Raw genomic sequence first — 72,089 nt, forward strand, 5'->3', positions numbered from 1 at the left:
CCAGAACCAATAAGCAGAGACAGGGACTGGATCTTTGTTGGTGCTTTATTCAGATGGCCAGCGATCTGAGAAGATGGTGGGTTATGTACCCTAACAAACCATCTTAAATTCCATTTTAAACCAACTCTTTTTAAAATGAGAAGAAAGGGGTAGTTAAGGGGCTTGGAATTCAGGGAAAAATTAATCAGATAAAAGCTGCAGCATTCTTTCATCTGTGTCCCGGGCAGTGGTCTTTAGCTGTGTCCTGGGTGGTGGTCATCTCACCCTGGAGTACACTGGCTCAGGTACCATCTTGATTGCCTGCAGTCCTCCTGGGGCAAAGAGGTTGGATTGCTTATGGTCTCCTGGAGTCAAGATGGGTCATACCTTCAGTTCTTGAAACAATAGTTTTTTAACATACATTGATTACTAAGCTTATTAGCTATTACCTGAAACTAAAATTTTTCCAACATTTGAGTTCCCCATCACAATGGCTCAGATACCATCTTGATTGCTTGCAGTCCCCCTAGGGCACAAATGTGGAACTGCTCATGGTCTCCTGGAGTCAGGGTGGGTCTTACTTTCAGTTCCTGGAACAATAGCATTTAACATGCATTGATTACTGTATTATTACTATGTTTACTATACTTCAGTTATTACCTAAACTAAAATTTTCCAACTCTTGAGTCCCCCATCAGAACCTCCACATAATATTTATATTATATGACTTAATACATGTAAGTGGCTTGTCACAGTGCCTAGAACATAATCAATGTTCAATAAATTTGAGTCACTATTTTTTAGTCATGGGAAACCTCTGAGTCTCAATTAATTCATTTCTATAATGAACAGAAAAATATTTGCTTCGAGGCAATAATATATGTATAAATGAGGTTATGTTTATGAATTCCTTCAGGCAAGAGGTCCTTAAGAATTATTTTTTCTTTCTGCCCATTGCTCTTCCATTCTAACAATAATAATAATTATAATAATAACATTCTTACGATGTGCCTGGCACTGTTCTAGGCAGTCTGCATGTATTATCTCCTTTAATTCTCATATCGATCCCATGATGTAGGTACTATTATTCTTATTTTCAAGTAAGGAAACTGAAACACAGCATTGCAACAACTTTTCCAGGATCTGTGTGACCTAGTACACAGGTGAACAAGGTGAACAAGGTGAACACATGGTGAACAAGGATTTCAGTTCTGCCCATTTGGCACTGGAGTCTCTGGTTTAAAAACAATAACTGTTGGTCCTGGCTGGGTAGCTCAGTTGGCCAGAACGTTGTCCAAATATGCCAACATTACAGGTTCATTCTCTAGTCAGGGCACATACAAGAAATAACCAATGAATACATAAATAAGTGGAACAACAAGCTGGTATTTCTCTCTCTCTTTCTCTCTCTCTAATCAATCAATTAAAAAGAAAACCACAATAATAGCTGTCATTTGAAAAGCACTTTCCACACGTTCCATGTGCTAGGCCATTTTTGAGTGTCTTTCAAACATTATTTCAAATGGCTCTTCTCCACAGGACACAAGTCCATGCAATGTTGGATCTGAAATGATTTGGGAAGGCATTGATGAATTCTTATGCCTTGGTCAAAGATAAAACCACACTGAGATTTTGTAGTGTCATAAATTCCAGAGCCAAGGACTTTTTTTTACTCCAACAGCAGGTAGGGTTGACAAGGTAATGTAAAGAGAGTGGGTGTCCCTCCCATCCAGTACCCAATTTCTCAGTTGAGCAACTCCTATCTATTCCTTTGGTGGAAGAAGCCAGAAATCAGAGATGGAGAAGTGTGGCAGGTAGGATAGACGTACAATATTATTGGGAGACTTGAGCAGAGCTGACTACTTAGAAAAAAACACGTCTCAAGTACTTTTCCTGCCTTCTATAGCCTTTGTGACCTTGGACATGTTAGAAAATCTCTCAGTAGGCTTCTACAGAGATAAAACATGACTTACTATATTGTCATTGCAGAGTCCAAAGGCCTGAAAATCATCCTTAATTCCTCGGCTTCTTCGTTTCCTCTATCAAAACCATCAGTAAGTGCTCCAAATAGTATTTTAAAGTGCCATCCCACATCTGCCCACTTCTCCTGTCTTCCTGTGTCAAGCTTGCCCAAGCCACCATCAAAGCTCGGCTATCACAGCAGCCTCCTCACTGCAGCCCCGAAGCTACCCGTGCCCTTCCACAGCACTCCTCCACGGGACTGCCAGCAAGATCTCCCAAAAACAAATCTGATCAGTTTGTTTTTGAATTGTCTATTTCCCCACACTATTTTATTTCAAAGTTAAGTAACCAAGGAAATTAGTTACTTATTTAATCTTAAATCATGTCTCTTTTCTCTTAAAATCCTCTCAGGACTCCCCATTGCTCTTCAAACAGAATCCAAACTCCTTATGGCCAAAACGATTCTCCTTTGTGGTCTGTCTCCTGCCTGTGTCTCTCACCCCAGACTCATTGTCCCTCACTCAGTAATCTGCCACACCAGCCTTGATCTATTCCTTGAAATGTTCAGCCTCCAGCCTTTGTACTTGATGCATCTCTTGCCTGGAATACTTTACCCATGGTCTTTACATGGCTGGCTCCTTCTCCTTCAGGTCTCAAAATGACACTTCCTAAGAGAGGATATCCTTAGTCACCACCTCCACACCCAGTCACACTGTTATATTACCTTGTTTTATTTTATTCTGGGCACCTGTTACCATTTGAAATTCTCTTGTCCATTTAATTGATTTTTTGCTTGTACTCTTCTGCCTCCCTATCATGGGACTATAAACTCCTTGAAAGCAGTAACCTTCTCTGACACATTCAAAGCAATATCCATGCCTAGAGGGTTCCCATTAAACATCTGCTGAGTGAATGAATGCACCGTAGGTTTGCTATAAAGTTAAGGAGGGTAATGGATGTAAAATGTTCAGGTTGACAGGAGACTTGGCTACACAGTCACACTGAGAACTAGGCTGATAGAGTCTCTGTCATATTTTGATATTACCATTTCCACACATGGTTTCCAGGACTATTGAGTCAGGGAAAGACAGTATAGAGAACTCATACTTGCCCTGAAATGCCCTAGGCCAGGAGTGACATGTGTCACTTTCAACCAAGGTTCACTGACCAGAACTGGAATTCAGTGGCTTCATTCTAACTATAAAAGAGGCCTGGCAATGAAAGAAAAGTGTGCATAAAATCTTCAGAGAGTTCTACTATCTCTACCACATACCCATCGTTAGAGGTGAGAAAACTGAGGCACAGAAGGATTAGAAACTTTTTTCTCCATGTCACAGAACTGGCAACTGGCAAAAGCTAGACTAAAACCCAGGCTTCCTGGCCCCGGAGCCTGTCTTTTTGACCCCAACACTGGTGTTTCAATTCCATATAGCAGATCCACTGACATCCAGAGACTATCCCATGGGCTTTTCTTCCTGTCCCATTCTCCTCCCAAAAGTGACTGCTTTTCCTGCTGGCATAGCAGAGTTTTGGGGCCAGTCAAGATGAACCAAATCTCCGGGAAAGTGAAACCCAAGGCTTCACCACCCAGCCTGACTGATTGCATCGGCACAATGGACAGCAGAGCAGAATCCATTGACAAGAAGATTTCTTGACTGGATGCTGAACTAGTGAAGTATAAGGATCAGATCAAGAAGATGAGAGAGGGTCCTGCAAAGAGTATGGTCAAGCAGAAAGCCCTGTGGGTATTAAAGCAAAAGCAGATATATGAGCAGCAGCAGGCCAATCTCACCCAACAGTCATTTAACATGGAACAAGCCAATTACACCATCCAGTCACTGAAGGGCACCAAGACCAAGTTGATGCTATGAAATGGAAATGAAGAAAGCATACGAGCAAGTGAAAATTGACCAGATTGAGGATTTACAAGACTAGCTAGAGGATATAATAGAAGATGCAAACGAAATCCAAGAAGCACTGCGTTGTAGTTATGGCACCCCAGAGTTAGATGAAAATGACCTGGGAGCAGAGTTGGATGTACTGGGTGATGAGCTTCTGGCTGATGAAAGACAGTTCTTACTCGGATGAAGCAGCATCTGCACCTGCAATTCCAGAAGGTGTTCCCACTGACACAAAGAATAAAGATGGAGTCCTGGTGGATGAATTCGGATTGCCACAGACCCTTGCTTCATAGACTTGCATCATTCAAGTACATGGTATAAAATAAGCACTTATTCTGGGACTAGGAAATATTTATCTTCCCAAATTTGCCATAACAGATTAAAGTTTCTTTCTTTAAAGGAAATGTTCATTACATAGCTCTTTTTCCCCCCTCCATTAAGAGACTCAACATTTAGGGGATGTTTTCTTTGTACTAAATTTTTATTCCTTTTCTCTTGTGAAAGACTAACTTATGTAAAAGTATTAACAGGTATATATGATTTCATTCCTTACTAGTAATTTGAAATGAAACCAAGGAAATGGGATATAGGGGACTGTTCCACACGTAGGAAATGTAGCCCAGCTCCCACTTGGAAAAGCCAGTGGGTGCAAGGTCCAGCACACAGGACCCACGCCCATGGACAGGTTCTCCCGTGGGGAATCAGGCCTGCATTGTACCTAGGCTGCTATGAGACTTGCTTTAGCTACAACTCCCTCACCCTGGATTGAGGCAGCAAATGTTTACTGAGTATCTTTAACTTCCTAAAGTCTGTGCTAAACCTCCCAAGTATGGAGTTCACCCAGTTCAACCACTTTCCCTCTTGATCTGTAACATCCTTCTTTTTGAAGTAATTAGCAGCGTTCTTTCCTTTGTTGTCTGTAAAAGGTAATCACCTACATTGAACCTGTGTGTAGTAAATGAGGACCATCCTTGATGTAATGTGCCTGGAAAAGCAATAAAAGCCTGTCCAGGCAGGGGTCGGGCTTTTGGGGGCTCTCTCTGGCCCTCTCACCCTCTCTCTCACTTAGAGAGTGGCCATGCTGTCCCTTTTTCTCCACAGGATTTTTGTAGTCTGTGTGAATTTGTCCATTGCTGCCACAACACGCAGATCCCGCAGGCCAGGATCCACATCAATGGGACTCTTTAGATTTTATGATAGTATAACTCCACAATCTTAAATTGAACTGATAAATTGATAAGGCAGATGAGCTTACTGGGACTGTTCATGTTATAATTCAAAATAATTTTCTATTGTGGTATTATAGGTTGGTTAAAGTGATGGTCTTTTTTGATGAGTTTCGTTGTGTCTTGTGAGTAATCATTACTGTGTCCAGTATGGGAATGGAATTATCGCTATGTTGTGAGTGGGTGTTTGAAGTCTATGGTTCCCTCAATATTACAGCCTGACTTGTAACCAGTAATGAATATTTCTTGATATTTAATGTATAAGACATTTATTTATATTCAATAAATATTTTAAAAAGAGTTTTTGTACGTTGATACCTTTGGTGTTGAATCTTTAGCTTACTGTGGCCAATCAGCTAGCCCTGCCTTCTCACTTACTCCTCTCCATAAATAAAAGCCTATCCTAAGCTGAAAGTTCGTCATGAATGAATCAATCAGGAAGAGCAAGACCTATCTCTTAGAACCTAGGATTCCCCCTCAGCCACGGCAGGACACTGTCAGTGTTTCCAGTAACCTTTGGTGGTGACTTTGAGTGGTGGAATTTCTCTCCCTGGTTCAACGGAGGTTGGGAGGCGAAATGTACTGGGAAAGTTGGGTCAGAAACCTGGAGACTCCTCTGTCACTCAACAACACACCCAAAATGGCTCTAGTAGAGAACTGACAGTTCAAGATACTACCTGTGACAAGCCAGGCTTATTCAATGCAAACTCAATATCACCTTAGCATCCACATGCCTGACCAGGCACTTCACAGGAATTACAGCATGCAGTCCTTTCAGAGATCCCATGGGACAAATTTATGAACAACCTCCACCCCTCCATTTTTCAGATGAGAAGACCAAGGTTAGAATAGGCAAGTGGCTTGCACATGAGCCATCTTATAAGTGGCTGAACCAGAATTTAAGCTCAAGTCTTTGGGATTCCAAAGATCCCTCGTTTTGCTAGTACACCAAACTTTCACTTAGAATCCTAAATTAATAAAAATAGCCAACATTGATTATGCCCAGCATTGTGCTATGTGCTTGCACAAAGTATTTCCTCTCAGCAAAACAACAACAGCACAACCACGGGAGACAGGTGTCACAATCGTCATCCCCGCTTTTCAAATAAGGAAACTGAAGCACAGAGAAAGGTCAGCAAAGGTCAGAGAAATGGTAAATGGCAGACCTGGGGCTTAGACTCAAACATTTCTGCCTCCAGAGCCCTGGCTTTAGCTGCTTACTAGGCACACTACCATTTGGCTCTTGTTTAAATGAAAACATTGGAGGTACAGGGCTGGACAAGGGGAGCAAGTTAGCCACAAAGAACAGTGGAAGTGGTCCATTTGACTTTATTTGTTCACTCACACTGCAAGTCATCCCACAGGAATTGGAGGTGACTTCGCATAGTTTGTTTTTCTAACTGGTTGTCTCTCCATGAAGGCCGGTGATTGCTCTCTGGCCCATCTCACCTGAGTATCTTTTTCCTCCTGAATCATTTCATTCCTACCAAGTTCTCCACCCTGTCTGGCAAGAAGTAAGTTCAGTTATGTACACATTATTAGAAACTGTTGATCAGAGAGCGCTAAACTTGCAAAGTTCCCTTTTCCATACCTGTTCAAGGCCTGGCTCAGCTGTTTCTAAGACAGACCCCAGTCCCAGGTAAGCCAGAGGTGAATGAGAAGTGAATGACTGCTTCTGTGTGTGTGTGTGTGTGTGTGTGTGTGTGTGTGTGTGTATGTCTGGGGACAGTAAGCACATACAGAGCCCTGGACTTAAAATCTGAAGGCCCAATTTCAAGTTATGGCAGTGCTACTTACAGATTAGCTGACCTTTAGCAAGTCTCTTAACCTCTCTGATACTTCATACCTTTAACTGCAAAGTGAAAGTGGTGATATTCAGTAGGGGGATAAATGGGAAAATGTACATGATATGCCTAGCACAGTGACTGGCACATAGCAGGTGATCAATTTAATATTAGACAGCTCTGCATGGGCAGAAGGTGCAGAGAGTAGTAAAAAAGGACCCAGGAGGTGAATATTTGAAAGGAGTCTACATTATACAGTAGTGGGTTCACACTATATACAGGGCATGGTTTTCATTTTTTAAAAACATTTTAATATCTAACTGGGCAGGGGTTAACTTTAGAATTTGCTGGGTGATACAGGGCACTTCAACGTTGATTGGCTCCTTACCCTTATTAGACACAGGGCCAGCAAAGTGATTTTTGTAGATTGTCTTACTAAACCTTGTGGGAACCTGGGCGGTAGGTTTTATTACTGTGCCTTCAAGTTCAGAGACACAAAGAGTGGCCAAAATCACCCACCTGATATGCAGCAGAGGCAAAATTGATCTCTTGTGGCTCACCAAATCTGTTGTTTTATAAAATAAATAGCTTTTTTCAAGCCAAAGTCTTGTGAAATCAGAGCTCTGTTTCAGGCACTCTACAAGGCACCGTGGACCTGGGCATATACCAGTGAGCCAAGCCACCTCTGAAAGACACAATTCCAAATTGACTTCAAACTACACTTTATAGCATTCCAAAAGATTGCTCTTTAAAACAATTTTGTAGGATACCCTTAGAACTGCAATTTTCAATCTTTTTCATCTCATGGCACTCAGAAACTAATTACTAAAATTCTGTAGCATACCAAAAATGTACTTTTGCCAATCTGACAAAAAAATAGGTATAATTTTGATTCCGTCATACTGGATGGCTATTGTTGCGTTGGCTGTTTTCATTGTTTTTTACATGTTTTAAAAAGGTTTTATTTATTTATTTTTAGAGAGGGGGAAAAGGATGGAGAAAGAAAGGGAGAGAAACATCAAGGTGTGTTTGCCTCTTGCATGCCACCCACTGGGGACCTGGCCCGCAGCCCAGGCGTGTGCCCTGACTAGGAATCGAACCAGCGACCCTTCAGTTTGCTGGCCAACACTCAATCCACCGATCCACACCAGCTAGGGCTATTTTTTACATTTAAAAATATCCTTACTCAAGGACTTTTTTTTTCCATTGCTTTTAGAGAGAGAGGAAGGGAGAGAGAGAAACATTGATGTGGGAGAGAGGCATCGATTGGCTGTCTCCCATATGTGCCCAGACCAGGAATAGATCCCACAACCTTTTGGTTATGGGATGGATGACACTCTGACCAACTGAGCCACCCTGACCAAGGAGACTGTTGTCATTTTTTTATTTGACAGTCTAAGGGGAAAAAGGCCAGTGCTCCTGACTTAATAGTCAGCTACTGCATGCTTTTAAAAAATGCTTATTTATTGCCCTGGCTGTTGTGGCTCAGTGGATTGAGTGCTGGCCTTTGAACCAAAGAGTCGCTGGTTTGATTCCCAGTCAGGGCACATGCCTGAGTTGCTGGTCAGGTCCCCAGTGGGGGCACTTGAGAGGCAACCATACCTGGTTATTTCTCTCCCTCTCTTTCTCCCTCCCTTCCCCTCTCTCTGAAAATAAATACATAAAATCTTTTAAAAACAGTTTATTTATTGATATTGAGAGAGATAGAAAAATAGAAACAGAGAAAGAGAGAGAGAGAAACGTCAATTTGTTGTTATACTTATTGAGGCATTCATTGGTTGATTCTTGTAAGTGCCCTGACTGGGGATTGAGCCCCCAACCTTGGGGTATCAAGACCATGCTCTAAACAACTGAGCTACCTGGCCAGGGCTATTGCATGTTTTAAAAATTCTTGTGCCACATGGATGTGCCTCTTGCAGCAGGCACACCGGTTGAAAATTGGTTACAGCCTTAGACTGTAAACTCTAAGAGGGTAGGAACTCTCACAGCCTAATTAATCTCTTATGGTATCTGAAACAATATGTGGCACAGTAAATATTTGTTGAATGAAAAATATATTTATCTATAATTCAGACATTCTGTAGGCACACTGAATTTTTTTCCAACTTCCATCTTTTAGTTTTCTGAATTATGACAAAAAGGGAAAATATAACATTTTGTTGAATCCCAATGTCAGTGAGGAATTGTACACATATACAAATAATTATAGGTACAGATATAGATATAGTTATATATATGATAGTTACAGATACAGATAATGATAGTAGATATTGGCATAGTTATAGCTGTAGAAATTACACTTACAAAGACAAATGTACATGTAGATAGAGATAGAAATGTAAGTATGGGTATCTTTGACTTTTAGTCTTCTTAACACACTGTAAGATTGGGTTCTTAACTTATTAATGCAGAAGGTGGACATTGCAGGTGCCTGTGTTCAGGAATTTATCCCTGTTCCTTTTAATTAGACTCTAATTCCAAAGATCAGGCAGCCATTTATTTTTTTGAAGCCTAACTATTCAGTGAGAGTTTCCCCAGAGAGAGTGTTTATTAACAGTAACTCCCGTATCTGGAGTACTCATCTGTGCTGAGTCTGTGCTTTCGTACTTTATACAGGATGTTTGTCATTTAGTCACTACCACAACTTTAGGAAACAGGTGTTGCTAGTATTTCCATAGTTTAGAGAGAGGTTAAGAAATTTACCTATGCCCTGGCCAGGTGGCTCAGTTGGTTGGAGCATTGTCTTGTACACCAAAAGATCTCAAGTTTGATCCCTGGTCGGGATGGGTACGGGAGGCAACCAATGGATGTTTCTATCTCACTTCGATGTTCCTTTCTCTCTCTCTCTCCCCCCTCCCACCCCCATCCTCTCTGTAAAATCAACACATATACCCTTGGAGTGGAAGGAAGGAAGGAAGGAAGGAAGGAAGGAAGGGAGGGAGGGAGGAAGGAAGGAAAGAAAGAAATTTGCCTACAGCTGTGTAGGCCAGTAAAGTGGCTACAATTTGAACCTTGCTGTTTGGCTCCTAAGGGTATGCTCTCGGCTACACAAGCTGGGTGCTTGTGGTGTTTGGCCCACTCATATGACGAAGATTAAATTAGAATTTCAAACACATTAATAAGAAAATGCAGAAGTAATTTCTTTTTTATTTGATTAAAAGAGGTATACTAGTCTTCTCGGGCTGCCATAACAAAAGACCACAGACTGGGGGACTTAAGCATCAGAAATTAATTTTCTCACAGTTCTGGAGGCAAGAAGTCTGAGATCAAGGTATCAGCAGAGTTGGTCTCTCCTGAGGTTCAGCTCCTTGGCTTGAAGGTGGCCATCTTTGTGTTCACATAGCATTCTCCCCTGTGTGTCAGTGCCCTAATCTCCTTATAAGGACGTCAGTCATACTGGATTGGGGTCCATCTAATGACCTCAGTTTAACTTAATTACCTCTTTAAAGATTCTTCCTCCAAATACAGTCTCATTCTGAAGTACAGGGGGTTAGGACTTGAACAAATAGATTTTGAGAGGATGCAATTTAGGCCATAATAAAGGATTAATTCATTTCCTTGTTATTCCTCTTCCTTTGGTTTTGGTCTTCAGCCAAAGGGGTTGTTGAGGGGTTATTGAGGGGTTGTTTGAACTGGTCTTTTTAAGGAAGCTTCTGGATCTAAAAATAGCAACTGAGTCTGGTATTGTCTTTTTTTTTTTTTTTTGCCCAAGGATATGTTTATTGATTTGAGTGGGGGGAGGTGGAGGGGAGAGAGAGAGAGAGAGAGAGAGAGAGAGAGAGAAACATTGATCAATTGCCTTCTGTACACGTTCTGACTGGGGATCAAACCCACAACCTAGGTATGTGCCCTGACTGGGAATTGAAATCGCAACCTTTTGGTATATGGGATGATACTCCAAACAACTGAACCACTTAGCCAGGGTGAGCCTAGTATTCTTGCTCTAAATCAGTTCTTACCTGTGGAGGAAATAAAAGCAGGGAGGGGAGGCTTCTAGAACCACTTCTGCTACTAAACTTGCCTTGCAACTTTGGAGAAATTCCCATCCCTCTTGGGGTGTTGACCTAGATCAGGGTTTTAAGCTTAAATGCCCACAGAAGCTGAACAGGTGCAGTAAGTGGAGAAGCAAAATAAGGAGTGGTGGGAACCTTATAAAGTTGGGGAATAGCCCACTTAAATGAAACAATTTTTCCTCCAAAGACTAAGGGACAAAGGAAATACATCTGAAGGCCAGGTCTGGACCAGCTGATATCTCAGGATCTTTCTTTCCTAATGGTGCTCTGGCCAAACAAAAGATGGTACTGTTGATTGACAGGCACTAAAAAGGAAGGGACATATTGTAATTTATGTGGCCCTAAAGACCCATGCTGACAGGCAAACTCAAGGGTGAACTTCTCATGTGTCTATGCTTGTTTCTGTAGACAGTAACTGAATTTTGTATTTGGCTGTGGCTTTCCTACTGGGAATGTGAAGCAGGGTCCTGAGGACAGCACCAAGGTTAATTAAGGCTGGGTTATTACGGGTCGAAATGGCTTGAAAACAAATGAGTCAAGTTTTGTTGATCTATTCTATGGGTCTCTTGTCAAATAGTATTATCTTACTGCTGAAACTGAGAGACAGGAGGCTTAACTGTCTGCGGCGATAAAGTGCTTGAATCTCAAAGCTGTTTGTGAAGCAGCTTCCCCTCAGTCAATCGGATGCTTCATGGAAAAATTAATTCTAGCTTAAGCCAATTTTTACATTCAAACTTCAAGAAGGGCCCTAATAAAAGAGGATTTTGCTCCCATTTTATGGGCATTTGTTGGGATCTTCTTTAACTGGCAAAGAAGCTTCATGGATCAAGCCTGATGGATTGGTAATAGCTGCCTGGAACGCTGGCCTGGGGAAGACCCTGAGGCTAGACCCCGGTCCAGTAGGGAATGTGCTATGACATTAGCCTCGTCTGTCCTGAGTATGGTGGTTTATATTTGCCAGTATCCTTATAGTCTCAAGTGACTGAAACTAATCTCAGGCAGGACAAATTGTTGGCTCACAGAATCCAGGACAAGATATTAACAAGAGAGGAAGAGATGCAAATGGGCCTCAGGAACAATATGAACCAACAATGCGAATGCCTCTGAGATACCCTCTGCCCCTCAACTCCACATCTCTGCCCATCAGGTTTCCTCTCTCATGTAGACCAGTCATCTCCACATGACAGTCCCTCAGATGTGCACTTCATGCCTTCCACCAGAGACTGCCTTTACACTGTTCTGGAGCAAGCACACACACATACAAATTTGGGAGGGGAACTATGAGTAGCCCAGTCTGGATTAAAAAATTGTAAGGAGTGACTGCTCAACCCTAGACCAATCAACTTTGGGCAGGGGCTGGAATCATCTAAAAATATAGTAGCTTTCATGAGAACTACACAGTTGGGCTCAGCAGGAAGAGAGGTCTCTAGAGCAAGGCTAGCATGAAGTACAGGACTTTCAAAGGGTGGGTTTCTATCACAAAGGGGCTGGCCACATGTGACTTGAGAGGAGGTGGCTACAGCAGACCAGAAGTTGGCTGGATCACACCCCACCCCTAACTTCTCTTGGCTATTTAAGTGATTTAAAATGGGGTCTCAGTCCCTGAGCTATGTTCACGCTGGAATGTGACTATGACAGTGGGTTGGGGAAAAAAGTGCCCTTTTCCTTTGAAGCAGGAAGTAACACATGGTGTGTGACGTTGACCAGGAAGGCAAAAGAGGCCCAAACCCAGCCCTGTGGTGGGTGAATGAGCAAGGAGATGAAGTGAAGTGGAGTTTCAGAGAGGCAACCGACTTAACCTGCCATGCAGCCAATGTCTTCACACAGACCTGTAGCCTCCATCAGGGAGACCGGACAGCCTTGATTCTGCCTCGAGTGCCTGAGTGGTGGCTTGTGGCCTTGGGCTGCATCCGAACAGGTCAGTCACTCAGAGAGAACTTTAGGGACCTCAGGAATGTCACAGAGCCAATTGGTCCTGGGATATTAGGTGCTTTCTCTTCCCCTTCATTCTTTCTTCTTCATAGTCTTTTTCTTAGACTCCTTCAAATATTTTTTACTCCTTCTCACACTCACATACACTCAAACGCAATGTCATAGTTCTCTTTCATTCACACACACACAACTTTCTCTTGCACAATCTCAGGTGTTATTACTTTTTAAAGATTTATCAATTGTTAACTGTTAGCCATACTTGAGCTTCCCCCCCAACTGAGTTATTTAAGAATCAGTCCCAGGCATTGTGACACCCGTAAATGCCATATAAAAACCCATAAACGCTGGGTTTATCCCAGACACTTCCTTCACATGAACACAAGTGACTCATCACACAAGAAGTCTGACATTGATACAATATAGTTACCTGATACCTATCGTCAAAATTCCTCAATTGTCTTAGTAATGTCCTTGAGAGCCATTTCTTTTTTAAAAAAATATATTTATTGATTATGCTATTACAGTTGTCCCATTTCCCCCCCCTCACTCCACTCCATCCTGCCCACCCCATCCCTCCCACATTCCCCCCCTATAGTTCATGTCCATGGGTCACACTTGTAAGTTCTTTGGCTTCTACATTTCCTACACTATTCTTACCCTCCCCCTGTCTATTTTCCACCTATCATCTATGCTACTTATTCTCTGTACCTTTCCCCCCCTCTCCCCCTCCCACTCCCCTATTGATACCCCTCCATGTGATCTCCATCTCTATGGTTCTGTTCCTGTTCTAGTTGTTTGCCTAGTTTGCTCTTGTTTTTGTTTTAGGTGTGGTCGTTAATAACTGTGAGTTTGCTGTCATTTTTACTGTTCCTATTTTTGATCTTCTTTTTCTTAGGTAAGTCCCTTTAACATTTCATATAATAAGGGCTTGGTGATGATGAACTTCTTTAACTTGACCTTATCTGAGAAGCACTTTATCTTCCCTTCCATTCTAAATGATAGCTTTGCTGGATACAGTATTCTTGGATGTAGGTCCTTGCCTTTCATGACTTGGAATACTTCTTGCCAGTCCCTTCTTGCCTGGAAGGACTCTTTGGAGAAATCAGCTGACAGTCTTATGGGAACCCCTTTGTAGGTAACTGTCTCCTTTTCTCTTGCTGCTTTTAAGATTCTCTCCTTATCATTAATCTTGGCTAATGTAATTATGATGTGTCTTGGTGTGTTCCTCCTTGGGTCCAGCTTCTTTGGGACTCTCTGAGCCTCCTGGACTTCCTGGAAGTCTATTTCCTTTGCCAGACTGAGGAAGTTCTCCTTCATTATTTGTTCAAATAAGTTTTCAATTTCTTGCTCTTCCTCTTCTCCTTCTGGCACCCCTATAATTCGGATGTTGGAACGTTTCAAGATATCCTGGAGGTTCCTAAGCCTCTCCTCATTTTTCTGAATTCTTGTTTCTTCATTCTTTTCTGGTTGGATGTTTCTTTCTTCCTTCTGGTCTACACTGTTGATTTGAGTCCCAGTTTCCTTCGCATCACTATTTGTTCCCTGTACATTTTCCTTTGTTTCTCTTAGCATAGGCTTCATTTTTTCATCTGTTTTTCGAACAGATTCAACCAAGTCTGTGAGCATATTGATAACCAGTGTTTTGAACTGTGCATCCGATAGGTTGGCTATCTTTTCCTCACTTAGTTGTATTTTTTCTGAGTTTTGAAGTGTTCTGTCATTTGGGCCTTTTTTTTTTTTTTTTTTTTTTTTGTCTTGGCGTGTCTGTTACTTTAAGGGGCGTAGCCTTAGGTGTTCACCAGGGCAGGGTGACGCTGTACATGGGGGAGGGGCCAAGAGGGAGCAATGGAGCCCACTCCACTCTCCACCAGACCCCAATCTTTCACTCCACTATCCACAATCAAACTGGGCCCCTCTGGTGCTGGCGCCTGAGTGGGTAGGCTTGTGCACGCCCTAGGCCCCTGTGGGTTTCTCCAACGACCTCTCCTGTGAGGCTGGGGGTCTCTCCTGCTGCCACCCCAACTTCCACGGGCATTTTCAATCAGAGGTTTGAGGCTTTATTTCCCCGCGCTGGAGCCCTGGGTTGCGCAGTCTGCTTTGCTCCCCACCGTTTGTCCGGTTTATCTGTGTGCGAATGTGGGGCCTCGGGGTGCTACCTGCCTCTCTGCCTGCCCCGTTCTCCGCCACTCTGAGTCCAGCCCTCTCGGTTTATCTGCGCGAATGTGGGGCCACAGGGTCTGCTAGTGGTCAGACTGCCTGCCCTGTTGGTCCCACACTCCACCAGTCTCGGTCCTGCCACGGCCACGTGAGTCCTCTCTGCCCTGGCTGCCTGTCTCCACCCCTCCTACCAGTCTGGATGAATGTTTATTTTTTATTTCCTTGGTGTCGGACTTCCTTGCCGTTCTATTTTCTGTCAGTTCTGGTTGTGTGAGGAGGCGCAGTGTGTCTACCTACACCTCCATCTTGGTTCTCAAGAGCCATTTCTTTAAATCCAAAACTCAACTGAGGGTCATGCATTGCATTTAGTTGTCATGTCTCCTCAGTCTGGCTCCCTAGCCTTTTTTTCATGACAATGACATTTTGGAAGTGTCTAAGCCAGTTGCTTTGCAGGAGATCCATCCAAATTTGTATTTCTGACTCTTGCTTTATGATTACATTCATGGTAGACATTTTTAGCAGGAGCAGTGGGAGGACACCGTTGTGTCTTTTTCAGTGCATCACATTGGGGAGCGTATGAAGTTGTTTTGTCCTTTCGTCAGTGCTACTGTCTTATCTCATTAGAAAGGTGGTACTCACCTTGTAGAGGCATCTTTCCCCTTCGTAATTAGTAAGCAGTGATCTGTGGTGTAACACTTACAGGACTGAGTGAAGATCCTGTTCCCCGACTATCATTCACCTTATGGTTTGAGTATCCACTGATGATTCTTGACTGAATTGAATCTTGTTATGGTGGTTTTACATGAGGACTTTTTGTTTATATCATCCTCTCTACATTTATTAGTTAGCATTCTTCTGTAGAGACCTATCTGTCTAATTTAGAATCAGTACGGGACTCGTGGATTCTTTCTGGAATCACTCCAGTTGAAGCACATGTTGTCGAAGGGTCACACAGCAATCTGTTCATGCTGTTGGTTTTATACTCTCTCTCTCTCACAAATAAAATAGTTGATCAATCCATCAAGGTCACTTGGAATAAAAAATGAACAGCAACAGCCCTGGCTGGTGTGGCTCAGCGGACTGAGCATTGACTTATGAACCTAAGAGTTGCTGGTTGATTCCTGGTCAGGGCACATGCCTGGGTTGCAGGCCAGGTCCCCGGTTGGGGGGATGCAGAGGCGACCTGTTGATGTTTCTCTCCATTGATGTTTCTTTCGTTCTCTTTCTCCCTCTCTCTCCCTCTCTAAAAAAGAGTAAATAAAGTCTTTAAAAAAGTTAACAGCAACAGCAAGGGAATATAAAGAATCCATGTCATCTGAGGAGCTAAGAGATGGTCCATGAGAAATCTAAGGCATGAGCTGAGCCCTCTGGGATAAGCACAATTAAAGAGGAGTAGAAGTGAAAGAAGGGAATACTAAGAACAGGGACAGCACATGCAAAGTTTCATAGTCAAGAGTAGTCTATGTGAAGAATGGCCATCTTGAAAAAGAGAATAGAGTCGTGGGGGAGAAAGGTGGAGAGTGGGCACCGTCTTCAGTGTCAGAATGGGTGCTGTGGTATTTTCCTGGAGAGAGGGCGCAGGTGTTAGTGAAGACAAGAAATGTGAAGGGGGAAAGTCAATGCTCTGTGGAACTTAAGCGGGGAATAATATGGAAGATTCAGGGCAAGACATCTGGTGGAGAGATTAGAATCCAACAGGTGCACACAAAGGCTTGAGCTAATTGTTGGTGATAGAAGATGGAAGGGAAGATAAGAAAGTTCACGGGATAATGTGTTTACATTTGGATAGAGGAATGAAGTAAAGAAAGGGGATTTACAAGGACACAGGGACTGACAGAGGAGGAAGTGGGAGGAGAAAAGTGGGGTCAAGAATGCAGGTAGACCATATGATCTCACCATTAACTGGAACATAATCAACAAAAGAAAAAAGCAAACAAAATATAACCAGAGACATTGAAATTAAGAGCAATGTAACAATAACCAGAGGGTAGTGGGGAGGGGATAGTGGGAAGAGGGGTCTATAGGAGCTACTATAAAGGACACAAGGACAAAATCAAGGGGGAGGGTAGAAGTGGGGGAGGGAGGTGGGACTGGCTGGGGTGGGGTGGAGGGATGGGGAGAAAATGCATACAATTGTAACTGAATATAAAAAAAAAGAATTCAGGTAGTCTTGATGTCAGAGACACTGTCCTACTTACGTCTATATTCCCAGATCCCATGTAAACTTGTGCAAAGTAGGGTCCACCTGTCTACTGGCTGCATCCATCTCGAGTAGAAAAGTTTAGGGCAAGCTTTCCAAATTTTAATGTGCATGGGAATCACTTGGAGATCTTATTAAAATGCAGATTCTGATTCCGTAGGTTTGGGGTGGGGCTGCGATTTCACACCCTAGGTGGTGCTGATGCTGCTGGTCTGCATAGTAAGAAGTTAGGGGATTTCTAGGTAGATAAGCCAGGCCTGAAGCCCATGGCTGTGAAAGAGAAAATGGAAGCAAAACTTTCTTTCTCATCCCCAGGGATTATCTTCATTCCAGGGATGACCCAGAGGAAGGCCAATGACATTCTCTATTGACTAACCATGTCTGAAGCCAAGAGCACCGTGGCCACAGATGCCCTTGCCCCAGAGGTGGACTCTGTGGCTTCTAAATGTCCTGCTCTGAAAACCAAGCTCCTGGTGTCTGACCACAGCCATAAAGGGTGGCTGGACTTCCAATCTCTGATTAAATGAGTTTCCAGTCTGATAAATGTGCTCTCTGAGGAATGGTGGAAGAAGGTCATCCACTCCTCAGTGCTGGTAGACAAGCAGCTGGTAGTAGGAAACTCACCAGGTCTGACTTCATAAAACTCTTCCCAGCTATGTCACTGACTTGCTGTGTGACCCTGGGCTAGTTACTTCCCCTCTCTTAGCTAAGGTTGCTTTATATGTGATATAAGGACATTGCACTTCTATGCTTCTCTCACTAAAGTATGATCACCCCTGGGACTGTGCAAAGGAAATGTGTAAAGTCAGAGGATTACTGTGTTTCAACCTTCTTAGAGGTGGGGAATACAAAATATTACTCTTTTTTTTTTTAGAGGGAAGGGGTGGGAGGGCCAAAAAGAGGGAGAGAAACATTAATGTGTGGTTGCCTCTTGCGCACCCCCTACTGGGGAAACTGGCCCACACCACAGGCAGTGGGCTGACTGGGAATCGAACTGGTGGCCCTTTGGTTCACAGACCAGCACTCAGTCCACTGAGCCACACCAGCCACGGCAAAATACTATTCTCATATAAACATATATATGAATACGTTGAATGAGAGATTAAAAATGAAACTTTAAGGTGAAACTTGAAAGAAAAATTGAGGTTGTGGCTGGCAGGGAATTTGGGAGCAAACCTCTTGATGGTACCATTAGGGACACCTTGCAAGAAAAGTTAGGGAAAAGTTGGGAGTAAGAAAGACCCCTTCTACCTCCAAAACTCTCATTCTGTAAGCCTTCAGGCATTTTTTGTATCACACACACTGTATATAAGAAATGCCCAAACCTGTAGAGAAGTTTTATTAGAGTGTATCTGAGCCAAACTGACCCCATACGCCAGGGAGCAAGATCTCAAATGCTCCAGAGAATATCAGTTTTGCAGCTTCTTTCATGCATTTGAAATTAAGGAGGGGATTTAAAGAATACAGGAAGGTGGGAGCAAGCAAGGTGGGGATCTGATTACAGGATAGGTAAGATTATATACTGTCTTGAGGGTTGATACCCCCTTTAAGAAGGGGTATTACTTTCTGTATTTCAAGGGTGTGTTAATCTAGATGCACAAGAATAATGGACAGGGCTGGCTTAAAGCCTTTTACCGGGGAAGTGATATGCCAGGTTCTGACTATACTCACCAGGAAGTGATATACTCACCGTGATCTGCCCAGTCAGGAATTTATGACCAGATCACCCGGTGAGGTTAGTTCCACAGAAACTCTTTTATCCATCTGCAAACAAACCATGCTGTTTATTTTCTTTCTCTCTCTCTTTTATTTTATTGAGGTGACGTAGAATATTCTATTATAACATTATAGAATTTTCACTGGGTTTGTCTTCTTGAAGTAACCCTTCCATTTCTAAAGTAAAAAGTTACTTCAACTCCAAAGGGCGAACACTGCAACAAAGTCACATCTTATACTGGATTCTGAAGTTGGAGAGTTAGCACTGCCCCTCTCGGGAGCACTCCCCTGACCCCCTAGCGCACAACCTTCACCTTTCTGTCTCCTCAGCTCCAAGGGCCCTTCTCCTGCTCTGTAACTTGTTTCTTGAGCCTACACAGCTAGTTGGCTCACTTCTACCTCTGTAACTTTCTACATAAGCTTTCTCTTATAACTTGAAAAATATATTTTTTAAAAGTTGGATAATTAAATTTATTTTTTTGTTTTATTTTTATTTTTATGATTTTATTGTTGTTCAGTTACAGTTGTCTGTATTTTCTCCCCACCCTTCTACCCCACCCCAGCCAAACCCACCTCCCTCCCCAGCTTCCACCCTCCCCCTTGGTTTTGTCCATGTGTCCTTTATAGTAGTTCCTGAAAACCCTTCTCCCCACTATCCCTTCCCCCTCTCTGGATAATTAAATTTAAACAGGTTAAATAAATAATACTGTTTAAAAATTCCTTAAATTGCCCAGAGTCAGGATGGTAGCATTTCTCAGCAAGAGCCAGCGTTTCCCCCAGCATTGGGATTATCTGCCTGCAGTTTGCCTGAACCACAGAAAGCTGGCACTGTCCATCATCCAGGCCCAGGAGACTCTGAAGTCTAGCAGCTCCTGAGCATCAAAGCTGACAGGGAACTGCAGATTTCATCTGTGGTCTCAAGTGTACACCAGGGCAGATACACACATATATTTCTCATTCTCCTTCACTTTCTTTTCCCACCCTTCATCACCAAGGTTATGGGGTTAAATTTCTGTAAAGTTAGTTTGTGTGAAAAACAAGCTCAGTAGTGTGATTAAGAGCACAGTCTATGAATCAGACTGAGTTTGAACCCTGGCTCTGCCACTTGCTGGCTGTATGTATTCAGGCAAGTCACTTAACCTCTCTGAGCCCCGGGTTCCTCATGTGCAAAGTGGGCGTGACAAAGTGGGCATACTCGCCCCTTAGGATTGCTCTGAAGGTTGAATGAGTTCTTACTTGTCTATCATTTAGAGTATCGGTTCCCAACCTTTTTGGCACCAGGGACTTGTTTCGTGGAAGACAATTTTTCCACAGGAGAGGGAAGGGGATGGCTTTATAGCCTGCCACCAGATGTAGCTTAATTATCACTTGCCACTTACTGATAGGGTTTTGATATGAGTCTGCAAGCAATTGATTTATTATGGTCTCTGTGCACTCAAACCTCTCTACTAATGATAATCTGTAGTTGGAGCTGCTCCCCAGTGCTAGCATCACTGTCTCAGCTCCACCCCAGGTTATCAGGCACTAGATTCTCATAAGAAGATCTGCACAGCCTAGATGCCTCCAATGCACAGTTCACAGTAGGGTTGGTGCTCCTTTGAGAATCTAATGCTGCCGCTGATCTGACTGGAGGCAGAGCTCAGGCGGTAATGTGAGCGATGGGGAGCAGCTGTAAAAACAGATGAAGCTTGGCTTGCTGGCCTGCTGCTCACCTCCTGCTGTGCAGCCTGGTTCCTAACCGGCCAAGGACTGATAGCAGTTGGTGACCCAGGGATTGGGGATGCCTGATTTAGAGCATTTTCTGAAACAAAGTAAGTTCTATTTCAATGTTTGTTCAATTAAAAAATCTGCTGCATTTTCCCCATTTAAAAAAAATTTTTATTGTTATTCAGTTACAGTTGTCTGCCTTTTCTCCCCATCCCTCCACTCCACCCCAGCCAAACCCACCTCCCTCCCTCACCTCCACCCTCTCCCTTGATTTTGTCCATGTGTCCTTTGTAGTAGTTCCTATAATCCCCTCTCCTCACTGTCCCCTCCCCACTCCCCCCTGGCTATTGTTAGATTGTTCGTGACTTCAAAGTCAGTCCTCATATCTAAGTCACCATAAACTCCCGTTTGATGCCTCAAACTTGGAGAACCAGTTTTTCCTTCAGTGTCCGCAAAACCCGTTTTCTGCCCTGGCCAGGTGCTCAGTTGGTTAGAGCGTCATCTGGATATATGAAAGTTGTGGGTTTGATCCCTGGTCAGAGCATGGGCAAGAATCAACCAGTGAATGCATACATAAGTGGAACAACAAATGGATGTTTCTCTCTTCTCTCTCCCTTCCTCTCTCTCTAAAATTAAAAACAAAAACAAACAATAAAACCCCAAGACCCCGTTTTCTGACCTTGAGCCTCATGTTGCTTCTTTTGTTTACCTTGAGGTTGGGATCCAGGAGATGTGACTTCTCTCCTTTTCTATTGAATCCCTTTGTCAATCAGCATCTCCAGATCACACCTGTATTAAGTCAAAGACCACAGACCCAATGGTCATCTTCTTTACCAGTGGGACCACAGGCTTCCCCAAGATGGCAAAACACAACCATGGACTTGCTTTATGATCCTCCTTCCCTTCATCGTAGGAAAGAGGGCACTGACTTAGAGGCTGGGTCACAATTTGGGGCAAGGTGTGTGTGTGTGCAAGCATGTGTGCGAGCATGCGTGTTGGAAAAGTTGTTCTAAGTAGAACTAGGCCCATCTTGCTTCTCCCTCCTATTCTCTTTGGTTCAGACCACTGAGGGTCTAAGAGAGGAAGGCCTGGACTCCTGGTGATTGTTGACAGAAGTTTCCAAATGGCAAAGGAGGTCCTGCCTGAGCACCTTCACAGAAGGTGTGGAGGAAATGCGGGTGGATGCAGCAGGCATTCTGCAAGCCACACAGATGACAAGCCATTGTGTCTTTTACACTGGTTCCAGGATTTGGTGGGGGAAGACAGAATATTCTAGCAATGTGAGCAGAGGCAACACAACCTCTTTTCTCCCTCATTATAAGCCAGTCAGACCTGGGGTTTCCCAAACGTGAGCTGTTACGAGAAGTCATACCTGGAATCAAGCCACTGCCTTTAACTTAAAATAAATAATTTTAGAGGCTGAAGCTACAGCCTTGGTTTAATCATTTAATCAATTTTAAGCCAAACCTCTTATCTGTCCTACCTCCTCCTCCCCTAATTAGTAATATTCAGACAAGAACAAGTTCTCTACATTTTCTATCTTATTGACCAGACCAGGGGGCAGAGGAGGTGTTTTGTGGACACTGGGTATCTGTGCTAATGATAACACTTGAGCAGGAAAACCCTGGGGAAATGGGGGTGGAAAGGGAGGTTTTCTGCACAGTCAGAATAACACACGCTAAGGCACAAAGACATAAAATTAGCACTCACAGAACTGCAGAGATTTGAGAAGAGCTTGCCACTCAGAGTGTCAGGTGAGGGACAAGCAGGTAGAGCTGAGAAGATGAGCTGGGCCCAAGTTACATAGGATTGTGTGGGCTTCGGTATAGAGAGTGCAGTTTACTGGGAAGACAATGGGGAGGTATTGAAAAGTTTTTAGAAGGAAGAGACCTGATCAGATTTGTATTTTGAAAAAATCACTGAATCTTTTCAAAGGAGGAGATGGAGAATGGGTTGGAAAAAACAGGTTTAGAAAGACCAGTTAGAGGGTCTTAGAATAACTTAGGTGCCAGAAGTGGGCGGCTTGGGCAAGGCGCTGGGGACATGAAGGGACTTAACACATTTGAGATTTTAGGAGACAGAATGGGCAGTGGGCAGCGTGTGCTCGCTAGAAGTGGAAGGTAGGAGCAGGGGAGTCAAGGTGGACTTCCAGGTTTCAGGCCTGGACAGTGATTGTATTCACTGAAATACAGAGAACACTGGTGAAAAATTAGTCCAGGGAGGCAGGAGAGATTAGGATTCTCTGGGTTTGAGGTGCCTGAGAGACATTTTAAATCAGATGTTCAGTGGACAGTTGGGTCCGAAGCTCAGAACAGAGGTCCCCCTAGCTAGTACTTTCCTGTGGGTGTGCCACATCCCTAAGAGAGATGGAATGAGGGAGTGTGAATGGCTCTCCAGGCCCCTCCCTCCTAATAGAAAGGCTCCTCAAAGCCATAGCCTACTAATGGGAGAGCTGAGTTGTGCTTTTCCAAACCTTATGCATGCAGAGGTCCCTCAGAAGCGGTAAGAGGGTAGAGAAATGCTTCAGACATAGCTGAGTGGCCTCTGGATTTGATTTTTCGTCTCTCCACCTACCAGATGTTTCTGTTATGTTTTGATGCTGTTCTCAGAAAGGCTCATCCTTTATTACCCCCAAATGGCTGCCGACATTGCCCAAGACTATACCAGTGACAGATTCAAATTCAGAAAAAGAGCAACAGATTTAATCCAATATTCCTAGCTTTAAGTATTATTATGATTGAACCGGTTGAAGTTGCATGTGACCAGGAAACACGATGTGGTGTACCTTTGGGGCCTGGGGTGGGAGTGAGTCTGGAGTCCCACACAAACCACAGAGGGAATGCGGGGCACTATCTGAAACCCAGGTTCCCCAACCCCTGATCACGTCCTTCCGTGGTTACAAGGCTGAGGCCATTGTATTTTGGAGTTAGCAGGAAATTAATGCCGCTGAAGACGTGTGATGTCTTCTGGTGCCTATCAGATCCAGGCTGGATGATAGCTGCCTTTGGGTGTCTTGTCTGAAGCATGGGCAGCAGGGTCTACAGCATTCATCCAGCATCTGTCCCCATTTGACCCTAAGGTCATTGTACAGGCAAGAAGACTAATATTTCAGTATCAAGAAACTCCCAGAAGAAACTCATGTTTCAAGCTCAAAAGCTGGACCCTTCTGAGAAATAGTTTATATAACAAAGAAGCCCATTGGTTATTATGACCCAGGTTCTGGGTTTCTCAAATTGTGAGGTGCTGAATCAGTCATTGTATCAGAATCACTCGGAATATACACTTTGAAAAATTAAAGCAACCAGAACAAGCTCAGGTCTCCTGGCTCCTCCAGAGCCAGGTAGCTGGTTGTGTGTGTGTGTGTGTGTGTGTAGTTAATGAAGTTAATGAAGTTTGAAACTTGGAATATGATGGTTCTAGTTTCTTCTCACGCCTTTGACATTTATTAGTGGTCTAATTACCTCTCTGAGCCTTAATCTCCTCCTCTGTAAGATGGGTGTTTTAATAGTTACTACCTCATAAAATTGTTGGGAATATTGAGATGATACAGGCAGAGTGTGTAGAGTACTTAGCTCTGAGGCCTGCACCTAAACACACTCAGTAACTGGTTACAGTTGCTGTTATTGTGCATATATCATGGTGACAATGGAAGTTGCCTGCATAAAACCCTTCAAATTACTTCCCTGCTCGTGAAAATGCTTGTTTGTGTCTCCACGCACCACATGCTTTGCTTCAGCAGACCTGCCTCTCCACTTCTTAAGGTTCAAGCCCCTCCTCACACTGCTGTTGGGTCCTGTTCTTCCCCAGGCTCTTCTATTGGAGCTCCTCTCTACTCATCTGTAATCCAATACATCTTTTCTTCTGTATTATCAGCCTCTCATTTTTCATCAACTCTACTCTCTCTGTCCATAAACACACTCATAGTCAATATATGTAGACTGGAGTAATGAACAAATTAATAAATGGGCTCTCCTAGAGATCAGAATTAAAATTCTAATAACTGGCCAATATTTTTAATCCTAACTACAAAAATAAAATTTTTTCTCTCCTCGCTTTGTAGACACTCTTTAAATACCACATCACCAAGTACTATACTTCAACCACCGTATATTCAATAATTCTGCAGCCGAACTTCACCAGGTGTGGTAGAAGTGGCTTGTTGCAATGACAATCTTTGGGTAGGATTTTAAGGAGTCGATGCACTGTGGTCTGACTGTTTCAACTTTGGTTCTCTGAGGTTAGTATGTCTCTGTGTGTGAGCTGTTGGTAGTAATAATTATCAGTCAGTCTGATTAGTTTATTAAGCAGTACTCAGAGATCCAAATGAAACACTCAATGAGCCTTGCATCAATGTGGGTTTTTCCTTTTTTAAACATTTTTATTATGAAATAACAAACATGGAAAAATACATAAGACATACATTTACAGATTAAGAAATTATTGAAAAGAAAACATCTTTGTAACCACTTATTCAAGTCACAAAAATAAAACAGTGCCAGCACCCCAGTGACTTCCTCGTACATGTCCATTTCCCTAAAGAAACCCAGCCTCTTGACTTTTTGGTGTTCATTTCTTTTTTTCTTTTTTCTTTTTACTTATAGTTACCTCCTACGGAAATATCCTGAAAGAAATCATTCTGTTTTACTTGCTTCTGTTCTTTGAAATAACTTACTATTCTGTAATATCTGACTTCTTTTTCCAAAGTTATATTTCTAAGATGTGTTGCAACATATTGCTGTAGCTAATTTTCATTGTTGTTTAATATCCCATTTTAGAAAAAGTCCACTTTTTTAAACAGTTCTACCATTAATGGACATTTGGGTAGTTTCCCTTTTTCTTTTCTTTTTTAAAAAAGATTTTATTTATTTACTTATTTAAATTGTATTTTATTGACTATGCTATTACAGTTGTCCTGACTTTTCCCATTTTTCCCCCTTCGACCCAGCACCACACACTCCCTCAGGCAATCCCCACACCACTGTTCATGTCCCTGGGTCATGCCTATAAGTTATTCAGCTACTTCATTTCCTGTTCTGTGCTTTACATCCTGTGGCTATTCTGTGAATACATATTTGTACTTCTTAATCCCCTCACCTACTCATCCATTCCCCTACACCCCTTTCCCATCTGGCAACCATCAAACTGCTCTCCATATCCATGGTTCTGTCTCTGTTCTTCTTGTTTGCTTAGTTTGATTTTTATTTTTTATTATTTTTAGTTTTAAAGTATATTTTATTGATTATGCTATTAGTTTTCCAAATTTCCCCCCTCTACTTCCCCCTGCCCTGCACCCCCAAACCCTCCAGCATTCCCCCCCTTAGTTCATGTCCATGGGTCATACATATAAGTTCCTTGACTTCTGTGTTTCCTATACCATTCTTAACCTATCCCCATCTATTTTATGTCTACCAATTATGCTTCTTATTCCCTGTACCTTTCTCCCCATTCCTCTTCTCCCACTTCCCACTGAAAACCCTCCATGTGATGTTCATTTCTCTGATTTTGTTCCTGTTCTAGTTGTTTGCTCAGTTTTTGTTTTTTTAACAAAACAAAAAAAACAGTTCTTGATAGTTGTGTTTGTTGTCATTTTAATGTTCATAGTTTTTGATCTTCTCCTATTCCTTAGATAAGTCCCTTTAACATTTCATATAATAAGGGCTTGGTGATGATGAACTCCTTGAACTTGATCTTATCTGGGAAGCACTTTATCTGCCCTTCCATTCTAAGTGATAGCTTTGCTGGATAGAGCAATCTTGGATGTAGGTCCTTGTCCTTCATGACTTCAAATACTTTTTTCCTGCCCCTTCTTGCCTGCAAGGTTTCTTTTGAGAAATCAGCTGATAGCCTGATGGGAACTCCTTTGTAAGTAACTCTCTCCTTTCCTCTTGCTGCTTTTAAGATTCTCTCCTTATCTTCAATCTTGGGTAACTTAATGATGATGTGCCATGGTGTGTTCCTCTTTGGGTCCAATTTCTTTGGGACTCTTTGGGCTTCCTGAACTTCCTGGAAGTCTATTTCCTTCACTAGATTGGAGATGTTTTCCTTCATTATTTGTTCAAATAAGTTTTCAATTTCTTACTCTTCCTCTTCTCTTCTTTGCACCCCTATGATTCAGATGTTGGAACGTTTAAAGTTGTCCCAGAGGTTCCTAAGCCTCTCCTCATTTTTTTGAATTCTTGTTTCTCCATGCTGTTCTTGTTGAATGTCTTTGAGTCCCAGTTTCCTTCCCTTCAATGTTGGTTCCCTGTACATTTTGCTTTATTTCACTTTGGGTAGCCTTCATTTGTTCCTTCATTTTGCGACTGTATGCAGTCAGTTCTGTGAGCATCCTGATTTCCATTGTTTTGAACTCTGCATCAGATAGGTTGGCTATCTGCTCATCGCTTAGCTGTTTTTCTGGAGTTTTGATCTGTTCTTTCATTTGAGACATATTTCTTAGTCTTGTCATACCTGTTATGTTGTAAGGGGTGGAGCCTTAGGTATTCACCAGGGCGGGGCAACCCTCTGTGCTGTGTTGTGGCACTATCTGTGGGGGAGGGGTCAGAGAGAACAGTATCACTTGCTGGCTCTGCTCTAGCCCCACTTTCCAACACTTCCCTCACTTCCCACACTTCTCAGAAGCAGATTGTACCCTTTCAGATGCTGATTTGCAGTGGGTGGGTTTGTGTACATTCTAGGACCCTGTGGGCCTCTCCCATGGATTCTCCTGTGAGACTGAGAGTTTCTCCCACTGCCACAACTCCCACAGATTTTTACATCCAGTTCACAGTTTATTTTTGGGCAAAGAGAACCACACACTATACCCATAATCCCAGTCCCTTTGCATCAACTATTTGAAACAACAGAATATTCCATTATTCCTGCATGGTGCTTTATTTCTCAAAGCACTTTCAAACTTATCTGTAAAAGTTTTCCACATGCCTGAAATGTGAGCAGCAACATGGCAGAGGGAAGACCTTCCTCTCCCAGTAGCTCAGGCCTCAGTTCCAATCTCAGAATTGCCAATGACAGACTTTAAGACCATAAGCATACAATGGAATCTTCCAGAGGCTCAATTTCCCTACCTCCAAAATGGGAAGTAGAATATTGGTCTTGTAGGTTGTGATATGGGGAATGAAAGGAAGTGTGTAAAGCTCTGGCCACAGTGCCCAGCCCTGCACATGTCCACACTGCGGGCACTGTTGTCTTCACTGGATGTAGGGAGGTAGTGTGCCAGATGTCAGGAGTGCAGAGATGAATGGGCCATCTCTGTCCCCAGGGTGCTTCTTATCTATTGAGGGAAAGAGACTCACAAACATCAGTATAATGCCCTGTTGGCAACAATAGAAATGTGGGGAAAGTACTACAGAATGAGGATCTCCTAGCTGACTTCTTGTGGGGCCTGGGTAACAGCTGGATGACCTAAGTAGCTACTTGCACTCACTTGGTGTGTGCAGGCACCGAGCAGTTTCCAATACTCACAAGCCCTCTGAGAAGGGCATGCTATAAATGTCCCCCTTTGACAGAACAGATCAAGGGGAATTCATTGGTCAAGATTCAAAGCTTGGTCTGTCTGACTGTAAAGCACTTAGCTTTAGAAAGAATGACATTTCAGAGAACCACAAAGGAGGCATAGGTTCATCAGGAGGTCAGATGGGGATAAGGCAGTGGGACCAGGAGGCACAATCTAAGTAGTTTCAACACAGCCCTGAGAAGCAATTGAGGCAGGATTCCTATTACTGTTTAACAATCCTGAGTAAATATTTGTCAAATGAAGTCATGACCTTCCCCTGTCAAATGGACACATGTCTGGCATGCAGTGGTCACTCCACTACCAACAACACATGCCCACAGCCCCGAGCACACCCTTTTGATTTTTTAAATTGATTTTAGAGTGAGAGGAGAGGAGAGAGACAGGAACATTGATTTGTTGTTCAACTCATTTATGCTTTCATTGGTTGATTCATGTATGAGTCCTGACTGTGGATCACACCCACAACCTTGGAATATCTTTGTTTCTTTCTTGGCCTCCCTCACCACACCCTGTAGCACCAGCAACCAGTGCTGGCCCAGTGCATGTTGGGTGCAGTGAATGTCTGTTGAAGAGCTGGATCAATGCCTTGAGCTTACAATCCAGACCTTCTAAGCTTTCCCACAGGGCTTTATGTGCGGCATCAAATGACATCTGTGAGCAGGGATGCTGTATGACTCTTGCTGTTTTGTGATCAGTCTTTACCCTCTGACAACCGGTATTCTGTTTCTTTTGTGCACAGGGAATGACTTGTGGCACTCTCTGGGGAATGAAGATTAAGTTCAGTTCCTTGGGGAAAGGCATCCTACCCTGTGACATCCAGGTCTAGTCCTAAAGGCATGGTTAGGCAGCATTGAGGGCTCAGCTGGGATTGGACCCTTGTGTGACACCAGGCAGCAGAAGCATCCATGCCCCCTGCCCCAGTTGCCCTTCTTCCTCTCCTCCTATTTTTCCTCTGACTTCCCAGAGAGGTTTCAGTATTGTGGGCATCGATGCAGCTCGCCATGACAGCCAGAGGCCTCACACAGAGGATGGCAAACAGTAACTGGGGGGAGCACTGGCAGCTTTGTCCACCAGCTGGTGCTTTTAGATTTCCCTGATCCATGTTTTCTAGCTTGCAGGCACATTTGCAATGTCCATATATCACGAAACAAATAGACCCATGACTTGCTAATTTCAAAGACTTGATAGTTTTATTCTATTTTCTGATAGGGATCCTCCTTGGTAATCCTCACTGGTGTCACATGAATAAGTCAGGCAGTGTTTGGGGGTGCAGGAGCTTTGGGGAGCCCTGCAGGGTGAGACTTACAGATCTGTTGCTCTAGATCATTGATGGCAAAAGCAACATCTTGCCACCCAACACTGAAGGCAACGTTAGCATCAGGATCAAGCCTACCAAGCCCATTGACCTGTTTATGTGCTATGAGGTAAGGGCACTCCGACTGCCCCTCTCTGGCCTGAGAATACCTGTAGTGATAAGGGAGTGGACTCAACTCTATATGCTGAGACTTCTTCACATCTCCCTTTATTTGTTCCACTTCAATGCAGCCTGTTCTAATTAATCACAAAGTTCATAGTGTGTTTACACATCCTTTCCTGTCCTAACCCATCTGTCACTGATGCTGTAGAAAGAAGCCTGGCTTCAGAATCATCAGACTTGGGGGCCAGTGACATCCTGTGGTTAATAATGCAGGCTTTAGACTTCTGGTCAAGATAGAGGCATAGGTAAACATGTATAGCCTTCTCACACAATGCAGAAAAAGTACAACTAGACTACAAAACAAATATCACCCAGAACTGTCAGAAAATTTAGCCGTATGGAAGTCCAATAACCAAGGACTTAAAGAAGCCACATTCATCCAGACAGGTAGGAGGGGTGGAAACGTGGAGAGAGGTGGAGAGGAATGGAGAGGCACAGAGCCATGGAGTTGCCTGGGAATGTGGTGGAATAGGCAGTCCCACACTCACATGTGGTAGATAAAAATTGGGAGGGATACCTCAGGAGTGGGAGATCCCAGCCCCAAACCAGACCACCCAGCAGTGCAGGGTTCCAGTGCTAGGAAGATAAATTCCCATACCTTCTGCCTGTAACAACCAGTGGGAGTTGGGGCAGTGAAAGAAACTGCCAGATTATCAAAAGGCTCCTCTTAAAAGGCCTGCATGGACTTAGCACTTAGGCAGACCAACCCCCTCTGGGATGCGGCACCAGGGCAACAGCTGGAAGGGTACAAGTGGCATAAAGGAAGAAAGTGAAGAGACTGGAAACAGGGTGAGTGCTGGGAGACAGCTTCCTCCTGGGAAAACCTCCAGAAGCCAGGCAGTGGCATTGTCCCCTCCCTGAAACATCCCCCCACACAGAGCCACAAAGCAGTGAAACCGATTGCTCTGACCCGGAGATCATCTAAGGCTCTGCCCCACACAATTTACAGGTGCCTTTTCTACAATAGGCCACACCACTAAGACAGGGAGTCAAAGCAGTTCTACCTAATACACAGAAACAAACACAGGGAGGCTGCGAAATTGAGGAGAAAAAGAAATATGGCCCAATTAAAAGAACAGAACAAAACTCCAGAAAAATAATTAAACAAAACAGAGATAGCCAACCTATCAGATGCAGAGTTCAAAACACTGGTTATCAGGATGTTCAAAGAACTCATTGAGTACAGCAACAGAATAAAAAAGGATACATTAAGTGAAATAAAGAAAAATATACAGGGAACCAGTAGTGGAGGGGATGAAGCCGAGAATCAAATGAATGGTTTGGAATATAAAGAAGAAAAAAGGATTCGATCAGAACAGCCAGAAAAAAAGAATTAAAAAAAAAACAGAGACAGAATCATGCATGAGGAGGGTTTTGATGGTTGCCAAATGGGAGAGGGTTGTGGGGGAAGGGGTGAAGAGGTGAGACAATTAAGAAATACAAGTAGGTAGGTACAGAATAGCCATGGGGATATACAGTATAGGAAATGGAGTAGCCAAAGAACTTACATACATGACCCATGGACATGAACAATGGTGTGGGGATTGCCTGAGGAATTAGGGGGTACTGGGTGGAAGGGGGCAAAGGGGGGAAAATCAGGGCAATGCTAAGAGAATAATTAATAAAATATAATTTTAAAAAATGAAGATAGACTAAGAAGCCTCTGGGACATCTCCAAATGCAATAACATCTGAATTGTAGGGATGCCAGAAGAAGAGGAAGAGCAAGAAATTGAAAACTTATTTGAAAAAAATAATGAAAGAAAACGTCCCTGATTTGGTGAAAGAAATAGACATATAAGTTCAGGAAGAAGTGATGAAAAGCAAGGATCTTCAACCTAGATTACTCTATCCAGCAAAGCTATCATTTAGAATAAAGGGCAGATAAAGTGCTTCCCAGACAAGGTAAAGCTAAATGAATTAGTTCATCATCACCAGGACATTATTATATGAAATGTTAAAGGGACTTATTTAAGAAAAAGATAAAAACTGTGATCTTATTTAAGATCAAAACTTTGATCTCATTTAAGTTCAAAACTATGAACATTAATTAAAATGGTAACAAACTCACAACTACTAACAACTGAATCTTAAAAAAACAAACCAAGCAAACAACCAGAACAGGAACAGAATCATAGATACAGAAAGATCACTTAGAGGGCTATCAGCGGGGAAGGGGAAGAGGGAGAATGGGAGAAAAGGCACAGCAACTAAGAAGCATAAATGGTAGGTAAAAAATAGATAGGGGGTGTTAGGAATAGTATAGGAAATGGAACAGCCAAAGACCTTTTATACATGACTCATGGATATGAACTAATGGGGGATTGCTATAGGGAATGGGGAGAGGCAAAGGGGGAAAATTGGGACAACTATAATGACATCATCAATTAAATATATATATATATTTAAATTTTTATTGTTATTCAATTACAGTTGTATGCCTTTTGTCTCCATCCCTCCACCCCACCCCAGCCAAACCCACCTCCCTCCCTCACCTCCACCCTCCCCCTTGATTTTGTCCATGTGTCCTTTATAGTAGTTCCTGTAATCCCCTCTCCTCACTGTCCCCTCCCCACTCCCCCCTGACCATTGTTAGATTGTTCTTAACTTCAAAGTCTCTGGTTATATTTTGTTTCCTTTTTTCTTCTATTGATTATGTTCCAGTTAAAGGTGAGATCATATGGTATTTGTCCCTCACCGTCTGGCTTATTCACTTAGCATAATGCTCTCCAGTTCCATCCATGCTGTTGCAAAGGGTATAAGCTCCTTCTTTCTCTCTGCTAATGGAAATTTAAGTCTTTTTAAAAAATATATTGTATTGATTATGCTATTACAGTTGTCCCATTTTCCCCCCTTTATTCCCCTCCACCCTGCACATCTCCCCACAGTCCCCCCCTTTAGTTCATGTCCATGGGTCATATATATAAGTTCTTTGGCTTCTACATTTCCTATACTATTCTTAACCTCCCCCTGTCTATTTTCTACCTACCATTTATGCTACTCATTCTCTGTACCTTTTCCCCCCTCTCTCCCCCTTCCACTCCCCCACTGATAACTCTCCATGTGATCTCCATTTCTGTGATTCTGTTCCCATTCTAGTTGTTTGCTTAGTTTGTTTTTGTTTTCATTTTTGTTTTAGGTTCAGTAGTTAATAACTGAGTTTGCTGTCATTTTAATGTTCATATTTTTTATTTTTCTTAGATAAATCCCTTTAACATTTCATATAATAAGGGCTTGGTGATGATGAACTCCTTTAACTCAACCTTATTTGGGAAGCACTTTATCTGCCCTTCCATTCTAAATGAGAGCTTTGCTGGATACAGTAATCTTGGATGTAGGTCTTTGCCTTTCATGACTTGGAATACTTCTTTCCAGTCCCTGCTTGCCTGGAAGGTCTCTCTTGAGAAATCAGCTGACAGTCTTATGGGAAGTCCTTTGTAGGTAACTGTGTCCTTTTCTCTTGCTGCTTTTAAGATTCTCCCCTTATCTTTAATCTTGGCTAATGTAATTATGATGTGCCCTGGTGTGTCCTTCCTTGGGTCCAGCTTTTTGGGGACTCTCTGAGCTTCCTGGACTTCCTGGAAGTCTATTTCCTTTGCCACATTGGGGAAGTTCTCCTTCATTATTTGTTCAAATAAGTTTTCAGTTTCTTGCTCTTCCTCTTCTCCTTCTGGCACCCCTATGATTCAGATGTTGGAATGTTTAAATATGTCCTGGGGGTTCCTAAGCCTCTCCTCATTTTTTTGAATTCTTGTTTCTTCATTCTGTTCCAGTTGAATGTTTATTTCTTCCTTCTGGTCCATGCCATTCATTTGAGTCCCAGTTAACTTCCTGTCACTGTTGGTTCCCTGTACATTTTCTTTTATTTCACTTAGCATAGCCTTCATTTTTTTTCATCTAATTTGCAAACATATTCAACCAATTCTGTGAGCATCCTGATTACCAGTGTTTTGAACTGTGCATCTGATAGGTTGGCTATCTCTTCGTTGCTTAGTTGTATTTTTTTCTGGAGCTTTGATCTGTTCTTTCATCTGGGCCATTTTTCTTGTCTCCACAGGCCTGTAACACATAAGGGGTGGAGCCTTAGGTGTTCACCAGGGCCGGGCAACCCACATCACTGCATTGTGATGCTGTGTGGGGGAGAGGGGTCCAAGAGGGAACAATGGCGCTTGCTCCACTCTCCGACAGTTTTCAGTCACTTTCCGCACTACTCACAAGCAAATTGGGTCCTTCTGGTGCTGATTCCTAGGTGGGTGGTTTGTGTATGTTCTAGGACCCTGTGGGTCTCTCCAGCGATGGGAGTTTCTCCTGCTGCCATCTCAACCCCCACCAGTGTTTTCAATCAGAGATTTGAGGCTTTATTTATCTGCTCTGGAGCCCTGGGTTGCTTGGTCTGTCTCACTCCCCAGTTGTTCCTCCCAGTTTATCTGCACTCAAATGCTGGACTGCCCGCTCCATCAGCTGCTGCCTCACCAGATCTGCCAGCTTCCACCTTGCTGGCCAGCTGCAGCCTTGCCTGCCCCACTTCACAATCCACCGCCTCAATGGGTCTGCCAGCCACTGCCTTGCTATGAGTCCTCTCCAGGCTGCCAGTCTCTGCCCCTCCTACCAGTCTGGATGAATGTTTCTTCTTTAACTCCTTGGTTGTCAGACTTCCATACAGTTCAATTTTCTGTTAGTTCTGGTTGTGTTTTGTTTTTAAATTGTTGTTGTCCTTCTTTTGGTTGTGCAAGGAGGCACAGTGTGTCTACCTATGACCCATCTTGGCTGGAAGCCAAAATTTAGCAGTCTTATGGGAGCTCACTGGTAGGTAGCTAACTCCTTTTCTCTTGCTGCTCTTAAGATTCTTGCTTTGTCTTTAACCTTTGCCATTTTAATTATGATGTGTCTTGGTATGGGCCTCTTTGGGTTCATTTTGTTTGGGACTCCCTGTGCTCCCTGGGCTTGTATGTCTATTTCCTTCATCAGGTTATGGAAGTTTTCTGTCATTATTTTCTCATATAGGTTTTCAATTCCTTGCTCCCTCCACTTTTTGGCACTCCAATGATGCCAATCTTGGCTTGAAGTTGTCCTAGAGACTCCTTAAACTATCATTTTTTTGGATTCTTTTTTCTTTTCTACTGTTCTGATTGGGTGTTGTCTACTTCCTTGTCTTCCAAAGCACTGATTTGATCCTCTGCTTCATCTACTCTACTGCCGAATCCCTATAATATATTCTTCATCTCAGTTACTGTGTTCTTCATCTCTGACTGGTTCTTTTCCATGTATTCTATCTTCATTTTTATGTTTCATATCTTTTTGTTAAAGTTCTCACTGAGATCATTTAGTATCCTTATAATCAATGTTTTGAATTCTTCACCGGGTAGATTGCTTTGTCTTCATTTTGTTTAGTTCTTTCTCTGGACTTTTGTTCTGTTCTTTCATTTGGGCCATGTTTCATTGTCTCCTCATTTTGCTGCCTCCCTGTGTCTGCTTCTGTGTATTAGGTAGAACTTCTAAGTCTCCTGGTCTTGGTAGAGTGGTCTTATGTCATAGATGTTTTGTGGGGCCCAGTGTCACAGTTTCTTCAGTACTCGAGCTGGGCACTCCAGGTTCTTCCCCCATGTTGGCTATGTGTACCCTTCTGTTATAGTTGAGCCTTGATTGCTGTTGTCATATCAATGGAAAGGATTGATGTGCAGGTTAATTGGCTGCAATGACTGGTCTCATCAGCAGTGGAGGAGTTGCTGTGAAGAGGCCAACCCTAGGAAGCAAGATTTGCTCCAGAGGAGCTCTGGTGTCCAATGAGCCTGCCCCTTGAGTAGTTTGCTTTTTGAGTTTGTTGTGTTTGCTTCTGTGTGGTCTGAGGCTGTCCACAGGTTCACTGGCTCTGGAACCTCCTAGGAGGTGTAGGCCAGGGTCAGCAGTTGCCTGTGCCCTGCCCGAGGCCAGCCGGCATGAACTACAAAATGATCTCCATATGGCTTCTACTTGTGCTGGTCTTGGAGGTGCTCAGGAGAGGCCAAGCTGCCAAGGCCAAGGCCAGCTGCCACTAGTGCCATACCTGAGGCCACTTAGCAAGAGATATGAGGTATGCAGAGGCCATATGCTACTTGTTTGGAGTTTAGGACCTTTTAAGAGATTTTAGGGAAGTTCAACATATGAGCCAAGACACTGTATTGAGAAGCCACTGGAAGTGGCTTGGGTGGGTCCACAGTTTAGGTGGGGAGGGGTCTCTGGGAATCACCACGGCAGGGTGAAGGGTGTTAGCCAGGTTGATGGAGACTCAGATATGGCTCTGTGGGGAGGCAGGAGAGAGTTCTCAAAAGAACAGGAGCCTCTACCAGCATTTCAGTGTGGGAGAAAGCTGCCCCTCCAGCCCTTGCCCTGAAGCTAGGCAATTTATTTCCTTCTCCCTGGTGCCTTTTCAGCTTCTGCCCCAGCAATGGAGCTCAGAGCAAGTGAATCCAAGCAAGTCCATGCACGAGTCCTTTAAGAGGACTCCAGAAGCCCTCTGTCTCCCTCAGTCTGTATCACTGCTGGTTTTTAGAGCCAGAAGTTATTGGGACTTCTCTTCCTGGCACTGGAACCCTGGCCAAGGTGTGATGTGGGGGGGGGGGGATGGTGTGGGGAAGGGACTCCTCACTCCTCATGGGGGGACTTTTGAAATATCCCTCCTGATTTTTAACTACCACATGTAGGTGTGGGGCCAGCCTGTTCTGCCTCTCCACTCCTCCTACTGGTCTTCATGTGGCTTCTTTACATCCTTAGTTATAGGACTTTTGTCCAGCTAGATTCCAGGTACTTTGAATGATGGTTATTCTGTAGTTTAGTTGTAATAGTGCTGTGGTTGTGAAAGAATGTGAGTATGGCATTTATGTATGCTGCCATCTTGATTGGAAGCTCCTTTTGTCCTTTTTAAAAACAATTGTCGTAAGATACAAGAGTGGTTTTCAGAAGATGGTGGCGAGATAGGTGGGAGCGGAGTCCACTTCCCCTCAATGCCAGTGAAATACCTAGCTGATCTGAGGAGTAGAGCGAACAGCCAACAGTATTCCAGCATATATGAAGATCGGAGACCAAAAATAGAGGACATTGAAAGATCAGATGGTAAGAAGAGTGCTTAAGGACAATAAGGTCCGTGGGACCAGCGCGGGGACCAGGGCGGCTGAAGCCCCGGCTTGGGCGCAGGGTCTGCTGCAGGATTATTGGGAGAGAGCCAGGCTAGGCTGTGTGAGCAGCCAGGTGCCTGTTTGGACCAGGGGAGCTTGAATAGGAAGAATTTCTCAAAAAGGAAAACAAAATAGAGGAATGCAGCAGCTAGTTAGAGAACTCTCAGCAGCAGCAGCAGCAGCAGCAGCCTCTGGCGCCCCTCCCCCCTCAGCCCCTGGACTGTGAACGGGGAAAAGCCGCCCCAGCGCTCACCTGAAGCCTGGCTGGCACACACCCAGATTAGCGGACTGGGGGCCTACAACTGAAACTCTGGGTGAGTGCGCGCCCTGATAAGCGGCCCGGCTGCCTGGGCACATAGACAAAAAGCACCTGGGTGGGCACACAATCGGATCAGTGGCTGGCTTCCCCTGCGCACAGACACAAAGCGGGGACCGGCAGTCAACCCAACTCCAAAGCGGAGATCGGCCACACAACCCGATCAACGGCCTGGCTGCCTGCAGGCAACCACACCCAAAAGCACCGGTTCTGAAAAACTCCTACCTAGCCCCTGTGCACAGAACCCTGCATGGCCTACTGGCTCTCTAGGAGGAAGGCAGAACGCCCAGCAGAGGGGAACTGCAGGGCTAGGGAAGACTGCATTCCCAAGAAAGACTCAACCCAGTAGGGGGCTGAACTACACCATAGCAGCACCAAGAGCCCCTAGCATCTAAGACAGCAAAGAGCAAGAAGGGGGAGTGTGAGTTGCCCCTAATTGGTGCAACTCAAGGACAGCACAGCTGGTGAACTAAAGGCCTCGTGGGGAGCAGAAGGACCCAGAGGAACTAGACTGAAGGCTGAACAACACCGAAGAGTGTGGCTCAGGAAGGGAGAAAAGTGAAACCAATCCTTCCAACCACCCCCTCCCGTTCCACAGACAGGAAGACCAGCAGAACTAACCTGACAGGTTTAAAGCCAGCAGGGGACTTTTTCTTTTTTCTTTCCTCCTTTCCCCCTGAATTCCTTCTTCCTTTCTGTCCTTCTTTCTTTTGTTTATTCCTTCTTCCTTCCATCCTTTACCTTTTTTAATCCTTCTTCCTGCCTTCTTTTATTTATTCTGTTGTTTTAATTTTTGTTAAAATTCCTTCTTATCTTGCCTCCGACCTTTCTGTATTCCTTCTTCCTTCCTTCCTTTCCTTTTCTATTCCCTTTTCCCCTCCTTCCCTTCTTCTTCTTCTTCTTTTTTGCCCCCATTCCTCTTTTTCCCACAGGTGAGACAAGAAAACCGGGAGTGCTGAAAAGACCAGAGTTAGACCATGTTACACCCATAAACGTCAGCTCAAGACCAGTGAGCTCAGAAGAGTAAGGAGACGACACCACTGAATCCCATTGGCATTCTACCATAGAAGTTCATACCATAAACCCAGGGAGTCAGAATAGATCAATTTAAGAAGCAGAGGCTAACAAGAAGAGTCTCACAAACAATGGGAAGACAAAGAAACAATTCCCAAATGAAAGGAAAGGAGGAAGCCTCAGAAAGAATGCTAACTGAAAAAGAGGCAAGTCAACTATCAGATACTGAGTTCAAAGCAATGGTCATCAGGAAGCTCACTGAGCTCTCTGAGCTCACAGAGAACTACCAGAAACTACAGGGAAACTACAATGAACTCACTGCAAACTATATCAACATGAAAATAGAAACTATCAACAAGGGCCAAGAGGAAATGAAGAATACAATTTCTGAATTGAAGAACACAGTAGAAGGAATGAAAAGCAGACTTGATGAAGCAGAGGATCGGATCAGTGAGCTGGAGGACAAAGTAGAAAAAAACACCCAGAAAGAGCAAGAAAAGGAAAAGAGGCTCAGAAAGAATGAAGAGGTAATAAGGGAAATGCAGGACAACATGAAACGTAACAATATCCATATAATAGGAGTACCAGAAGGAGAAGAAGAAGAGCAAGGGATAGAAAACCTGTTTGAAAAAGTAATGATGGAAAATTTCCCTAACCTGAGGAGAGAAAAAGTCACCCAAATCCAGGAAACACAGAGAGTCCCAAGCAAGAGGAACCCAAAGAGACCCACTGCAAGACATATCACAATTAAAATGGCAAATCTCCAAGACAAAGAGAGGATCTTAAAGGCAGCAAGGGAGAAACAGGAAGTAACATACAAGGGAGCCCCAATAAGGTTAGCAACTGACTTCTCAATGGAAACGCTCCAAGCCAGAAGAGAATGGCAAAAAATATTCCAAGTAATGAGAACCAAAGGCCTGCAACCAAGGCTACTTTACCCAGCAAGGCTCTCAATCAAGATAGAAGGCCAAATAAAGAGTTTCGCAGATGAAAGAAGTCTAAAAGAATACACTTCCACCAAACCAGCTCTGCAAGAGATGCTAAAGGGACTGCTTTAAGGAAAGGAAGGAAAAGAGAAAGAGAGAGGAACACAGGTAGGAAAAAAAGGCAATGAATAACTACCTATCAATAATAACCTTAAATGTAAATGGATTAAATGCTCCAATCAAAAGACATAGAATAGCTGAATGGATAAGAAAGCATGACCCACACATATGCTGCCTACAAGAGACCCATCTCAGGACAAAAGACTTACACAGACTGAAAGTGAAGGACTGGAAACAAATTTTCCAAGCAAACGGACAGGAAAAAAAGCAGGGGTAGCAATACTCATATCAGACAAAATAGACTTCCAAAGAAGGGCCAGAAAGAGAGACCCAGAAGGTCACTTCATAATACTCAAAGGAAGAATCCACCAAGAAGACAGAAACATTGTAAATATATATGCACCCAACATAGGAGCACCCAAATACATAAAGAAAATCTTGGAGGATTTCAAGAAAGATATTGACAGTAACACAATTATAGTAGGGGACTTTAACACCCCACTATCAAAAATGGAGAAGTCTTCCAAACAAAATATCAACAAGGATATTGTGTCACTTAGCAATACCCTAGAGGAAATGGACTTAACTGATATATATAGAGCTTTTCATCCCAAAGAAGCAAAATGCACATTCTTTTCAAGTGCACATGGAACTTTTTCAAAGATAGACCACTGATAGGACACAAAGCAAGCCTCAACAAATTCAAGAAAATTGAAATCATATCAAGCATTTTCTCTGCCCACAAGGGACTGAAACTAGAAACCAACCCCAAAGGAAAAAATCCAAAACACTCAAAATCATGGATACTGAATAGCATGCTATTAAACAATGAATGGGTCAAGAACGAGATTAGGGAAAAAATCAAAAACTTTCTGGAAACAAATGAAAATGAACTCACAACAACCCAAAACCTATGGGACACAGCAAAGGCAGTCCTGAGAGGGAAGTTCATAGCAATACAGGCCTACCTTAAGAAGATAGAAACATTTCAAACAAACAACCTAACCCTACGCCTACAAGAACTGGAGGAACAACAACAAAGACAGCCCAGAGCAAGCAGAAGGAAGGAAATAACCAAGATCAGAGCAGAGTTAAATGACATAGAGACTAAAAGCACAATTCTAAGGATCAACGAATCTAGGAGCTGGTTCTTTGAAAAGATAAACAAAATCGACAAGCCTTTAAGTAGGCTCATCAAGAAGAAAAGAGAGAGGATCCAAATAAACACAATTAGAAATGAAAGAGGAGAGATTACCACTGATACCATAGAAATACAAAGGATTGTAAGAAATTACTATGAAGAACCGTATACTAAGAAATTTGAAAACCTAGGTGAAATGGACACATTTCTAGAAAAATATAATCTTCCAAAACTGAATGAAGAAGCAGCAGAAAACCTGAACAGACCAATAACAGCAGACGAAATTGAAGCAGTCATCAAAAAACTCCCAACACACAAAAGCCCTGGACCAGATGGTTTCACAGGAGGATTCTACAAAGCATTTAAGGAAGAGCTAACCCCTATCCTTCACAGTCTATTTGAAAAAATCCAAACTGATGGAAGACTCCCAAACTCTTTTTATGAAGCCAGCATCATCCTAATCCCAAAACCAGATAAAGACACAACAAAGAAAGAAAACTTCAGGCCAATATAGCTGATGAACATAGATGCAAAAATTCTCAACAAAATATAGGCAAACCGCATCCAGCAATACATTAAAAAGATCATACACCATGACCAAGTGGGATTCATCCCAGGGATGCAAGATGGTACAATATTTGCAAATCAATAAACATAATACATCACATTAACAACAGCAAAGACAAAAATCACATGATCATATCAATAGATGCAGAAAAAGCATTTGATAAGATACAGCACCCATTTCTGATAAAAAACACTCAGCAAAGTGGGAAAAGAGGGAGCATTCCTCAACGTCATAAAGTCCATATAAGAGATACCTACAGCCAACATCATACTCAATGGACAAAAACTTAGAGCTTTCCCACTAATATCAGGAACAAGACAAGGATGCCGTCTCTCACCACTCCTATTCAACATAGTATTGGAAGTCCTAGCCACAGCAATCAGACAAGAAAAAGCAATAAAAGGCATCCAAATTGGAAAGGAGGAAATGAAACTGTCACTGTTTGCAGACGACATGATAGTGTACATGGAAAATCCTATAGACTCCACCAAACAACTTCTCGACCTAATAAATAAATTTGGCAAAACAGCTGGATACAAAGTCAATACTCAGAAATTAAAGGCATTCCTGTACACCAACAATGAAACTGCAGAAACAGAAATCAGGAAAAAAATCCCATTTGATATAGCAACAAGAAAAATAAAGTACCTACGAATAAACCTAACCAAGGAGGTAAAAGACCTGTACTCAGAAAACTACACAACACTGAAGAAAGAAATTAAGGAAGACACAAACAAATGGAAGCAGGTACCATGCTCATGGATTGGAAGAATTAACATCATCAAAATGGCCATACTACCCAAAGCAATTTATAGATTCAATGCAATCCCTATTAGAGTACCCATGACATATTTCACAGATATAGAACAAACATTTCAGAAATTCATATGGAACCATAAACGATCCCGAATAGCTGCAGCAATTTTGAGAAAGAAGAACAAAGCAGGAGGGATCACAATACCTGATATCAAACTGTATTACAAGGCCATGGTAATCAAAACAGCCTGGTACTGGCATAAAAACAGGCACATAGACCAATGGAACAGAACAGAGAGCCCAGAAATAAACTCAAGTCTTTACGGTCAATTAATATTTGACAAAGGAGGCAGGAGCATAAAATGGAGCAAAAACAGCCTCTTCAACAGATGGTGTTGGGAGATCTGGACACCTGCATGCAAAAAAAATGAAACTCGATCACCAACTTATGCCATACACAAAAATAAACTCAAGATGGATAAAAGACTTAAATATAAGTTGTAACACCATAAAAGTCCTTGAGGAAAACATTAGCAGGAAAATCTCAGACATTCCACGCAGCAACATCCTCCCAGACATGTCCCCTAAAGCAAGGGACATTAAGGAAAGAATAAACAAATGGGACCTCATCAAAATAAGAAGCTTCTGCATGGCTAAAGAAAACAGCACCAAATTACAAAGAGAACCAACAGTATGGGAAAACATTTTTGCTAATGATACCTCAGACAAGGGCCTGATCTCCAAAATAGATAAAGAACTCACACGACTCCACTCCAGGAAGACAAACAAACGAATTAAGAAATGGGCAAAGGACTTGAACAGACACTTCTCCAAGGAAGACATACAGAGGGCCCAGAGACATTTGAAAAGATGCCCAGCATCACTAGCCATCAGAGAGATGCAAATTAAAACCACAATGAGGTACCATCTCGCACTGGTTAGAGTGGCCAACATAAACAAATCCACAAACAAATGTTGGAGAGGATGTGGAGAAAAGGGAACCCTAGTGCACTGTTGGTGGGAATGCAGACTGGTGAGGCCACTGTGGAAAACACTATGGAATTTCCTCAGAAAACTAAAAATGGAACTGCCCTTTGACCCAGCAATTCCGCTGCTGGGATTATACCCTAAGAACCCTGAAACACCAATCCAAAAGAACCTGTGCACCCCAATGTTCATAGCAGCACAATTTACAATAGCCAAGTACTGGAAGCAACCTAAGTGCCCATCAGCAAACGAGTGGATCCAAAAACTATGGTACATTTACACAACGGGATTCTATGCAGCAGAGAGAAAGAAGGAGCTTATACCCTTTGCAACAGTATGGATGGAACTGGAGAGCATTATGCTGAGTGAAATAAGCCAGGCAGTGAGGGACAAATACCATATGATCTCACCTTTAACTGGAACATAATCAACAGAAGAAAAAAGCAAACAAAATATAACCAGAGACATTGAAGTTAAGAACAATCTAACAATAGCCGGGGTGGGGGGGACAGTGGGAAGAGGGGATTACAGGAACTACTATAAAGGACACATGGCCTTTCACTTTCTTGACTAAATTTATTCTCAGTACTTATTGTCCCTGATGGTACAGTCAATAGAATGGTTTTCTTAATTTCCTTTGTTCATATATATATATTTTTTCTTGGTGCATCATTCCCAGAAGTATTGCAATACAAGGTCAATGTGTATCAGATATTAAACTGATAAGACAGATATTACATTTTATGTTAGCCATAAGGCCTAGAAGAAATGTTCATCTATAATTTTACTGCCTTCATTTACTTCTCGGTTGATTTTTTTCATTTATCTGGTAATTAATTTTATTTCTTTAAATGAACAATGTTTCCTGTTTTCTTTGTATGTTCTGTGATATTTTTAGGAAAAAATTGGACCTTTCACTATTATAATAATGTGATAACTCTGGAAACCAGATTCTCCCACTTCCCTAGGGGTTGAGATTGCTGGTGGGTTTTTTTTTTTTTTTTGGTGGGGGCGTGGGGTGCGACGCTTTTTGACTATTGAAAGCCATAGCCATAGTAGTCCTTTGCTTTGAGATTTTGCAATTTTTTTTTTGCAAAGACTATTGTTTGTCATGTGTGTTCATTGAAATTCTGACCCTTTGGCTCATGTTCAGCAAATATTTTGACAGGAACTTAAACAAACAAATGAAAACATCATCAACAACAAACAAAGAGAAGAGCAACCACTGTGTAGATGGGCTCTGCATTGGGGCCCTCGTCACCACTCAGCTGGGCCTGCTCTGAGCCTAGGGGTCATCAGCCTGATGTGAAAGCTTAAGGTCTTCTCAGGGCCTTTCTGAGCATGCGTCCTACCCAGACATGTGCAAGCTTTCTAGACTACCCTGTGTGGACGGTTGTCTTGAATATCCAAATTCCTCACCTCCATCCAAAATCTTACTCCAGCTTCTCCTCCAGATCCTGATGGTTCCTTGTGGTTCTCTACCCATAATCTCTTGCCTCAGGCACCTGAGTTTTGCAATCTGCCTGGCAGCTTCTATGAGCAGTGCCTGCTGCTCTTCCCGCCTGTATTCTGACTTCTGTGAAGTGAGTGCCTTGCTTCAGTCCTCAAGGTATCCCCAGACAAGTTAGACAGATACACACAATAATTATTATTTTACTTTAAAACATTTATTTTACTTAAAAAAAGAAAGAACAAGTTGATCTGGTATTGCAAGTGGAAAACAGTTTCATCTGCCAAAAACAGAAGGCAGTTATAACCATAATTATACCACAAACAAAACAATTTTCTTAAATTCTACCTAAATCTTGTTCCTGCTAAAATCTCTGGTCTTGAAACTTAGCTTCCTCTTGGTAGATCCAGAGTTTTAAAAAACACGTCAAAGAGTCTTATTGATAAAATCAGAACAAAAAGGGATATGACTCAATGTTTTTTAAAAGTGTTTTTTTACTGGAACCTTGTAAAATTATTTCATGTTCTGTAAGAGGGCTGATCCTAACACATTGCTTAGTGGTTCAAATACCATCGCTCCTACTGACCGACGTGGAGCAAATTACAGTGCCTTTTTGCGCACCAGTTTCTTCTTCTGTTAATGTCAAGCTCACACAAAACCCATGCACGGTGTTCATAGCAGCTTTATTCATGATAGCTAAAACCTAGAAACAACCCAGATGCCCTTCTGTGGGTGACAGTTAAACTGTGGTTCATCACTTACATAAGATACTGTTCAGCAATAAATAGCATCAACGTATTGATGGGACACAACAGCCTGGATGAATCTCTGGAGAATTATACCAAGTGAAAAAAAGAAAGAAGAGCCACTCACAAAAGGTTACATGCTATATGATTCGACTTAGGTACCATTCTTAAAATGATAGAATTATAAAACTGGAGAAAAGATTGGTTACTGTGAAGGGGTTAGGGATGTGGAGGTAGGAGGAGGAGGGAAGTGGAGGGAGGTGGATGTGGATACCCAAGAGCAACGTGAGAGGTCCTGGCAATGATGGGACTGACTGAGGTGGTTGATACCCGAACCTACACCTCTGATAAAATTGCACAGTACTAAACATACTCTCTCTCACACACAAATGAGTACCAGTGAAAAACTGGGGAGATCTGAGTGAGATTGGTGGCTTGGAGCAATGTCAAGCTTTGTGATAATGAAATATAGTTTTGCAAGATGTAACCATTGGGGAAACAGGATAAAGGGTACATGGAATCTCTATTATTTTTATAATTGCATGCAAATCTACAATTATCTTAAAAGTTTAATTTAAAAAATACCAGCCCCATAGACTTTTTTTGAAGATGAGATGAGATAGTACTTGGGGAAGAATATTTGTTCAGAAAACGTTTATTGTCACCTCCCATCTGTTCAGCTACTGTGTTATATTGGTATCAGTTGTCAGTGTATTTTGTGCACTAATTGACCAGTAGCATGCATCGAATGTTTGCACGTAGAGAAAACGGACTCAGAGAGATTACAAAAGTTGCACAAGTGCCTCGGAGACTAAGAAGCTGTATGCTAACCCAGATCTGAGCCCCAGGTTGCAGCACAGCCTCTCTAAACTCAGTGCCTTCAACAAGAGTGCCGCTTTCTTTGCAGGACGACCCAGTGAAGACAGCCCACATGGAATGTGGGGACTTTTTCAACACTGGGGACAAAGCAACTATGGATGAAGAGCTACATCTGGTTCCTGGGGAGGGATGATGACATCATCAACGCTTCTGGGTAGGTGTGGCTGACCTGAAGCCCAGAGGTATCACTTTATAGGCCTGGTGGGATCTAGCTTGCCTCGCCATTCCTCCATGCATTGGTGATGGGACTCTCAGCCTACTCCAATAGAGCCGTGTCGATGGAGTCCTGGCCCAGGGTATCTGCCATCTCTCCCAACACCAAAATAAAGTTCAAGAAGGACTGGAACTGCAACCACAATAACACATCATGCAATTTAATGAGAGGGGATAAGACTGGGGCAGGATAACTTATTTTGGCCCCTGTTAGTCCCCATTGGTTGGGGGAAATTATTCTCTATGCTCCTCTGATTGGCACAAGGCACATGTCACAAAAACAACAACACAAATGATAGTAATAGCAGCTAAACCTTATGGAGTACTTACTTTGTGAAAGTACTCTCCTTAGTGTTTTGTATACCCCAGTAGATGTCATTATTATGCCCATTTTACAGATGAGAAAACTGAGTTACTGACCAGTGAAATAAGTTGCTGAAAGTTTCCAAGACAGTGTAGGGTAAAGTCCTATTTGACCCAAAGTAGTCTGGCTCCCAACCCGTTGTCCCAAACACTTACATGATTTAAGGGGGAGGGAGCGACACAAGTAACAACTTCTCTTGGATACACCAGGGAAATTAAGTTTGTTTTACTTTTTAAATTTCTGAATGAAATGCTGATGTAGTGTGACTAGGAGGCATACTTTCTCTAAAATAAGACAAAGTTTGAGTCCCCCAAGAATGTAAGAGTGGGGGTTTTCCACCCCCACTCCCGCGGCCCTCACCAGAGGCAGAGAAGAGAGAAACTCTGGCAGCACGCCCAGGTCTTCACATTTTGGTTCCACTACACAGCCTTTGCACAGTCCTCTGGTTCTCGTGACACTGGCCCTCTGTACCAGGGGCAGTTGTGACAGTCCCAAACATGAGATTGGAGGGCCTGGGTCACTCTAGCCCTGGCGTCTGCTCAGAACCAGAGCAGGAATTTTGGTCCCACGGGTACCGAATTGGGCCAGTGGAGGTGGAAAGTGCTCTGGCCAAACATCCGGCGGTCGCCGAGGGAGAGGTGAAGACAGGGGGGTCATCGCATCTGTGTGTGTGCGCTGGAAAGCTGTGCGGAGAAACCCCGCAGAGGTTAGTTGGTGTGTGCGTTGCACTTACACTGTATGGGCAGCAAGAGGCACCAGTGGCATCATCTGTGACCATATAACCCCAACTAAGAATGTTGGTTTTGATAAGAGCTAATATTCGGTGGGCCCTTACTATGTGCCGGCTCATTTAACCTCACAACACCTCTTTTAATAGATACAGAGTTCAAAACTCTTTTAATAGATACAGAGATAGGCATAAAGAAGTTAAGTAACTTGCTCACATTACACTGTGGTAGAGCCAGGAAATCTGAGCACTCTGGTTCCAATGCATTCATTGATTCAACAAGTGTTTACCAATCACCTGCTATGTACAAGTCCCTATGCAATTAAATGGGGACATAAATAACAATATAAAAACAATAATTTACCAACAATTATTAAATGCCCACAGGGTTCCAGGCAGAGAACTGTACATACATTAATAGTAAAAATGATGATAATGATGATAGAGATAATAATAAAGTTAAACCAGCTGCATATTTTATATATATTATCTTGTGGGATCTGTATATAAGCCCACTGAGGGATGAACCTATACTGTCTGCATGCCACAGGGAAGGAATTTGAAGTTAAATAATTTTCCACAGCAGAGTGGAAATTGGAAGTATTTGGATTTGAACCAGGTCCTGTCCTTTTCCAAAGGCTCAAGTTTCTACTTGTTTTTCCATTCATTACATAAACATTTACTTTTTAAGTCATACAGCTGGTTGGCATTCACCCTGAGCCTCCACTCTGGTTCTGCATTGCAGGTGGAGAAGGCTTTTATTGTCCTGACCCCACAGATTCTGTCCCATGACCTGGACCAGCTCACCAAGGAGCTGCAGCGATACGTGAAGTCAGTGACAGCCCTGTACAAGTACCCGAGGAAGGTGAGTGAGGGCGGATGCTCCGTGCCCTTCCTGAGCTCTGCTGCCCCAAGTCTGTTAGGGTGGCTGGGTGATGCTTAAACAGCAAATAGAGCTAGCATTTTTCTCTTCAGGAGAAGCAATTCCGTTTCGGGGTGGAGTGCAGTCAACTGAATGAGACGGAACCTCTACCCTGGGTTGGAAATCCCAAAAGGAATCCATTGCTGACATGTTAACATGAGGGCAAAAAACCCCAGACAAGTGTCCAAAGCTATCCAATAAAGTTATTTACAATCTTCTAAAATTTGAAAAAAAATCCAAATCAGCGGCTTTCAAACTATTTGTTAACATGATTCATACTAAGAAGAAGTTGGTGCTGCAACTCAATACTTATTTACATACACTGCAAATGAATGTTAACAAAATTTTATTTATCCTTACAACATGCAGTCCATTCTGATAATTTTTATTCTATTGCGTTTGTTTTAAATGTGTGCAAACAACAAAAATGTCCAACAATACAGAAATTATTAAATTATTTGTGAAATGTAATATTATCCTGTAATTTAAAGTGATGTAAATTTTTAAAATTTATGTTTATTTTTTAAATAATATATTTTATTGATTATGCTACTAGTTGTCCCATTTTCCCCCCTCTATTCCCCTCCGCCCTGCACACCCCCTCCCACCTACATTCCCCCCCTTTAGTTCATGTCCATGGGTCGTACATATAAGTTCTTTGGCTCTACATTTCCTATACTATTCTTAACATCCCCCATCTATCTTCTACCTACAATTTATGCTACTTATTCTCTGTACCTTTCCCTCTTCTCTCCCCCTCCCACTCCCCTGTTGATAACCCTCCATGTGATCTCCATTTCTGTGGTTCTGTTCCTGTTCTACTTGTTTGCTTAGTTTGCTTTTGTTTTTGTTTTAGCTGTGGTTGTTAATAACTGTGAGTTTGCTGTCATTTTTACTGTTTACATTTTTGATCTCCTTTTTCTTAGATAAATCCCTTTAACATTTCATATAATAAGGGCTTCGTGACGATGAACTCCTTTAACTCGACCTTATCTAAGAAGCACTTTATCTGCCCTTCCATTCTAAATGAGAGCTTTGCTGGATAGAGCAATCTTGGATGTAGGTCCTTGCCTTTCATGATTTGGAATACTTCTTTCCAGTCCCTTCCTGCCTGGAAGGTCTCTTTGGAGAAATCAGCTGACAGTCTTATGGGAAGTCCTTTGTAGGTAACTGTCTCCTTTTCTCTTCCTGCTTCTAAGATTCTCTCCTTCTGTTTCATCTTAGGTAATGTAATTATGATGTGACTTGGTGTGTTTCTCCTTGGGTCCAACTTCTTTGGGACTCTCTGAGCTTCCTGGACTTCCTTGGAAGTCTATTTCCTTTGCCAGATTAGGGAATTTCTCCTTCATTATTTGTTCAAATAAGTTTTCAATATTTGCTCTTCCTCTTCTCCTTCTGGTACCCCTATAATTCAGATGTTGGAATGTTTCAAGATGTCCCAGAGGTTCCTAAGCCTCTCCTCATTTTTCCGAATTCTTGTTTCTTCATTCTTTTCTGGTTGGATGTTTCTTTCTTCCTTCTGGTTTACACCGTTGATTTGAGTCCCAGCTTCCTTCTCATCACTATTGGTTCCCTATACATTTTCCTTTGTTTCTCTTAGCATAGCCTTCATTTTTCATCTAGTTTGCAACCAAATTCAACCAATTCTGTGAGCTTCCTGATTACCAGTGTTTTGAACTGTGCATCTGATAGGTTGACTATCTCTTCATTGCTTAGTTGTATTTTTTCTGGAGCTTTGATCTGCCTTTTTTTTGTTGTCTTGGCATGCCTGTTACATAAAGGGGCGGAGCCTTAGATGTCCATCAGGGTGGGGTAATGCTGGTAGATGTGCTGTGATGCTGTATGTGGGGGAGAGGCTGAGAGGGAGCAATGGTTCCCGCTCCACTCTCTGCTGGTTTTCAGTCACTCCCTCCACTACCCACAATCAAACTGGGCCCTTCTGGTGCTGATTCCTGAATGGATGGGTTTGTGTACATTCTAGGCCCCTGTGGGTCTCTCCAATGAACTCTCCTGTGAGGCTGGGAGTTTCTCCTGCTGCCGCCTCAACCCCCACAGATGTTTTCAATCAGAGGTTTGAGGCCTTATTACCCCACACTGGAGCCCTGTGTCGTGTGGTCTGTTTTGCTCCTCCGCTGTTCCTCCCATTTTATCTATGTGCGAATGTGGGGCCACAGGTTCCGCCAGCTACCACCTTGTGGGGCCTACCAGCTGCAGCCTGGCCTGCCCTGTTCCACAATCTGCCACCTCGCTGGATCAGCCAGCTGGATCCACCAGCTGCCGCCTTGCTGTGAGTCCTCTCCGCCCGGCTGCTGGTCTCAGCCCCTCCTACTGGTCTGGATGAATGTTTCTTCTTTATCTCCTTGGTTGTCGGACTTCCATACAGTTCAATTTTCTGTCAGTTCTGGTTGGTTTTTGTTTTTAAATTGTTGTTGTCCTTCTTTTGGTTGTGCAAGGAGGCACAGTGTGTCTACCTACGCCTCCATCTTGGCCAGAAGTCTAGTTAAACTCCACCACAGTTTTTTGATGCACTCATTTACTGATGGGCACTTAGGCTGTTTACAGCACTTGCATGTTATAAATAACACTGCTATGAACATTGGGGTGCAAAGGTTCTTTTGAATTGGTGTTTCAGAATTCTTATGGTATTCCCAGCAGTGGAATTGCTGGATCAAAAGGCAGTTCCATTTTTAGTTTTTTAAGGGAATTCCATACTGTTTTCCACAGTGGCTGCACCAGTCTGCATTCCCACCAACAGTGCACTAGGATTCCCTTTTCTGCATCCTCACCAGCACTTGTTGTTTGCTGATTTGTTCATGATGCCCATTCTGACTGGAGTGAAGTGATATCTCTTTGTGGTTTTAATTTTCATCTCTGTGATGGCTAGTGATGTTGAGCATCCTTTCATATGCCTATGGGCCCTCTGTATGTCCTGCTTGGAGAAGTGTCTGTTCAGGTCATTAGCCCATTTTTTAATTGGATTGTTTGTCTTTCTGGTGTTGAGTCATATGAGTTCATTATATATTCTGTAGATCAAAACCTTGTCCGAGGTATCATTGGCAAATATGTTTTCCCCTACAGTTTTGATTCCTTTTACATTTTGCTGATGTTTTCTTTAGCTATGCAGAAGCTTTTTAATTTGATGTAGTCCCATATGTTTATACTTTCCTTTATTTCCCTTACCCTAAAGGATGTATCGATGAAAATATTGCTGCATGGGATGTCTGAAGTTTTACAGCATATGCTTTCCTCTAGGACTTGTAGTGTCACAGCTTATATATAAGTCTTTTATCCATTTTCAGTTAATCCTGGTATATGGTATAAGTTTGTGGTCTAGTTTCCTTTTTTGCATGTACTATTCCATGTCTCCCAGCACCATTTATCAAAGAGGCTATTTTTACTCCATTTTATGCTTCTGCCCACTTTGTCAAATATTAACTGACCATAGAGACATGTGTTTCTTTTTGGGTTCTCTATTCTGTTCCATTGATCTATGTGTCTGTTCTTATAACAGTACCAGGATGTTTTGATTACAGTGGCCTTGTAGTATAGTTTGATATCAGGTATTGTGATCCCTCATACTTTGTTCTTCTTTCTCAAGATTGCTACAGCTATTTGGGGTCATTTTTGGTTCCATATAAATTTTTGAAACGTTTGCTCTGTATATCTGGAAATATGTCATTGGTATTTTAATAGGGATTACATTGAGTCTATGGATTGCTTTGGGTAGTACTCATGTTTTAATGATGTTGATTCTTCCAATCCATGAACATGGTATATACATCCTTTTGTTTTTATATTTCTTAATTTGTTTATTCAGTGTTCCATAGTTTTGTGAGTATAGGTCTTTTGCCTCCTTGCTCAAGTTTATTCCTAGGTACTGTATTTTTATTATTGCTATAGTAAATGAGATTTTTCCCCTAGTTTCTGTTTCTGATATTTTATTGTTGATATACAAAAATGCCTTTATGTTCTGAATATTAACTTTGTGTCCCACTATTTTGCCAAATTCATGTATTAGGTCAAGTAGTTTTTTTGTAGAGCCTATAGGGTTTTCTATGTACATTATCATATCATCTGCAAATAATGGCAGTTTTACTTCCTCCTTTCCAATTTGCATACCTTTTATTTCTTTTTCTTGTCTGATCACTGTGGTTAAAACTTCAAATACTATGTTGAATAAAAGTGGTGAAAGTGGACATCCTTGCATTGTTCCTCATCTTACAAGGAAAGCTTTTAGTTTTTGCCCATTGAGTATGATGTTGGCTATATGTCTCTCATATGTGGCCTTTATTATGTTGAGGTATGCTCCCTCTATTCCCACTTTGCTGAGTGCTTTTATCATAAATGGGTGCCGTACTTTATCAAATGCTTTTTCAGTGTCTATTGATATGATCATGTGATTTTTGTGTTTCATTTTGTTTATGTGGTGTATTATGTTTGTTGATTTGCTAAATTATACCATCCTTCAATTCCTGATATGAATCCCATTTGATTGTGGTGTATGATCTTTTTAATGTATTGCTGGATCCATTTTGCCAATATTTTGTTGAGGATTTTAGCATCTATGTTCATCAGCAATGTTGGCCTGTGTAGTTTTCTTTCTTTGTTGTGTCTTTACTTGGTTTGGGAATTAGGATAATACTGGCCTCATAAAAAGAGTTTGGTAGTCTTCCCTCTTCTTGAATTTTTTGGAATAGTTTGAGGAGGATGGAGATTAGCTTTTTCCTAAATGTTTGGTGAAATTTGCCTGTGAGGCTGTCTGGTCCAGGGCTTTTGTGTGCTGGCGGTTTTTTGATTACTGCTTCAATTTCTCTAATTGTTACTGGTCTATTCAGGTTTTCTGCTTCTTCTTTACTCAGTTTTGGAAGATTATATGTTTACTCCACACCAGGCACATTGTGGTGAAGCTGTTTCTTCTGTCTGTTCATGATTATAAGTCTTCTCTCCTGCTATTGTCCAGTTGTTTATTCCAGATGATATGCCCACAGTTTAGTTATAATTCCATATTGGTCCTGGGAGGAGGTTAATGTAGCCTCCACTCACTCCCCTGACATCTTGGATCTGTAGGAATTTCTTCATCTGTCTTTCGATTCTAAATAATAGCCTTGCTGGGGAGAGTGATCTTGGATGTAGTTCCTTGCTTTTCACCACTTTAAATATTTTGTGCCAGTCCCTTTTGTCCTGCAAAGTTTCTGTTGAGAAGTCAGCTGACAGTCTTATATGAGCTCTCTGGTAGGAAACTATGTAACAACTTTGCTCTTGCTGCTTTTAAGATTCTCTCTTTGTCTATAACCTTTGCCATTTTAATTTTTATTTATGGTTTCATGGTGTGGGCCTCTTTGGGTTCATCTTGTTTGGGATTCTCTGCATTTCCTGGGCTTGTATGTCTATTTCCTTCATCAGGATAGGGAAGATTTCTATCATTATTACTTCAAATAGGTTTTCAATTCCTTGCCCTGTCTCTTCTTCTTCTGAAAGCCCTATGATGTGAATGTTGGTATGCTTGATATTGTTTGAGAGTCTCCTTAAACTATCCTTATTTTTTTTTTGGATTATTTTTTCTTTTTGCTGTCTGATTGAATGTTTTCTGCTACCCTGTCTTCCCAATCATTGATTTGAATCTCTGCTTTATCTTATTTACTATACATTCCCTCTAAAGTATTTTTCAATTCATAATGGTTCTTTGTAATGATTTGTATGTCTTTTTATGCTGTTAAAGTTCTCATGAAGTTCTTTGAGTATCCTTAAAACCATTGTTGTTTTTTTAATTTATTGATTTTGAGAGAGAGAGAAACATTGATTTGTTTTTCCACTTATTTATGTATTCATTGGTTGATTCTTGTATGTGCCCTGGCCTGGGATTGAACTAGCAACGTTGACGTGTCTAGACAGCACTCTAACCAAATGAGCTACTCTGCCAGGGCACCATGGTTTTTGTTTTTAAAGATTTTATTTATTTTTAGAGAGAGGGGAAGTGAGGGAAAAGGAGAAGGAGAGAAACAATGTGTGGTTGTTTCTTGTGCATCCCCAACTGGGGACCTAGCCCACAACCCAGGCATGTGCCCTGACTGGGAATCAAACTGATGACCCTTTGGTTCGTGGGCAGGCACTCAATCTACTGAGCCACTTCAGCCAGGGCAATGTTTTTGAACTCTGTGTCAGGCAGATTGCTTTCCTCCATTTTATTTAGTTCTTTTTCTGGAGATTCCTCCTGTTCTTTCATTGGGGGCATGTTTCTTTTTCTCCCCATTTTGGCTGTCTTCCTGTGCTTGTTTCTATGTATTAGTAGAGCTGTTCCATCTCCCAGTCTTGGTAGAGTGGCCTTATGGCCTGTAGCATTCAGTGGTGCAGTCCCCCTGGTTACCTAAGCAGGGTGTGCCAGGTGTGACCCTTGTATGTGTTGTTAGTGCCCTCCTGTTGTATTTGAACCTTGATTACTGTTTGGAGGGACTCACCCTAAGGCTGAGTAGTTGTGAATACTGTCCATGACTATAGTGAAGGAGCTGTTGTGTAGGGGGCTGACCCTATGTAGCAGAATTCATTTTAGCAAGGTTCTGGTACCTGCCAAGTCTACATTTTGAGCGTGTCATTTGTGAAGCTGGTTGGGTGGTACTCTGGTGTGGTCTGAAGCTGGCTGCCAAGTGTGTTGGTTCTGGACCCTCTTGAAAGGTTCAAGTCAAAGTCAGCTTCTGCCTCTGCCTCTGCCTCTGCTCTTCCTGGGACCACCTGGGATGAGTCACAAAGTGGTCTGCTGATGTTTGCCACTTCTCCTGGACTTGATAGGTTCCTGAGAGAGGATGAGCTGGGAAGTAAGGTTGACTGCCTCTAGTGCTGGAATAGGGGCCACTTAACAAGAGATACGGAGCATACAGAGACCAGACTCTGCTCATTTGGAGTTTGTGAACCTTTGAGAGATTTTAGAAATGTCTGAAGTATGAGCCAAGTCAGGCTGTTGGTAAGGAAAAGCCACTGGAGGCCACTTGGATGGGCTCAAAAGTTGGGTGGTCAGGGTAACAGGGAATCACTAGGGTAGGGAAAATAGTGTTAATCAGGTTGATGGAGACTCAGCTATGGTAGGTACCTGCCTGAACCTGCAGAGGGAAGGCTAAACAAAAAACAATGGCCTCTGCCAGTACTTCTGTGTGGCAGAAACCTGCCCCTCTAGTCTCCACCCTATAGTCAGATGATCCATTTCCTCTCCATGTGTCCCTGGCACCTTTCAAGCTGCTGCCCAGCACTAGAGCTCAGAGCAAGTGAGTCTCTAAGGAAGTAAGTCCGTGCATGGGAACACCTGGGACTCTAGAGCCCTCCATCTCATTCAACTGCAATCCTTGATGGTTTTTACAGCCAGAAATTATAAGGACTTTTCTTCCTAGGCTGTAACCCTGGGCTGGGGGGCTGCTATGGGGCTGGGACCCCTTGCCAATCATACTCAATGGGCAAAAACTAAAAGTGTTTCCCTTGAGATTGGGAACAAGACAGAGTTGTCCACTTCTACTGCTGTTATTCAACAGCAGTTATAGTACTGCTGTTATAGTACTGGAAGTCCTAGCCACAGCAATGGAGAAATAAAAGGAGGAGAAATAAAAGGCATCCAAATTGAAAAGGAAGAAGTAAAACTGTCACTATTCGCAGATCACATGATACTGTATATAAAAACCCCAAAGGTTCCACAAAAAAACCCTACTAGAACTGATAAATCAATTCAGAAAAGTAGCAGGATACAAAATAAATATCCAGAAATCAGTTGCATTTATATAAACCAATAATGAACCATCAGAAAGGGAAACTAAGAAAACAATCCCATTTATAATTGTATCAAAAAAGAAACCCACCTAGGAGTAAATTTAACCAAGGATATAAAAGACCTGTACTCAGAAAATCATAAGATACTAAAATGGTTTTATAATTCAAAAAAATTGAAGAAGCTACAAATAAGTGGAAGCACATATGCTGTTCATGGATAAGAAGAATTAACATCATTAAAATGTCCATACTAACCAAAGCAATCTATAGATTCAACACAATTACTGTCAATATACCAATGATATATTTCACAGAATTAGAAGAAATATTCCAGAAATATATATGTAAGCACAAAAGACCCAAAATAGCCACAGGAATCTTGGGCGGGGGGGAAGAACAAGGATGGAGGAATCATGCTATCTGCTATCAAACTATACTATCAAACAAGGTCATAGTAATCAAAACAACATGGTAGTAGTATAAAAACAGACATATAGATCAATGGAACAGAATAGAAAGCCCAGAATAAACCCACAATTTTATGGTCAATTAATATTTCAGAGAGAAAAAAATGGCCCAAAGGAAAGAACAGATCAAAGCTCCAGAAAAAATATAACTAAGTGACGAAGAGATAGCCAACCTATCAGATGCACAGTTCAAAACAATGGAAATCAGGATGCTCACAGAATTGGTTGAATATGGTTGCAAATTAGATGAAAAAATGAAGACTATGCTAAGTGAAATGAAGGAAAATATACAGGGAACCAACAGTGATGGGAAGGAAACCAGGACTCAAATCAATGGTGTGGGCCAGAAGGAAGAAAGAAACATTCAACTGGAACAAAATGAAGAAACAAGAATTCAGAAAAATGAGGAGAGGCTTAGGAACCTCTGGGACAACTTTAAACATTCCACCATGAGTCATAGGGGTGCCAGGAGAAGAAGAGGAAGAGCAAGAAATTGAAAACTTATTTGAACAAATAATTGTGGAAGAAGGCCTTGAGAAATGAATTGTTCTCATGCACGGGTCTGGCGAAATGAAGCAGGACAAGGAAAGAGTTGTTCACCCTGACATGACTGGCAAGCTGGCATGCAGGCTTATCTTGGAGTCATGTTGCCAAGAACTGAACAATCTTGCTTGTTCCTTGGAGTTCACTAGAGGCATGGAACAGCCTTGCTTATGTATACACTTGAGCATAAACTAGCTGGGAGTGTACGTGATTGATGACAGTTGCTTCTTGCTTTGAATGCATTGCTATCCACCCTCATTCTTTTCCTGCTTAATAAATATGATGAGAAAACCCAGCTTGGGGCTCTTCAGCCTGATGCTGCTGAGTCTTCTGCTTCTCATCTTATCATCCAGATCAGCAACCAGTCTTTGTCCGCCACCCTTCACACTGCAACAAATAATGAAGAACTTCCCTAATCAGGCAAAGTAAATAGACTTCCAGGAAGTCCAGGAAGCTCAAAGAGTCCCAAAGAAGTTGGACCCAAGGAGGAACACACCAAGGCACATCATAATTATATTACCCAAGATTAAACAGAAGGAGAGAATCTTAGAAGCAGCAAGAGAAAAGAACAGGGTTACCTACAAAGGACTTCCCATAAGACTGTCAGCTGATTTCTTCAAAGAGACCTTCCAGGCAAGAAGGGGCTGGAAAGAAGTATTCCAAGTCATGAAAGGCAAGGACCTACATCCAAGATTGCTCTATCCAGCAAAGCTCTCATTTAGAATGGAAGGGCAGATAAAGTGCTTCTTAGATAAGGTCGAGTTAAAGGAGTTCATCGTCACGAAGCCCTTATTATATGAAATGTTAAAGGGATTTATCTAAGAAAAAGGAGATCAAAAATGTAAACAGTAAAAATGACAGCAAACTCACAGTTATTAACAACCGAACCTAAAACAAAAACGAAAACAAAAACAAAAGCAAACTAAGCAAACAAGTAGAACAGGAACAGAACCACAGAAATGGAGATCACATGGAGGGTTATCAGCCAGCTGTGGGTGGAGAGAAAGGGGGAAAAGGTACAGAGAATAAGTAGCATAAATGGTAGGTAGAAAATAGACAGGGGGAGGTTAAGAATAGTATAGGAACTGTAGAAGCCAAAGAACTTATATATATGACCCATGGACATGAAGTAAAGGTGGGGAAAGCGGGTGGGAGGGGGTGCGCAGGGTGGAGGGGAATATAAGGGGGGGAATGGGACAACTGTAATAGCATAATCAATAAAATATATTTTAAAAATAAAATAAAATACTCTGTCCTGTACTTTAAAAAAAAGATTAAAAAAAGTTTGACAAAGCAGGCAAGAAAATACAATGCGATAAAGATAGTCTATTCGTTAAATGGTATTAGGAAAATTGAACAGATATGTGCAAAAAAATGAAATCAGACCACCTTGTTACACCATACAAAAAAATAAACTCAAAATAAAGGCTTAAATGCAAGACTCAAAACCATAAAAATTGTAGAAGAAAAAAATCCTAGAAGAAAACATAGGCAATAAAATCTCAGTCATACCTCAGATATATCTTGCAGCAATACCTTTTTCTGATATATCTCCTCAGGCAAGGAAAACAAAAGAAAAAATAAACAAATGGGACTACATCAAACTAAAAAGGTTTTGTACTGCAAAGTAAACCATCAACAAAATAAAAAGACAACCTGCTAAATATATGGGAGAATATATTCACCAATGATACATCAGAAAAGGGGTTAATATTCAAAATTTATAAAGAACTTCTACAACTCAAAATCAAACAAACAAAAAAGAAACAATCTTAAAAATGAACAAAGGACCTGAATAGACACTTCCTCAAGAACATGTACAGATGGCCATAGACATATGAAAAGTTGGTCAAAATTGCTAATCATCAGAGAAATGCAAATTTAAAACCACAGTAAGATACCACGCACCTGTCAGAATGGCAATCATCAATTAACCAACAAACAAGTGTTGGAGAGGATGTGGAGAAAAGGAAACCCCTGAGCACTGTTGGTGGGAATGAACACTGGTACAGCCACTGTGAAAAACAGTATGGAGATCCCTCAAATAATTAAAAGTGAAACTGCCGAAAGACCCAGCAATTCCACTTCTGGGAATATATCCAAAGACAACTGAGACACTGATTCAAAAGAATATATGAACCCCTGTGTTCATTGCAACATTATTTACAACAGCTCAGATTTGGAAGCCGCCCAATTGCCCATCAGTAGATGAGTGGATAAAAAAGCAGTGGTACGTTTACACAGTGAAGTACTGCTTGGCCATAAAAAAGAAGGAAATCTTACTTTTCCAACAGCATGGATGGACCTGGAGAGCATTATGCTAAGTGAAATCAGCCAGTCAGAGAAAGACGTGTACCATATGATTTCACTTATATGTGGAATCTAACAAACAAAATAAACTAACAAACAAAATAGAAACAGACTCATAGACACAGAAAACAGACTGACAGCAGTCAGAGTGTTACCAGTACACAGTCTGTTGGGAGCACAGGGGAGACTCCCCTATCAACCAAGATGGCAGCAGGGAGAGGTCCTTACACTGAGCACAGGGAAAAGCTAAAAATATCAATGGATAGGGCCCAAGCAGGAAAAGCTAACAATGTAATTGGAGAGGATAAAGCCTTTCATCCCGGTACCAGATTGGGGGTGGGACCAGGGGAAGGCGAGCACATCTGTCATAGAAGTCAAAATAGTACTGTGGGGTGCTGGACCAAAGAGGCCCGTCAGTCTAGACTGGGAAAAGAAGGGATTGGTTGGGAGGTGCACTAGATGGGGACTAAAACTGCTAAGCAGCTGCCTGTGGACTCCAAAGGACTGTACTTTAAGTTGGAGCAGGAACTCTGGACACTGGCTTATGTCTTCACCTCACTGAAAAGATGGACTTTGAGATAGGAGTTTGCCATTCTCCCAGATTGTGCAGCACCTGAATAAAATCTCTTTCCTTTTGCACCAGTATCTGCCTCACAAGTTTATCTTTTGTGGTGGCAGGCAGCCAGACCCTTGCTTTGTTTGTTTGGTTACAAGAGGCGAGGGATGTTGGGGGGCTGGATGAAAAAAAAATGAAGGGATTAAGCAAAAATAAAAAACCCAACAAAAACAACAACCCATAGACATAGACAACAGTGTGGTGATTACCAGAGAGGAGGGGAGTGGAGGGAGGTAGAAGAGGAGTAACGGGGGAAATAAATGGTGACGGAAGAAGACGTGAATTGTGGTGGTGACTGCACAGTACAATATACAGATGATGTATTATGTAATTGTACAACTGAAACCTGTATAATTTTACTAACTAATGCTACTCCAATAAATTCAATAAAAATAAAAAATTGAAAAAAAATCATGTATTTACCCTATTTTTAGTTATAGACACATGGCCTATAATCCTCCCATGGGCTGGACCTGGCTTCTGCCCAGCAAGTGGTCTCAGGGTGCTAGGAGAGCAAGGTGGCTGTTGCAAGGCTTCTGAAGACTCAAGCTCTGGAATTCACACCATGTGCTTTCTCTGCGTTTTATTGGCCAAGGCAAGTCACAGGCAGTTGTAGGCAAGGGATGGATAAGGACTCTACCTCAGTGCCTGGGCACAAAAGGCATTAGTTGAGGGACATTTCAAGCTGTGGTAAGAGATTTTACACAACAGACTGGGAGATGTGGAAAGAGGAAGGAAAACCTTGTATATAGAGTCCTAGAAATAACTGGGCTGTCGCTGCAAGTGCACTGGTTCCCTTGCACCCTGAGCACTCTGGGAAAATAGGGTCTACTTACACGGCTGCAAAGCTCAGTCATCACGCATCCTGGGCCATCCTGCTCTCTCAGCCAGACAAGGAAAATGCAGGGAGAGTCAAAAAGAGGAGGAAAAGAAATACCTACTGCAACGTGGTAGGGGTGGGAAGCCATAATGATGTTATAAATCTCCCCTGCAAAATCCACATATTAACATATCCATATACTGCTCTGTGTGGGCTGTTTCCACTTTGTTTCCACTTTCTTTAAAGTAGATATTCTCAAATTCTACTCACTAGGAAGTTCTGGTAGCTCTCAGGTTCTTATAGTTTCCAGGGCAATACTGCCTCTGCTTTGGGTCTGTCCTTTTAAAAATGTTCTGCAGGAATTTATAACTTGTTCATGTTCTTTTTTTTTTTTGAAAGAACACCTCTTCATTAATAGTTTTTCAAAAGCTGTTCACCATAATTTCCTTTGTAATGAGATGGTGGGCTTGGGGTGCTTTGCCCATTATATTGGGTCATATACTGGCAGAATGGGGATGCGGGACTATAAATATGCACCATTTTACACTTACACGAAAGTGTGTATTTGGTAAGAAAACTGAAATTCATAGTACTTTGAGTAGTCCTAAAGGACTTCCTGGTAATAAAAAATGCTGTAACTACACAATAATCGATGCCACATTAGCTACTTATTACTTTGTATTAAGATCACATTAGTAAAAAGTCCCACCGTGTGCACCACAAAACCTCCGGTGCCTTTTACCATCCCTAATGCAGGCGGGGCCCGCAGTGCATATTTTGTAAGCCAAACGTTGACCAGCGTTATCATCATCCTCACAGGCAGAGGTGGGAGAATAACACACGGATCACCAGGAAACACATCGTGACAGGAACGATGCCTGATCCTACCATCTAGACATGTGGTTTCGGGGTTCCTGTTTCCATTTGTGAGAGACAGAGAAAGAGAGAGGCGTGTTGTAGACAGCCCCAGCGTTTGGGTTTGGAAAAGATCTTAGCAGTCAGCATCCGGTCTTTCCCATCAACACAGCACTCCTCTCGGAGTCCGTGGGAGGGGTGGCTCTCCGAACTTGTGCAAGTGAGGTAACCCTCTTCTACACCAGCCCTCTGATCACTTCTTTTTAAGTTTAGTCCATTTTGTTCTTAAAGTTGTAAAAATATTTAATAGAAATCTGCCTCCTATAATTTCTACCTCTGGACCCTGTTCTGTGTTTGACACCAGAGAGACCAAACCTATTCTCTTCCACACAACACTCATTCAAGTAATTGAATTCCCCCCATTGTTGAATATATGACAAAAATTGATTGAGTTTTTAGTGCAAACCCAAAGGAAAAATTACCTTGAGTAATGATGTCACAACATGTGGAAGGTATAGGGACTATACGTCTCATGGTTTTGAACTTTGTGGTTGAAGACAGTGAGAGCTGACAGATTAGGCAGGCATTTGTCAACAGTATTAATTACGAACTTTGAAATCCTGGCCAGTGCAAGTTCATCACAGCATCTTGCAAATATGATCCAAGTCTTTTCAGTACTGATTTGATGGTACTTAACCACAGTACATAGAGAGTGGTTTTTCATTAGCTCTGGCGGATGTGGCTCAGTGCATTGAGCACCGGCTTGTGGACGGAAAGGTTACCAGTTTGATTCCTTGTCAGGGCACATGAGTGGGCTACAGGCCAGGTCCCCAGTTGGGGGCCTGGGAGAGGCAACTGATGTATCTCTCACACATCAATGTTTCTCTCTCTCTCTTTCTCCCTCCTTTCCCCTCTCTAAAAATAAATAAAATATTTTTTAAAAACAAAGAATGGTTTTCATTAGAAATTACTGGCATAATAGAGCAAACTTGAAAGGAAAGGTATTGTGGGACTGTTAAAACTCATGATCTTCCCCACGCTACCCCACCCCCATTTTGTGGACTACCTCCCCACTGTGTCTGAACTCCGAAGTGGAATTTGGGGCTGCTGCAAAGGAATTAGGGTCTTAACAGCATTAGAGGAGCCCAGAGATGGCCACTCCCATCCTCATGGGGGGATGGTTAAGTGATGTGTTTAAAACCATAAACAGTAAACCATGAAAACTTGGGGTGAACTGTAATTTGCTGAGTAAAAGAAATTTACAGCTGACTGAAAACTTGAAAAATGGAGTACGGTGCGTAGCAGTCCTTTTGTCGGTCCTCGTTGAGTTTTAGAAAAACAATCTATTATTTCTGGTAGCTTTTTTTCTGAGAATAAAAAATGCACCGGCATCAAAACCATGAAAAATGAAATAAAATACACCCAGTGCAGCACCTCCAAAATCACTGGCCTGCATCTTCCCCTCCCTTCTGCCAGGATGTCTTACTCTGCCCTCCAAAGGTTGTCAGAATACTCGGGAGGCATTGGCGGGATTCCTCGGTGTCAATTGCAGGTGGTGGATTTCCAGCAGCAGCCAGGGGCAAGGTGCACAGAGTTGCCCTTGCACTCCCTCCTCCGCTGCACGAACAGTCGCACCACTGTTAGGCGATTCCGAAGCGGTAGCCTGCTTCCAGCCTGGGGGTGGAGGCGGATAGAGGGGGCCGGGGGCTGGGGAGGCGCTGCTGGGGGAAAGCCCAGCAGGTCCCCGCAGTTCACTTGCCTGTGCGCGCCAGAGGGTGGCACCCCAGGCTCTACCGAGGGGACAGGAGGAAGGGAGAGAGCTATGGAGTGAAGTTAAATCTGCTCTCGAGCTTGCAGCTGTTTTGGAGCCCACCCCCACCCCTTTACGGAATCAGTGAGCCTCTGCTAGACTAGATGCTGCCAAGTTGAAAATCTCTAAGACGAAAAAAGGCTTGCAAGGGTTATTCAAGATCGCAGGCATTGACCCTCCAGGTCTCAGGTAATCCGGCCACTGGGTGGTGGTACTTGGGGGTGGGCGTCCAGCCACTGTGGGTGAGCCAGCATCTGACCTGTTCCTTCGTGCTGGGTTTTGCATTTGCTGTACTCGTGGGACTCGGTGAAGGATGCCCTGAGGTTGATCTCTATCGTTGGCATTCCGCACACCTCCCTGCACGCGCGGAACGCTGGAATCACCAATCCACCGGCCGCCTGGGCCTTCTATGTGTGGCTGCAGCCCCGGGCCCGGGAAAGGTTGTGCTCTCGGCGGCCCAAGCCCAGACCCATGTTGTAGCGGACATGGCGACAGGGTGGTGGCCCGCCACCAGGCGCCACCAGTCCCTTCTCTGACGCTGCAGCTGGAGCGGAGGATGGTGCGGTGAGCGCGGGCCTCTGGAGCCAGGATCCCGACGAGGCTGACGAGGTGTGCGCCATGCTGTCGCTAAGGAGCGCATGCAGCGCTGCGTCCTGTCCCTGTAGGCTGACCGCTGGCGCAGCCTCTCCGGCCTCGGCGGGACCCCCTCAACTAAGTGGGCTCCCTGGGAACGCACCCCACGGCTCGGTGCCACCCAAGGTCTTCCTCTGACAGCAGTGATTCAGATTCCCAATGATTTTGAAAAACTGTCGTGCTGAGTGAAAAAAAAAAATTGAAGCACAAAAATCAAACACCTGTAGGCAGAGGTTCAGCTTAGGGAGCGATAGGTCTCCAGTGAGGCGGAACCTCCCGGGCTCTGCCAGGAAACGCATGGCAGAAAGGGAGCCTGCACGGGGGGCTGGCTCCGCAAAGCATCATCTCGGCTGTTTCCCCCAAGACCTGAGGCACCCCAACCGCAGGACAGTGCGCGGAAAACATTTTCACCAATCGCAACTGTTTTCTTCCCTCTAGAAGTGCAAATACCACGTTTCATAAAGAAATAAAGGGAGGCGAAGGCTCTTCCAAGACTTGCCTAAGGGTAGGGAGGCGGGCTGGGCAATGCACTGCGTGCACTAAGTGGGTTTAGGAATTTGGAGAGACAACCCCGAGAGACGACGACATCAGTGCTACTGGCGAGTGCCTCGGACTTCCCGTGTCAGAGATCCCCGTGGCCCTTTCGATCCCAGCCAGCCTTCCCGCCCTCCCGCTCCCTAGGTAGTGGAGGAGGCACCTCTCCGCGCCGCTGGTGTCAGCAAGAGCGCCCTCTGTGACCTGAGCAGAGAGCTTTCGCCCAACTCCCTTCTCACGCTACTCCTCCTCTAGGTCCCACTGGTTTCGGGAGGACCTCTGGAGCTGCGGCACTGGGCGGAAAGGGCCCGCAGTCACCAGCGCGGGGCCCCTAGTCCCTGCTCCCCGGCACAGCCTGGGTGACGTATACAGACGCCTTCAAGCCGACCTCCTGGATGTTTGCCAAATAAGAGCGCTTAACGCCTTAGCCTTAGCGGAAGACGCTGGGGCGGTGGAGCTGCAGGGGAGCTTATGGAGCTGCACCGGGAGTGCTCCCGCTTCCTTCTAAGCATTTCTTTTCTGGCCCCTGCCTGCCTCGCTCAGCCCCACAGAGAGCGCGGAGCATCTCCGCAATTGAGAGGCTTGGGCTCCCAGCCCTTGCAGCCGGTTGCGTGGCTGGTTCCCGGTGCCACGCTGAGCCGCTACTGAGCAGAGTTCGCCTGCGGCCGCCTCCTTAAATCCCGAGCCAACGCTCCAAGCGACAGTAAGGATGGACCTCCGGCCTCTGCATCCAGGCCCCTTTCCTTTCCCTCCCACAGCGAAGTCCACCCGCTACGCTCCCCCACAAAGAACACCTTACCCTTTGCTTGGGACGCACTGAAATATGCACTGAGACTTTAATCTGGGGTTGTATTTCACGGGGCCCTTCTATATCTGCTTACACACAAAAACTAACCGAGCTGCCCAGATGGCGTGACAGCACCGAGTGTTACCAGCAGTGTTGGCGGTGAAATTGGACCTCTATTCTTGAGAGGGCAAAGAAAGATTTCAGAACCAAGAACTCAAATGATAAAAGTTTATTTAGAAAGTTACAGAGGTAGTAGAAGTGAGCCAACTGGGATGCAAAGGCTCAGGACACGAGTTACAGAAGCAAAAGAAGGCCCTTGGGGCCCTGCCCAGCTCAGTAGGTTACAGTGTGTCGCCATACGCCAAGGTTGCGGGTTCAGTCTCCGTCGGGGCACATACAACAGTCAGCCAATGAATACATAGATAAGTGGAACAACAAATCAGTGTCTCTCTCTCTCAACATAATAAATATGTATTTTTTAAGGCTTTTGGAGTTTAGGAGAGGGAAAGGCAAAGGTAACATGCCCTGAGGGAAGAGTAGCGGCATGAGAAAGGCTGGCACTTGCTCCCCACAGGGAGAGAGGGCTGGGAGTTTAGGGGAGGTTGCAGGGGAAGATCTCAACAGAACATTCATCAGCTTCATGCTGATGCACCAAAATGATATTTATGCCCCTGGCTTCATTAGTCCTTGAGTGTGGTTGGCATAAAGGCACTAACTGGATTTTTGTTATCTACCTCCCTGAGTAGGGTGATTTAAGCTGTTTACCTTCTGGTTGGGGAGGAGAAGTGTAAACCATTTATTCTTAAGTGTCCTTGGATAGGGAAGATAAGATCTTGCAATTTACTAGATGGCTGTAAAATGCTTGGCAGTTTACCTATCCATCTCAGTTTCCGTATTCTGCTTGTCCTGGTTTACATGTCTCACAAGGACTCTCTCTTCTCTGTTGAGGGGTGAGGGCTAGGGTGGTCCCTAAACTGAGTTTCTTTAGTCTGTCTAGCCCTGGCACTACAGACTAAGATGTCCCTGCTCCCTAACGACGTTGCCACCACTCCGGAGCTGCGATTTCTCAAAGCAGGGGAAGAGGTGGAGGGGGACAGCACTGGGAAGACAGGTGGGGGCCTGGCTAGAGAAGCACCAGAGACTTGCAGGAAAGAGAGGGGGTGGGGCCAAAGATTCCAAGGAGGAGAGGTATGCAGGACTAAGGGGCAAAGGGTACTGCACTCCCCATAGTGCTCTCCATGTACACTCAAACCCATGGTTGCATGCACTAGCCTCAAGGCACGATTCCCTGAGCACCAAAATCTTCAGTATCCCAATTCGGTGGAGGCACTGCCCTCTCTCCCACATGCAGGCCCTGGCTCTTCTCAATCCATTTTTAAAAATTATATGTTATTGATTATGCTATTATAGTTGTCCCAAGTTCTCCCCTTTTTCACCTTCCACCCAGCACCACCCCCCTCCCCACAACTCCCTCAGGCCATCCCCACACTGTTGTCCATGTCCATGTGTCATGTATATAAGTTCTTTGGGTACTTGATTTCCTGTGCTGTACTTTACATCCCCGTGACTATTCTGTAACTACCAATTTGTACTTCTTAATCTCTTCATCTTTTTGCCCATCCATCCACTCGACCCCCTCCCATCTGGCAACCATCAAAACATTCTTTGTGTCTATGATTCTGTTTCTGTTCTGCTTGATTGGTTATTTTGTTTTTTAGATTCACTTGTTGATAGATATTGCCATATTATTGTTCATATTTTTGATCTTCTTAAAGAAGATCCTTTAACATTTCATAAAATACTGGTTTGGTGGTGGTCAACTTCTTTAGCTTTTTGTTGTCTGAGAAACTCTTTGTCTGTCCTTCAATTCTAAATGATAGCTTTGTTGGGTAATCTTGGTTGTAGGTCCTTGTTTTTTATCACTGAATATTTCTTGCCCATCCCTTCTAGCCTGCAGAGTTTCTGTTGAGAAATCAGCTGACAGTCTTATGGGGGCTCCCTTGCAGATAACTAACTGATTTTCTCTTGCTGCTTTTAAAATTCTCTCTTTGTCTTTAACCTTTGCCATTTTAATTATGATGTGTCTTGGTGTGGGCCTCTTTGTGTTCATCCTGTTTGGGATTCTCTGAGCTTCCTGGACTTGTATATCTATTTCCTTCATCAAGTTAGAGAAGTTTTTTGTCATTGTTTTTTCAAATAGTTTGCCAATTACTTGCTCTCTCTTGTAACTGGGCAGTCTGGGGTCCGGTCGCTTGCTGCCATGTGTAAGCATAACATGAAGATTTGTGAGAAAGGAAAGAGGTTTTCATTAACAGGGCATCCACTGTTTCGGGGGGTTGAGAGCATTCCTGTTTTAATCTAACCTTTCCCACAAAGCATAGAAATTTCCATGTTCCCAAGAGGACTGAAATTCAAATCCATTTCCTGAAGCTTCCCATTATTGTTTATCTGTCCTTTTGGAGTTCATAGTATCTACACAAATGGGTCTCCATGTTTAGGCGTTTTCTTTTTGGGGGTGTGCATATGTGGATTCCAGAGTCACCACTGTCCCTCAGCAGCTTTTTCTCTCCCGCAGGATCTGTGATGCACTGCTAGATCAATCGAGTCGTGTAGGGGAAGCTCTACCTGTGGGGCCCCAACACCCAAGGCTGCCTGGGCCCCTGGGGTCAAGGAACATTCCCAGCACATGCCTCCATGCTGTGTTCCCAGCCTCCGTGCACTGCTCTCAGAGTGAGAAAATGGAAGCACTCCAGGACCCATGTGGTGTGTCACCCAGTATCGCAAGGGCAGACGCCCAGCAAGGCACACATCCTAGCGTGGGCCTTCACCTCTGCACCTGGCTTCTGTCTGTGTGAGGCTTAAGCCCCAAGTGGGCCCAGCATCTGTGGGTCACCAACCAGGGGCACAAGGCAAGGAAGACCGAGGCTTCTGCATGTGCTCTGTTTTGAAGTCCCCTCCCAAAAGCCCACATGCTGGGGAGTGTCCATCTATTCAACCAATGTGGGCCAACGTTGGCCACATTTGTTACAGTTGTCTTTGCCCCTCTTCCAGCTGCCATCTTGTGGAAAGGGGCAGAAGTTTCCCAGTCGCGCACAAGTGCACAAGCCTCTCTGCCTGGGTGGGGTGCCTGGCCCCTGCTGTGGCTTGCTGACCTCCACCATACACATGTATTTTGACCTTTTCAGCCCAGAGTACAACCCTGAGCAGACTGAGTACAACCTCCCTCTGGCTGGGCCACAAGCTGCTTGGCTGCCAGGGCTGTGCACGCTGACTGTTTACTGTAGCCTCAAGCAGCAGCCTCCTCCTGCAGACCCTTCTCTGCTGGGTCACTCTGCTTCTTTGTTGGGGCAACACACACTGGTTTGTTTACAGTTGCCTCCTCTGAGGCAACAGCCATGCTGTTTTGATTACTATGGCTTCATAGTATATGGCATGAGGTGGCACGAGCACTTTCTGCGGTAATGACAATGCCTCGTTTTTTGATAAGTTGGTGGTTACATTGGTGTCTGTTATAGATTGAATGCTGTGTCCCCCCAATTCATATCTGGAAGCCCTAATCCCCACATGATGGTATTTGGAGGTGGAAACTTTGGGAGGTAATTTGGTTTAGATGAGGTCATAAGGGTGGGGCCCTTATGACAGGATTAGTGCCTTATAAGAAGAGGAAGGGAAGAGACACCAGAGCTCACTCTGTCTAGGATATGAGGACACAGCAGGAAGGCAGGGTCTGTAAACCAGAAAGAGAAATGGCACCCTGATTGTAGTCTCCCGGCTTCCAGACCTGTGAGAAATAAATGTCTGCTGTTTAAGCCTCCCAATTTATGGTATTTTCTCATAGCAGCCCAAATTGCCTAATAAAGTATCTAACATAGGTAAATTATATGTAAGCTGTGCACCTAAAATGATTGTAGTCTATGCACTTTACCTTTAGTCTGTGTTATACTTCAAATAAACACACACGCACACATATGACATCACTTCCAATAGTGCATCCCTCCCTATACTTGGTTCACCGCCATCTATCTGATCCTTGGCACCAGAGCCAGAATCCATTAAATATGTGTTGAGTGAACCAATGACCCATGATGCCTGTCTCCTGAATATATTCTTTTTATCTGTATATGGGTTTGTCTCCTGAACCATGAGACACTAGCTCTATGAGGCCCAGGATTATTTCATCTTGCTTACTGAACACTATCCATAGGGCAAGGGTTAGTCAAAATTAGACGAGTTGAAAAAAACTGCAATAAATTAGAATGTGCAAACCTTGGACTGACTCTGACCATCTGGCAAAAACTGGATCCTCTCTTACCCTTAGAATGACCAGTGGATCAAACTTTGACAAGAGATGGATAAATGTGCATGGTCCTGACATCCAGTGTTCCAGAAATGCGCTTAAGATGTTCAATATCCCAGCTGTACCTGATAAGGTCCACATTAGGTCTGAGGTTTGCATAGGTTAGGTCTGTCCATAGACTGAGAAAAGAAAGGAAATACATGTACATATATGTCAGTGCATGCTGGGGTGAATGGAGCATGAGTGTGTATGCATGTGTGGGTAGGGGCAGATATGTGTGCTCAGGTGTTTGTGTACCTGAGTGTGTTTGCATACCTTTGCAGGAGTGTGTGTAAGTAAAAGCTGGCAGGGGAAAGAGAGTTGTTCTAACCACCGATTCTGTTTCAAGAGGGAGAGAGTATTGGGAAGGTGTAACTCCAGCTGCCATGACTTAATTGGGTCACATTCTCCTTTTACTCCCAGAATGTAGTACAGTTTTTGACATGTAGTAACCACCCAGGAAATTTTACTAACAAAAAACATCTAAGTGATTTTTTCTAACAAGTAACCTTGCTAAGTTCAAGTTCAGCTCTGGTTATCTTTTCTTGAAGCATCACAAATTGCCTAAGCTTGTTTCCTTTCTCTTTTTGGGCCAGAATAAAAGGTATTAGTCCTGTTATAAAATTAGAATGGAGCTCCAAGATGATGGGGGGATAAGTGGAAGCTACGCTAACTTCCTCCCAGAGCCAATCTGGAAATACACCTAAATTCTAGAGAAATCATCTTTTTTTTTTCTTGGAAAGCTTTTACTTCTTTTTTAAAAAAATATATTTGATTGAGCCCTGGCTGGTATAGCTCAGTGGATTGAGCATGGGCTGTGAACCAAAGGGTCGCCACTTCGATTGCTGGTCAGGACACATGCCTGGGTTGCAGGCTGGGTCCCCAGTGGGGGCCATGTGAGAGGCAACCACACATTGATGTTCCTCTCTCTCTCTTTCTCCCTCCCTCCCCCTCTCTCTAAAAATAAATAAATCAATAAAAACCTTTAAAATATATATTTTATTAATTATGCTATTACAGTTGTCCCATTTCCCCCCCTTTATTCCCCTCCACCCTGCACACCTTCTCCCACTGACATTCCCCCCCCCATTCATGTCCATGGGTCATACTTATAAGTTTTTTGGCTTCTACATTTCCTATACTATTCTTAACCTCCCCCTGTCTATTTTCTACCTACCATTTATGCTACTTATTCTCTGTACCTTTTCCCTCTCTCTCCCCATCCCACTCCCCTACTGATAACCCTCCATGTGATCTCCATTTCTGTGATTCTGTTCCTGTTCTAGTTGTTTGCTTAGTTTGCTTTTGTTTTAGGTTCAGTTGTTAATAACTGTGAGTTTACTGTCATTTTACTGTTCATATTTTTTATCTTCTTTTTCTTAGATAAGTCCCTTTAACATTTCATATAATAAGGGCTTGGTGATGATGAACTCCTTTAACTTGACCTTATCTGGGAAGCACTTTATCTGCCCTTCCATTTCAAATGATAGTTTTGCTGGATAGAGTAATCTTGGATGTAGGTCCTTGCCTTTCATGACTTGGAATACTTCTTTCCAGCCCCTTCTTGCCTGCAAAGTTTCTTTTGAGAAATCAGCTGATAGTCTTATGGGCACTCCTTTGTAGGTAACTGTCTCCTTTTTTCTTGCTGCTTTTAAGATTCTCTCCTTATCTTTAATTTTGGCTAATGTAATTATGATGTGCCTTGGTGTGTTCCCCCTTGGGTCCAACTTCTTTGGGACTCTCTAGAGAAATCATCTTAAATAACCAACTGGACACTAGCTGGAGAGAAGCCTTATAATCACAGACAGACAAAGAAAACACTTCACCACAACATGACTGGTCGGAAGCATGGAGGAGACATGAGAGAGCTGGCTGACCTTCCGTGGGTGGCCGCTGAAGTGCCAGAGTGATATTTCAGCAGATGGACCCCCCCCCCCCCGGAAGTGTGGGATCTAAACTCCAAGCTGGATTCCCCAGTGTACAGTGCCAGAGCTGGAAAGGAACCCAGATAACATCCAGCTGTGAAAAGCAGCAGGGTTTCTGTTGGCCAGGGAGAGATGATTGGAGTTGCAGAGAGCCTCTTAAAGGGCCAATGCACAAAATTTCATTTGCAACCACTTACCCTGGGCTCCAGCAAAGGGAAGGCAGAGTGGACTATAGACACTTGAGGAAAGCCTGGGGTTAGTGGCTCTGGGAAGAGAACTGAAGGAACAGCCACCAGGGTCCCTGTGCTGAGTCATTCCCCATACCACAGGATTCATCTCTCTCTGGCACAGCACTCCTCTCTGAATGGCATCAGCCTAAGGGGAATCTATACCCCCAGTCACAGGAATTACTCTGCCCCACCCTGTGGTGTTTAAACCTGGTTGCTGATTACAGCTTGATTAGATTAACAGCCAATCAGTTTGATGACTGATTATTTTAAAAGCTAAAGCAGAAAACCCAAAGAAGCAGCCAAAGTGAGAAGACAAAAAACAGACCCCGAATGAAAGAACAAGTGAATTCTCCAGAAGATCTAGAAGAAATTCAGACAAGCAATTTATCAGATAGAAAGTTTAAAGTAATGATTATAAGGATACTCAACAGCATGAAAAATAACATAGAAACCCTAAGAAAGGATCACTCAGAAATAAAGAATGTAATATCTGAAATAAATAACACACTAGAAGGAATAAACAGTAGGTTAGATGAGGCAGAGGATTGAATCAGTGTTTTGGAAGACAAGGTAGAAAAATACAATCAGGCAGAGCAGCAAAAAGAAAAGAGGATTTAAAAGAATGAGGAGA

General features: G+C 43.2%; 1 protein-coding gene and 2 pseudogenes across 1 annotated transcript; 2 read left to right on the forward strand and 1 right to left on the reverse strand.

Moving 5' to 3' along the window:
- Positions 1-3,485: 3,485 nt before the first annotated feature.
- LOC112304899 (charged multivesicular body protein 5 pseudogene) lies at positions 3,486-4,135 on the forward strand (annotated as a pseudogene).
- An 8,416-nt stretch (positions 4,136-12,551) lies between these two features.
- On the forward strand, positions 12,552-50,137 carry NPIPB6 (nuclear pore complex interacting protein family member B6). The gene is given in 14 exon segments (XM_071220591.1): positions 12,552-12,783; positions 17,470-17,688; positions 21,351-21,486; positions 23,508-23,595; positions 23,597-23,668; positions 24,638-24,722; positions 25,179-25,255; positions 28,830-28,910; positions 29,413-29,514; positions 45,649-45,725; positions 45,727-45,778; positions 46,752-46,835; positions 47,670-47,789; positions 50,021-50,137. Coding segments are annotated over 14 exon segments (1,542 nt in total).
- LOC112304916 (U2 spliceosomal RNA) lies at positions 43,195-43,315 on the reverse strand (annotated as a pseudogene).
- Positions 50,138-72,089: the final 21,952 nt, after the last annotated feature.

This window comes from Desmodus rotundus, chromosome 1, assembly GCF_022682495.2.
Source record: "Desmodus rotundus isolate HL8 chromosome 1, HLdesRot8A.1, whole genome shotgun sequence".
Classification (NCBI taxonomy): domain Eukaryota; kingdom Metazoa; phylum Chordata; class Mammalia; order Chiroptera; family Phyllostomidae; genus Desmodus; species Desmodus rotundus.